Source organism: Oncorhynchus masou, chromosome 29 (assembly GCF_036934945.1).
Source record: "Oncorhynchus masou masou isolate Uvic2021 chromosome 29, UVic_Omas_1.1, whole genome shotgun sequence".
Taxonomy (NCBI): Eukaryota; Metazoa; Chordata; class Actinopteri; order Salmoniformes; family Salmonidae; genus Oncorhynchus; species Oncorhynchus masou.
In genome coordinates, this window is record NC_088240.1 from 59,148,450 (window position 1) to 59,210,810 (window position 62,361).

The window sequence follows — 62,361 nt, forward strand, 5'->3', positions numbered from 1 at the left end:
GCAACACTAGGGGGATTGAGTCACTTTCCAAATTAGTCTGATTCAAACACATTTATAGTCAGGAGTTCACATTCGGTGAACCTTGTTTGAGGATTTTATTTAGCCTAGATTCAATCAGTTTAATATTTATTTGCAATGACAACTTGGCCATTACTAATTCATCAGTACTTTCTGAAGTTCATTACCCCTCTTACCCAATAGCTTAAGTGTCCACAAAGCAAACAAGAACTAACTAGCACACAATGAAATAAATGGCACTGTATTGATGTTCCGAGTCTGGAACTATGGAATGTTCCACATAAACTGGCTAGAGTGGTGGCTGTCATTGGGGTACGATCAATTGTCTTTTCTTTTTTTTTTGAAGCCACTGTCAGCTAATGAGAGCCATAGAAGCGAGGCTGCTTGGCACCCTGGTTCAGGTCAGACATCAGCCAAGCAAATATCCTGCTCCATACCCATTCACTAACCCCCATGTCGGGCTTGCTGAAGGCCAGATGAATTAAGATTGTTTTGCCAAGATTAACATATTAGTCATATAACACCAAATAGAGTTTACACAACAACAAAAACTCAATCTAATCATTTTCAGATATTGGATTATGCATGGCTTTGTCAACACACATGATCTGAAGGGATTTTGGAAATGTATGTAAAATATTTATTTCATGTAAAAGTGATGAAGATACAGTATCAAGTCTGGTGATTTAAAAAAAAAAAGAAGAGAAAAAAAAGCTTCAAATAAAAAACAAGTAATTTACATTTGGAATGTTATGCTTTTTACCTAATATTTACTTGGAAAGTACATGGTAAAGTTGTAATTACATAAATACCTAAAATATGTATTGGTTTCTTAAGAGATTTTTTTTAACCACCATTTGGTTTCAGATACCAACTAACAAATATCACCACAAATAAGTTTAGGAGAAACATTTGAAGATATCTTCAATAAAAATGTGCCACCCAGATGGCTTCAACTTAAGGCCTTTTCATTTTACTAAAAGGTTATGTAGACTAATACACACTGGTACAATTGAAATGGATATAGAAAATGCCTAATATACAATGGAAAGTGCTGCCCTCTACTGTTCCACTGTACACAAACATCCTAAAACACCCAAAGAACTAACAGACTGACTGACAAATTACAAACTGTTGGCAAGTAGAAAAAGCTAAAGAGAAAAACAAATTAAAAAGATGCGTTCAATAAATTATCATTGAAAGAGGCTTAGCCAAGGATGTGTGAGCAGATTTACATTGACATGTACTATTGGCAGACAGCGTCTCATCCTGTCAACAGGGAAGTGAAACAATAACCTGGCATTGGGCCATTGTCATGGCTTGTTTATGAATTGACACTCCAGTCACCAACAGATGTCACACTGCTCCTGATGGCTTGAAAATACTTACTTGTAGGCCAATCTAAAACTTGTAGGAAAGGACCTGCTTGGGGAAATAATATCCTACCTCACTGACCAATCAGGACAAACATCATGAAAAAAAGACCTGTAACACCAACAAACAGATATATTGAGTTCAGTACAAAACCTAGAGATCATTATCAACATCACTAAAAAAAACATGTAACAAAGAGAATTTGTGCTGTGTGTAATACTACACTTCAGCAACAGGGGGTCCCTCTTTCCATTTAAATCTCTTCTCTCCTGCAGTAGAGGTTTACATTTTTTGGATAACCTTCCAAGTCCCTGAAATGCCCCATTTCCGTTATTCAAAACGCATTCATTCGTGTAGTGTGGAATTATGCAGGGGAAAGGAAGATGTTGAAGAGCACAGCGAACAAGAGGAAGACTACATAGCCGACAATGCAGAGCCAGAAACGCGGGTCCTTCAGGAGCTTCTGGTTGTAGGCGCTGAAGAACACGTAGCCAATGGTCATCCCAGCCACCCCTCCTCCGATGTGCGCCACAAACGAGACCTGAGAGAGACCAGGGTGGAGTCTCATTTCAGTCGCGTTTTCCCTTCAAACCAACAAAGACATGCTGTGCTGCAGCCTTGCCCTCTGCCCTGTCACTGTGCCCTCTGCCCTGTCACTGTGCCCTCTGCCCTGTCACTGTGCCCTCTGCCCTGTCACTGTGCCCTCTGCCCTGTCACTGTGCCCTCTGCCCTGTCACTGTGCCCTCTGCCCTGTCACTGTGCCCTCTGCCCTGTCACTGTGCCCTCTGCCCTGTCACTGTGGTTAGTATGCAAAGGGTGGACAGCCAGTAAAACGAGCAGGACCAGTTTGAAAGCAGCCAGTGAATGTGGAACTGCACTTCTCACAAAGACCAAGAAAACAGAAAATAAATGCAAGATGAGAGAGGGGAAGCAGGTGATAGATTGTAGTCTATAGGCCAGTCAGTTAGGCTGCTGGAAAGACAAACCGCTGCAACCCTTATCATGCTCTCAGCTTCTCCTAAAGCAGAGAGAACAGAATCAAGGATCACACTCAGTTCTAGTGACAGGAATGGTTTGGGTGCAATAATTCAGGGGGAACAGACAGGTTGTGTGTGTGACACAGTGTGTGTAGAGGGCAATCTGGTTTAGAGATTAGTCAGTCCTGTGTAACTGTAACCCATATAATGCAGCTGGGTGGTACTGTTTTGTCTCTAGTTTTCTATTTGCATACACTGATAAAAGCCAGATCTACTCAGTGTTATATTGGTCTAAGGTTGGACTTCGCATAAGAGCCTCTCCAGCTGTGAACTAAAGACTGTTCTAAAAAAAGCATTGCTCTCTGCTAAAACAATACGTATCTGTTTGTGGGAAATATTTCAATGCCAAGCATTTTAACAAGAGAAAGGGCATGCGAAATTTTTTTTTTTTTAAATGTCTTACCTTCAAGCCAACGTCGTGAGTAAGAAACCTTCGGTAAAGGGCGAAACCGACATCTGTCCCGACTTGAGAAAGAAAACATTGAACGTTTAGCTACTGAAATACGACCACAGAGGCGTGGGTGCTGCTGGAACAGTAAACCTTGAGGCACTGGTGGGCAAACAATAAGAGTGGATCTGAGAAGAGACCTACCAATAATTACAATCACTCCAATACGAAACACTCCAAGGACAGGAATCATCTCTCTGAAGTTCTGTAGGCCAGGGTGTAACACAAGAGGAAGGAACAAGGAAATAATGAGAGAGAGAAAAACAATCTACTAAAATAGAATCAGCAGTTAACCAGAACTCACCACAACAGCGTTCATGAAGTATCCCCCTATGAGGGCATATACCCCCCCAGAGGCCCCTACCAGAGCACTGAGAGGATCAAATATGGAGCTGGCCAGGGAGCCTGAAGAAAACATGCATGAGAAGGTCATCTATAGCATTACAGACATTTCAGCTATGAAACCCAAACAGGAAAATTAACTTTTGAGAAGCGAAAGAATTTCAGACTTAAGTGTGAAACGTGAATACCATCTACACAGCTCTGTGGCTGTGAGTTGCTAGCATTGTGCAGTCATGATCAGGGAAAAATCCGGAGGTGGTATGTAACAAGCGAGCTAATATTACCTAAGGCAACCTGTCGCGCACATTGTGTTGGTTAACCAATCATATGCTATACTATTTATGTCACTAACCAAAACAGAGTCAACTTTAAAAAAAAAACTTTATTCAGTCATAACAAACCTTTGAAGACAACTGTGTCTAATTGCCTGTGTGTCAATGGAAAAGGGGGGTGTATGTGGATGCCCACCTGCTAGGACACCTGCCATGTAGACCATGCCCACTTCAAAGCCTTTGTGGACCAGCTCCAGCGGGATGCCCAGCAGTAGCTGCATCACCAGGTTGCCCAGGATGTGCTCCACGCTGTGGGGGAGGAAGACAGAGGGGAGATGGAGACATGGGAGTTGGGACTTGGGAGTACATTGGTGGTGCCAGGAATTTTTCACTGGGGTAGCTTGGTAATTGCAAAGGGGTTCTTGCAATCTAGGAAGTACGTACGCGCACACACACACACACACACACACTAGCTAAAATCCAAGCTAGTTAGATACTATGTCGACAATAGTAGCCTCTTTCACCCAGGATACCTGTACACTGGGGTCAGTGTCAGAGATGTTCATAAATCATTGAAGCCACAAGAATTATAGCAGAAGCATTAGTGTCAGCTGGTAAACTTGCCAACCAAAGTGAAAACAACTGTGCATTCTGGCATTCAATATTTTCAAGCTAGTAGTAGCTAATAGCCTCAAAGCGGATTTCCACTATCAGTGTTAAATCGGATAGCCACGCTAGCCTCGCCCTCATGTGGCTGTTAGAAAAACTAGAAAGCAAGCATCGACAGCCAATCCAGCAGGGGCTATAGTCAGCTTTGATTGGTCAAAATTGACGAGATATCGTGGAGTATATGGATAAAGTTCAGCTTTTCAAAACTTTGGTACCATCCTGTTCCCATGTCTGCAAGCAAAGTACATTTCAACACATCCTCAAAATATTATTTTACCTGAGAAGATACTCTTAAATTATTTCTGGTAAAAACTCCTTATGGGGTAAATTCCACAGCATAATTTAGCCCACTGGCAAGCTAACTAGCTAACATATTCAACTCAAGGGCAACGATTTTGAATGGACATCAAGCTAATATCGTCAAATTCATGAAAATGGGGTCATTTTAAGTTGCTAAATTATATTAGGAGATTTACTGTATTAAACTTTGCCCAATGCCTTTTATAAAGGTTTCCAAATGTGAGAAAAAATGCAATCCAAAACCTTCATGAAAGGCATCAGGTAGAAGTAAATTAAGCCATGAATAAGAATATAATTGTACATATCTTAAATTACCACATTTTCATGAATTTGATGAAATAAGATTGAAGCCCATTCAAATACAGTACAGGTCATGCACCGGAAGTACAGTGGCTTGCGAAAGGATTCACCCCCCTCCCGTCTGCAAGTCTCTTGGGGTATGTCTCTATAAGCTTGGCACATCTAGCCACTGGGATTCTTGCCCATTCTTCAAGGCAAAACTGCTCCAGCTCCTTCAAGTTGGATGGGTTCTGCTGGTGTACAGCAATCTTTAAGTCATACCACTGATTCTCAATTGGATTGATGTCTGTGCTTTGACTAGGCCATTCCAAGACAAACCACCCCAGTGTTGCTTTAGCAGTATGCTTAGGGTCATAGTCCTGCTGGAAGGTGAACCTCTGACCCAGTCTCAAATCTCTGGAAGACAAACAGGTTTCCCTCAAGAATTTCCCTGTATTTAGTGCCATCCATCATTCCTTCCATTCTGACCAGTTTCCCAGTCCCTGCCAATGAAAAACATCCCCACAGCAAGATGCTGCCACCACCATGCTTCACTGTGGGGATGATGTTCTCAGGGTGATGAGAGGTGTTGGGTTTGCGCCAGACATGGCATTTTCCTTGATGGCCAAAAAGCTACATTTTAGTCTCATCTGACCAGAGTGCCTTCTTCCATATGTTTGGGGAGTCTCCCACATGCCTGTCGGCAAACACCAAACGCGTTTTCTTATTTTTCTGGACACTCTTCAGTAAAGCCCAGTTCTGTGGAGAGTACGGCTTTAAGTGGTCCTATGGACAGATACTCCAATCTCCACTGTGGAGCTTTGCAGCTCCTTCAGGGTTATCTCTTTGTTGCCTCTGATTAATGCCCTCCTTGCCTGGTCTGTGAGTTTTGGTGGGCGGCCTTCTCTTGGCAGGTTTCTTGTGGTGCCATTTTTTTAATAATGGATTTATGTTCCGTGGGATGTTCAAAGTTTCTGATATTTTTTTAGAACCCAACCTTGATCTGTACTTCTCGACAACTTTGTCCCTGGCCTGTTTGGAGAGCTCATTGGTCTTCATGGCGGTGCTTGCTTTGTGGTGCCCCTTGCTTAGTGGTGTTGTAGAGTCTGGGGCCTTTCAGAACAGGTGTATATATACTGAGATCATGTGACAGATCATGTGACACTTAGATTGCACACAGGTGGACTTTAATAACTAATTATGTGACTTCTGAAGGTAATTGGTTGCACCAGATATTATTTAGGGGCTTCAAAGAAAAGCGGGTGAATACATACAGTTGAAGTCAGAAGTTTACCTACACCTTAGCCAAATACATTTAAACTCAGTTTCACAATTCCTGACATTTAATCCCAGTAAAAATTCCCTGTCTTTGGTCAGCTAGGATCACCACCTTATTTTAATGTAAAATGTCAGAATGATAGTAGAGAGAATGATTTATTTCAGCTTTAATTTAATTCACCACATGCCCAGAAGTTTACATACACTCAATTAGTATTTGGTAGCATTGCCTTTAAATTGTTTAACTTGGGTCAAACATTTCAGGTAGCCTTCCACAAGCTTCCTACAATAAGTTGGGTGAATTTTGGCCTATTCTGCCTAACAGAGCTGGTGTAACTGAGTCAGGTTTGTAGGCCTCCTTGCTCGCACACGCTTTTTCAGTTCTGCCCACAAATTTTCTATAGGATGGAGGTCAGGGCTTTGTGATGGCCACTCCAATACCTTGACTTTGTTGTCCTTAAGCCATTTTGCCACAACTTTGGAAGTATGCTTGGTGTCATTGTCCATTTGGAAGACCCATTTGTGACCAAGCTTTAACTTTGACTGATGTCATATATATATATATATATATATATATATATATATATCCACATACTTTTTCCTCATCATGATGCCATCAATTTTGTGAAGGTCACCAGTCCCTCCTGCAGCAAAGCACCCCCACAACATGATGCTGCCACCCCCGTGCTTCATGTTTGGGATGGTATTCTTTGGGCCTGCCAGACTACCCCTTTTTCCTTCAAACATAACGATGGTCATTATGGACAAACAGTTCCATTTTTGTTTCATCAGACCAGAGGACATTTCTCCAAAAAGTATGATCTTTGTCCCCATGTGCAGTTGTAAACCGTAGTCTGGCTTTTTTTTAATGGCGGTTTTGGAGTAGTGGCTTCTTCCTTGCTGAGCAGCCTTTTAGGTTTTGTCGATATATGACTCGTTTTACTGTGGATATAGATACTTTTGTACCCGCTTCCTCCAGCATCTTCACAGGGTCCTTTGCTGTTGTTCTGGGATTGATTTGCACTTTTTGCACCAAAGTACATTAATCTCTAGGAGACAGAACGCGTCTCCTTCCTGAGCGGTATGAGAGGTAGTACTAGCGTACTATTGTTTGTGCAGATGAACGTGGTACGTCCAGGCGTTTGGAAATTGCTCCCAAGGACGAACCAGACTTGTGGAGGTCTACAATGTTTTTTATGAGGTCTTGGCTGATTTCTTTTGATTTTCCCATGATGTCAAGCAAAGAGGCACTGAGTTTGAAGTTAGACCTTGAAATACATCCACAGGTACACCTCCAGTTGACTCAAATGATGCCAAGTAGTCTATCAGAAGCTTCTAAATCCATGACATCATTTTCTGGAATTTCCAAGCTGTTTAAAGGCACAGCCAACTTAGTGTATGTAAACTTCTGACCCACTCGAATTGTGATACAGTGAATTATAAGTGAAATAATCTGTCTGTAAACAATTGTTGGAAAAATTACTTGTGTCAAATGCTGACCAGACCGGACACGTTGCGTGCGTCGCAAAATAAATTTAGAAATCCATGTTATTCAATTATTGCGCCAACGAGCGTCTGCAACGCCAAGGGCTAAGATAGAACTCCTTTCTATTTCTGACACAGATCGCGCTGAAAGTCCTGCCTGTCCCTTCTCCTCATTGGTTTATAGAAGCAGGTACCCACGTGCCATCTTCTCATTGGTTATACCCACGTGGGTGATTGAAAGACGAACTGTTTTGCCGGTAGCCGTGGTAATACTATGAAAGTTTAGATGCTGATCACCATATACGTTCAAAGATGAAAAAGCCTGGAAGGAGGAGAGATGACTAGAAACGATTCAGTTGGCCGTTTTGTGTGTGGATTAATTGTCGGAGTAGAGGACCTTGTGCATTTCAGGTAAAATAACAACTCAATGTTTATATCCCAGGAAATATTTGCTAGCAGTGCAAGCTAACTAGCTAAATTGCCATACATGTTTAATGCTTATCGGCCTGTCCCCAAATGAATGTCATTGGTTCAGAGTTTGTTTTGATATTTTAACCTGTGTGTCATAATCACGTTTGGTGTAGGGGTACAAAATAAATGTATGCACGATGGTGCACGCGCCCAGCCGGTTTGGGTTCCGTGTCATGCACAAAGTAGATGTCCTAACCGACTTGCCAAAACTATAGTTGGTTAACAAGAAATTTGTGGAGCGGTTGAAAAACAAGTTTTAATGACTCCCACCTAAGTGTATGTAAACTTCTGACTTCAACTGTATGCACGCACCACTTTTCCATTTTTTTATATATCTTTTCATTTTTTAAAACATTTTGTGTATGTCCAATACATGAAATCCAAATAAAAATCTATTTAAATTACAGGTTGTAATGCAACAAAATAGGAAAAACGCCAAGGGGTTTGAATACTTTTGCAAGACACTGTAGGCGGGACTTTCATAGCATATAGCTAGCTCTAAGCAACTTTTACATAGTCAGAAGATACAGTATCTCAAGCAACAGGATTTTTTGACCACTCAAATTCATGAGATTCTGGCTGAGCCAATGAGGAGGCACGACGTTATGTAGGCTATGCCAGCTTGCTGAGCAGTTGGTGCTCGTTCGTGAGAACAGGATTTTGAGAGAGAGAAATATGTCGACGTATATATATATATATATATATATAGAATTTAAAACATAGACCAATTCTAGAAGGGGCTTCAGCACCGTCTTGCTACCCCATAGCGCCGCCAGTGTGGGAGTATGAGGGACTCGATAGGCAAGTGAATGTCTTACCCATGAATCAGAACCTATGGAAAGACTCAGGCCAGGATTCAAAGAAACACATAAACAATGCGCAATGCCCTTTAAAAGGACATTTTAGCTTGAGTTGACATCCATAACGTTTACAGTGAATGCAATCTCTGTGAACATTTGGGAAATTGCCTTTAAAAGTCTTTCACTTGGATTGAATCGTGATCTCAAACTCCGGAGAACCCAGAACTGCTTTAGCAAGTGTCCATGTGTTGTATAAACAGATGATAGGGGAGAGAATTAATAATTTCAGGGAGATGTGGCAAGAAGAATGATCTGCAATGCAATACTCTTAGGGATGGTTTCTTGGGAGCCAGATTAAGCCACGGGAGGTTGGTGGCACCTTAATTGGGGAGGATGAGCTTGTGGTAATGGCTGGAGCAGAATCAGTGGAATGGTATCATTTTTGTTGCAATTCCATTCACTCTGTTTCAACCATTATTATGAGCCATCCTCCCCTCAGCAGCCTCCTGTGGATTAACCCTGGACTTCTTTACGTGCTGCTGTGCGCTTTGTTGCTAACCTTACTTTGCTTCCTGCCAACTTCACGGTTTTTACTTTTTAATTACTGTTTATATTTTTAGTTTTTCCCTTCGCTCAGTTTTTTTTTTCATTGACCTTTTTCACTCCGGACGCTTTATCTGAACATGGTTCGCCAGGACCTCCAACAGCCGAAGCTAAGTAGTAACATTAACATGATGCCTTCTAATTGCAGTCGCTGTAGTCATAATATACAGGAGAACAATCGCCTTAAGGCGAGCTGTGCTGCAAGCCCAGTTTCAGACACAATCGTTAGACAAGGGTAATTTACAGATAGTAGTATAAATCCCCTCGCACAGTCCCCGCAGCTGGACAACTTTCGCATGGCTTCTGGAAGGAAATGCTGTAGGAATGCTCAACCGGTGTCGCTCATTCAGCCGACAGAAACTTTCAACCGGTTCTCCCCATTAAGCAGCGAGTCGGAGTCAGAGGCCGAGCCTTCTCTGGTCTCTACTCCTCCTGTTATGGGGTCTGAGACACCGAAGCCTCCCACCATTAGCTCTGACAAATTGAAAACCCTAGTCATTGGCGACTCCATTACCCGTAGTATTAGACTTAAAACAAATCATCCAGCGATCATACACTATTTACCAGGGGGCAGGGCTACCGACGTTAAAGCTAATATGAAGATGGTGCTGACTAATGCTAAAACTGGCGTGTGTAGAGAGTATAGGGATGTTGTTATCAACGTCGGCACCAACGATGTTAGGATGAAACAGTCAGAGGTCACCAAGCGCAACATAGCTTCAGCGTGTAAATCAGCTAGAAAGATGTTGGCGTCGAGTAATTGTCTCTGGCCCCCTTCCAATTAGGGGGAGTGATGAGCTCTACAGCAGTCTCACAACTCAATCGCTGGTTGAAAACTGTTTTCACCAGCATAGTCAGTGTAGTCAGCTCAGCTATACCCATTGAGACCGTGTCTGTGCCTCGACCTAGGTTGGGCAAAACGAAACATGGCGGAGTTCGCCTTAGAAATCTCACTAGGATAAAGACCTCCTCTATTCCTGCCATTATTGAAAGAGATTGTGATACCTCACATCTCAAAATAGGGTTATTTATGTGAGATCCCTCACTTCCAAGGCAGTTATAGTCAATTAACTAATCACTGATCATAATCTTGATGTGATTGGCCTGACTGAAACATGGCTTAAGCCTGATGAATTTACTGTGTTAAATGAGGCCTCACCTCCTGGTTACACTAATGACCATATCCCCCACACATCCCACAAAGGCAGAGGTGTTGCTAACATTTATGATAGTAAATTTCAATTTACAAAAAAAAATATATACATATTATGCAGCCTACTCAATCACTTTTTATAGCTACTGTTTACAGCGGGGCCATGTACAGAGTTCATCATTGAGCACTGAGTTCCTATCGGACCTTGTAGTCATGGCAGATAATATTCTTATTTTTGGTGACTTTAATATTCACATGGAAAAGTCCACAGACCCACTCCAAAAGACTTTCGGAGCCATCATCGACTCAGTGGGATTTGTCCAACATGTCTCTGGACCTACTCACTGCCACAGTCATACTCTGGACCTAGTTTTGTTCCATGTAATAAAATGTTGTGGATCTTAATGTTTTTCCTCATAATCCTGGACTATCGGACCACCATTTTATTGCATTTGCAATCGCAACAAATAATCTGCTCAGACCCCAAACAAGGATCATCAAATGTCGTGCTATAAATTCTTGGAGAACCCAAAGATTCCTAGATGCCCTTCCAGACTCCCTCCGCTTACCCAAGGACATCAGAGAACAAAAATCTGTTAACCACCTAACTGAGGAACTCAATTTAACCTAGATGCAGTTGCATCCCTAAAAACAAAAAACATTTGTCATAAGAAACTAGCTCCCTGGTGTACAGAAAATACCCTAGCTCTGAAGCAAGCTTCCAGAAAATTGGAACGGAAATGGCGCTACACAAAACTGGAAGTCTTCTGACTAACTTGGAAAGACAGTAACGTGCAGTATCGAAGGGCCCTCACTGCTGCTTGATCATCCTATTTTTCCAACTTAATTGAGGAAAGTAAGAAGAATCCCCCAAAACAATTTGATACTGTCGCCAAGCTAACTAAAAATCAGCATTTCCCAAGAGAGGATGGCTTTCACTTCAGCAGTGATAAATTCATGAACTTATTTGAGGCAAAGATCATGAACATTAGAAAGCAGATTAAGGACTCCTCTTTAAATCTGCGTATTCCTTCAAAGCTCAGTTGTCCTGAGTCTGCACAACTCTGCCAGGACCTAGGATCAAGGGAGACACTCTCGACACACTGATGAAAATAATCATGGCCTCTAAACCGTCAAGCTGCATACTGGACACTATTCCAACTAAACTACTGAAAGAGCTGCTTCCTGTGCTTGGCCCTCCTATGTTGAACATAATAAACGTCTCTCTATCCACCGGATGTGTACCAAACTCACTAAAAGTGGCAGTAATAAAGCCTCTCTTGAAAAAGCCAAACCTTGACCCAGAAAATATAAAAAACTAATCGGCCTATATCGAATCTTCCATTCTTCTCAAAAAAATGTTGAAAAAGCTGTTGCGCAGCAACTTACTGCCTTCCCGAAGACAAACAATGTATACAAAATGCTTCAGTCTGGTTTTAGACCCCATCATAGCACTGAGACTGCACTTAAATTATTTTTAATGGCATCAGACCGAGGCTCTGCATCTGTCCTCGTGCTCCAAGACCTCAGTGCTGCTTTGGATACCATCGATCATCACATTCTTTTGGAGAGATTGGAAACCCAAATTGGTCTACATGGACAAGTTCTGGCCTGGTTTAGATCTTTTCTGTGGGAAAGATATCAGTTTGTCTCTGCGGACGGTTTGTCCTCTGACAAATCAACTGTAAATGTCGGTGTTCCTCAAGGCTCCGTTTTAGGAACACTATTGTTTTCACTAATATATATAACCTCTTGGTGATGTCATTCAGAAAAATAATTTTAACTTACACTGCAATTCGGATGACACACAGGTGTGCCTTTCGATGAAACATGGTGAAGCCCCAAAATTGTCCTCCCTGGAAGCCTGTGTTTCAGACAGGAAGTGGATGGCTTCAAATGTTCTACTTTTAAACTCAGACAAAACAGAAATGCTTGTTCTAGGTCCCAAGAAAGAAAGTTCTTCTGTTGAATCTGACAATTAATCTTGATGGTTGTACAGTCATCTCAAATAAAACTGTGAAGCACCTCTGAGTTACTCTGGACCGTGATCTCTCTTTTGATGAACATATCAAGACTGTTTCAAGGACAGCTTTTTTCCATCTACGAAACATTGCAAATATCAGAAACTTTCTGTCCAAAAACGATGCAGAAAAATGTATCCAGGCTTTTGTCACTTCTAGGTTAGATTACTGCAATGCTCTACTTTCCGGCTACCTGGATAAAGCACTAAATAATCGTCAGTTAGTGCTAAACACTAGAACCTTGACTAGAACCCAAAAAAATCATATTACTCCAGTGCTAGCCTCTCTACACTGGCTTCCTGTTAAGGCAAGGGCTGATAACAAGGTTGTACTGCTAACCTACAAAGCATTACATGGGCTTTCTCCTACCTATCTTTTGATTTGACCCTGCCGTACATACCTACATGTAAGCTACGGTCACAAGATGCAGGCCTCCTTACTGTCCCTAGAATTTCTAAGCAAACAGCTGGAGGCAGGGCTTTCTCCTATAGAGCTCCATTTTTATGGAATGGTCTGCCTACCCATGTGAGAGACACAGACTCGGTCTCAACCTTTAAGTCTTTATTGAAGACTCATCTCCTCAGTAGGTATTATGATTGAGTGTAGTCTGGCCCAGGAGTGTGAATGTGAACGGAAAGGCACTGGAGCAACGAACCGCCCTTGCTGTCTCTGTCTGGCCGGTTACCCTCTCTTCACTGGGATTCTCTGCCTCTAAACCTATTACAGGGGATGAGTCACTGGCTTACTGGTGCTCTTCCATGGAGGGGTGTGGGTGTGTCACATGAGTGGGTTGAGTCACTGACGTGATCTTCCTATCCGGGTTGGTGCCCCCTCCCCCCTTGGGTTGTGCCGTGGCGAAGATCTTTGTGGGCTATACTCAGCCTGGTCTCAGGATGGTAAGTTGGTGGTTCAAGATATCCCTCTAGTGGTGTAGGGCCTATGCTTTTGGCAAAGTGGGTGGGGTTATATCCTGCCTGTTTGGCCCTGTCCGCGGATATCGTCGGACGGGGTCACAGTGTCCCTCGACACCTCCTGTCTCAGCCTCCAAGTATTTATGCTGCAGAAGTTTGTGTCGGGGGGGCTAGGGTCAGTCTGTTATATCTGGAGTATTTCTCCTTTCTTATTCGGTGTCCTGGGTGAATTTAAGTATGCTCTCTCTAATTCTCTCTCTCGGAGGACCTGAGCCCTAGGACCATGCCTCAGGACTACCTGGCCTGATGACTCTTTACTGTCCCCAGTCCACCTGGTCATGCTGCTGCTCCAGTTTCAACTGTCCTGCCTGCGGCTATGGAACCCTGACCTGTTCACCGTGACATACTACCTGTCCCAGACCTGCTGTTTTCAACTCTCTAGAGACAGCAGGAGCAGTAGAGATACTCTAAATGATCGGCTATGAAAAACCAACTGACATTTACTCCTGAGGTGTTGACCTGTTGCACCCTTGACAACCACTGTGATTATTATTATTTGACCCTGCTGGTCATCTATGAACATTTGAACATCTTGGCCATGTTCTGTTATAATCTCCACCTGGCACAGCCAGAAGAGGACTGGCCACCCCTCATAGCCTGGTTCCTCTCTAGGATTCTTCCTAGGTTCTGGCCTTTCTAGGGAGTTTTTCCTAGCCACCGTGCTTCTTCACCTGCATTGCATGCAGTTTGGGATTTTAGGCAGGGTTTCTGTGCAGCACTTTGTGACAATTTGATTGACTAAAAAGTTTGGCCAATGGAGAATCTCCAGTGGGCTTGGGCATCTGTGTGAGGTGAGGTGACCCTTACCCAGCGTGGACAAACATGTAGGAGACGAAGCGCCACGCCTCCTCCCGCCGGTCAGACTTGTAGGAGAGAGGGCTGTTCCAGATGCCCTCGCCCAGGGTAACCCACTGCTTCTGGGGCTTCCACACCGCATAGTAGATAAACACTGCTAACTGTCCAGACAGACACAGGGTAGATCAGTGACTAGTTACATAATGACAGGAGGGGTCCTGAAAGGCTAAAACAGTTGCTTTAAAAATGTAGCCATTCGTCAGCCTTTCATAAAGGGTTTGCAGTATGGGCAGAGCAGACCATACAGCAGCATACAAACATATTTCAAACTGATGACACACAATGGAAACAACGTTAATGAGAAGAGCAGAGAGAACACTAGACAAATTCCCTTTAAAAAACTGCATTGACATGGCACATTTTTCCACTCCCTTTAACTCACTTCACCTTTAACATAAAACCCCACATCTCAAGGATTCTGCCATAACAAGCTCACCATACTACTACAATATCAGTGAAATGTCATGGACAAAGTGTGCGGTTGTGTATGATTAAAAACACATTCCTTAAACCCTGGTCCCAATGTCAATTGTGCTCAAACTCTATTTTCATTGAGCCAACGCATAGGTCTATGGAGTGCTCTAAGAATCCTGGATGAATTCAGACATTGAGATGGGGAAGCTGGCCGAGACCTCCCACAGCAGAAGGAGAGAGAGGAATGTCAGGTACAAGAGCTCTACAGTTCAGACCGTAGCCGCATCCAAACTCAGTTTGAATACACAAATCCCAATGTTGAGCCATTTTTATAGAGCTCGCCAGCTTGTAGTCCTAAAAAACAGAAATCTGTTACCTCTGGTTTGTTCAGCCATTTCTATGGGGGAAATTAATGGGGAAAGAATAGGGTTTTGGACACAAACATCGAAAATAAGGTCAGAGGTTAACACAGGCTTAGGAGAGTTTTATACTTTTTGTTCTAATGAGATATCAGTCAGTGAACATGACCTTTATTACTTATAAAGCCTTTGTGCTTTATAGGCTTCAAAATTCAGACAAAAGTGGCGTTAGCGGACAAAGATCATCTCATAGAGCAAAACGTATAAGATCTCCTAAGACTGTGTTCACCCAGACCTTATTTTCAGCATTTATTTTTAAATGAATCATGGTGGAGGTACAATATCAGCTGCACCTCTCTCTTTAAATACTACGTCCAGAGCATTTCCTAAAATTGAAAATTCACCCAGGTATAACAGCACAATCATCATAACGTATGCACATGCAATAGAGGCTACTTGTTGTCAGTGCTGTGCTGCCATTAGTATGATGCGTATCAACCCTCACCTCTCCGATGCTGATGAGGATGATGAAGATGGGAGGGGGGCAGCAGTTGGCTCGCTCCAGGTACTGTTCGTGGAGTTCTTCCGGAAGCATCCACTTGGAGATGGAGCGATGGAACCTCTCACAGCATCCAACCTTCCTATTCCCGTCATCATCACCTCCCGTATCCCCCATCCGTCTCCCATCTCGGTCAACAGGGTCTACAGCGAGGGGGTCCTGCTCTTCAATGTCTCTGTCCATCACTCCTCAGATTGTAGCCTTGACAAATAAAGTGGATGAGTCAAATGAATTGACAGGAAAAACATGCTACATTTCTCCATTTTAGATCATGCATTCCCTATGAAAGTATGTCAATGTATTTTTAGTATGTGTCAATAGACATACAATGAGGGCTGGTTTCCTAGACACTGATTAGATTTGACTTAATCGGTGTCTGGGAAACTACACCATAGGCAGAGGATTAATTTGGACTAAAACCATAAACGTCAGGGTTTCGCCGTTCAAATGAACCGTAATTGATTTGTTAGAGTGTATGTTGGGTTGGGTTTACGTCAGATTAACAAAACTAAGGGTGAGATATTGGCTTCTGAATTACCGGTTGAGTAGATAAAAGGGTTAACGACACATTAGTGAGGTATTTGATACTGTGATAAACATGTAAAGTACAGCTTTGATGTGTAAAATTGTTGTCTCTTGGGACAATTAGAGTATTTATGCAACACAGATCGGATGCTTTCGGGGCCAGAAAACTTACCGCATGAATCCCAAACAGATATAGAATTTGGCAAAAACCATTTGAAACCTTGATTACATTGAGATACAATCACATATGCATCCATATGTGTGGGAATACTTGGGTTTTCAAAAATATTTTTTTTTACTATATATGTTTATTTTCTCCGAAAACTTAAGCGGGGAAATAAATTCGGACGGCCCATTAGGTAACCCTGGCCAAAAACATCAATGGCTGATATATTGAGCTACTTTGGAGTCTGCCACTGTAGGGTCAATATGAATGAAATAAAAAGAAGCGCGGGCAATACAATTTCAAGCACCGCAATACACGTGAATTTCCCTAAACCCCTTTTCAATTACATGGATGTTTTCAGTTTACCTATATATGAACCATGAACCTATGTAAACTTAACCCACACACATGATCATGTCCCATTCAGTACAGAAGTTCGTCAGCACATTTTCCACAATAACAGCGGCTTTACTCTGTAGGCCTATATAGAATGCAATGGTATTTATAAAAAGTTTAAAGTAACTTACGTACGGACTGAAAGCGCTGCAGTGAAAAATTATTCAACGCAACGTTTCCACTAGCATCTTAAAATACATAAATTGTGTAAGTTCTCAAATACTTTTGTTTTTATATTTTCGCGCAATTCTAAAACAGTCCGGACATTCCAAGGCGTGTAAAATCCTCACAACTGCACATTGGGAAAATGACGGTCTATTCTGATAAATTACTTGAGATAATTATAGACCTCGCTTAGTTTTTCCTGCAGCGGAACTTCCTTTTTCCAAGCAAACCTCTGAAGCGGCACTACTTGAAAAGCAAATCTAAAAAGTTGAATGTAGCGCAAACTTGGCAGGCATTTTGTAACAACTTACCTGCGCTTCCGGTAACACCTGATATAGGTGATGTCGTCATGGGCTTTGGCTGGAGGTCCCCATATATATATATATATATATAAACCTTATTTAACTTGGCATTTTACCTGCATAATGTCCATCAACAACTGGTCATTAAAATTGTGATATGCATCGTTGTTTCGTGGACCACAGACAACGACTCTGGTGTCAACATATTTCAATTATTCCGAAGGAAAAGACTGCTGTACAGCCAAGCATCCCATCAATGCCATTTCTGCACAATACGAGTTGTACCAGTAGAGGGTGTAAGAGACCATTACAAAAGAACACCCATAATAATGACTCGCCTCAAAAAACAAGTTTTACATGTACTGAATTTATTGGTCTGCTTGTTGATTTTCACATATACAACAATCTTCTCAGATCTTCATAAGTGCCCATGGGGGTAGGAAGTAGTGTTAAATTAGATATTTTGTTATTGTTACAAGAGTTAACCACAGCCTGATAACTCTAGTCATTCAGAGCATTCAGAAAGAATTCAGACCTGGACTTTTTCCACTGTTACATACAGCAGTGTCTTCAAATTAATTAAATTGCCCCCCCCAGCTACACACAATACCCCGTAATGACAAAGAAAATAAACAGGTAAAATCACATTTACATAAGTATTCAGACCATTTACTCAGTACTTTGTTGAAGCACCTTTGGCAGTGATTATAGCCTCAAGTCTTCTTGGGATGACATTACAAGCTTGGCACACCTATAATTGGGGAATCTCCCATTCTTCTCAAGCACTGTAAGGTTGGATGGTGAGCTGTACAGCGATTTTCTGGTCTCTCCAGCCATGTTCGATCGGGTTCAAGTCCGGGTTCTGGCTGGGCCACTCAAGGACATTCAGAGACTTGTCCCGAAGTCACTCCTGCATTGTCTTGGCTGTGTGCTTAGGGTCGTTGTCCTGTTGGAAGGCAAACCTTCACCCCAGTCTGAGGTTCTGAGCACACTGGAGCAGGTTTTCAATCAAGGAACTTCATCAAGGAAGCCGTTCATCTTTCCCCTCGATCCAGACAGGTCTCCCATTCGCTGAAAAACATCCCCACAGCATGATGCTGCCACAACCATGCTTCAAAAATGCAAATGTCATCAATTTCAGAATAAGGCTGCAAAGTAACAAAATGTGGGAAAAGGGGACTGAATTCTTTACCGAATGCACTATAACAGTCATACATTTACTGAATTCAAGGGGATTATGCAACCTTAAAGCATATGTACTGCACAAATGAACCTTCCTTTGACAAAAGACTAACTTTGTCATGCATTTACCAAAACAGTTAGTTATAACAGTTTGTTCAACTGAAAGCATAACAAAAAAGTAATTGAGGGAAACCATTTTAAATCACAGAACTTTTTAATTTCAAAAGAAATCCACATCCTCAGTTCGAGTTGGAAAAGATACAAATACACTGAGTGGATGAGAGGCCAGGGGGCTTTAGTAATACAGCTGCTGCAGAGGGGCAGTGCTGGCAGGTTATAATACACAAGGATCAGAGAATAGCCACTACAGCGCTGGGGACAACGAAAAAACTGCTTTCGTCAACAGCAAAAAAAATCCAGAGAGCAAGCATATAATCGAATCTTTACATTTTATTCCGATCCATTAGCATTTTATAGAAATCAGTTTTCGATTAAAAATGTGGATAAACCATGGTACCCAATTAGCATGAAAAAAAGAGAAATAAAAATCAAATATCTAGTGGAGGAAGGGGCAGTAGAAGAGCAGCCATCTTGTGAGAAAAGCTGGTACCTCATCAATGGGAGAATTCAAGAGACATCTGAAACAGAGGGATTGAATAATGGATGAAAACAGCATGAAGACAGAAATGAGATGACAAGGTAATGCATTAAAACTCTGAACAGAGACAAAAATCTATTTTATGTGGCTGTAGGGATTGCTTTGTTTACCTCTTCAAAAGCAAAATGGTGTATGGACAGAATGTGAAAACTGAAACTTACAACTAGCAGGCCTGGCGCCGTATCTTCGCATGATCTGGTCTTGTGTGAATTTCACAAAAGATTCGTATTGTTCTGCAACAGACGATTAAAAAGCCAATGGATTAGTACAAAACTGTGAATGTGCAGATTCACGTACCAGATAAGACACCAACATGTGTTGATACATTTGATGCAAAAAAATAACACTGTGCTTCAGCCTTTACTAAACATCAGCTAAAAGGTTGACCATATTAATCATTCCAGTCAGAGCAGATGTATATTCTAGAAACATTAGCAGTCCTGGCTAGTAGTGTCTAGTACATAAATCCATATCTGCCAAGAGCAGCCCCTAATTAAACAAGAACAATCAGCAGGACATTAGATAAGTCATTAAAAAGGTGTTCGGGGGGGGGGCAGCAAATAGGCCTCTCCTATTGCACACAGGGTGCCATTTGTAGAAGTCTTTCTTCATTGCTAGTGCTAAAGGGTGTGAAAACATTTAAGATTTTCTTGAGACCGAACAAACTAAAGCCATTTTCACACGATCGTGCTGACCCGAACCACTGTGCAAGCTGACATTTTCCAACTTTTTACATGGTTCCCATCATCTACAGTGGATGCATAACTATGCCAGCTCAGCTTGGTTCAGCATGGCTCAGTAATGTGAAAAGGCCATTTGACTGAGGTTTACTGTCCGTACCTGCAAGTTTTGTGTTGAGGATCTGTTCATACTCCTCCCGGATCTTCTCCTCGTGGTCTTTGAGCAAGCGCTCGCACAGGTAGCTCACCTGCCTCAGTGTGAACGACGGCTGGTCCTTCCTCGAGGCACCTGAGACACACAGTAACATTTTATGTAGACTGACACTGCCCATGCCATCTATACATACATTACAGGTCAGAGTTCAATGTCCTCTCTAGGAATAAATGTCTGCGCAATAATTTATTCATTTCCATTTGTCGCCTTAGCAGCAGCCTAGACCAATGGTTCCAAACCGATGTGCTGCATGCCTAGAACTCAGGTGTTCACATGACTGGGCAGGGGTGCAGCTATGGGTGGGCATAGGCACACCCACTGGGGAGCCAGGACCTGCCAATCAGATAGAGTTTTTACCCACATTGGGGCTTTACTACAGAGAGAAATACTCTTGAGTTTCAGCTGTCCTGATGGCTGGTCTCAGATGATCACGCAGCTGAGAAGCCAGATGTAATTTTTCTACATTTTATTTTTATTGTCACAGAAAATTAATTTACGAAATTAATCAGATGATATGAGGTCATTACCACTAAATAAATTAGGGCCATTTTAGGTGTGCCGCAGAATTTAATATCCCATCAAGATGTGCCATGGTTAGAAAAAAGGCACAAAAGTGGCACTAACGAGGCCCGGTCGCCAAGTCTCCTGAGCTTGGAGCTGGATCCAGGGGAAGGCTGAATGATTCATGCCCTGAGATTTTAAGTGTACTTTGGACCCATTCTGAATTTCTGACCAAAGCTTTTAAAAGCTAAATTCCAGACAATAGTCTCAGAACTAGACGAGAAGTATAATTACTAGAAAGAAGTGACAGATATTCACATTCAAGTCAATGGTCTCCCGAGTGGCGCAACGGTTTAAGGCACTGCATCGCAGTGCTAGAGGCGTCACGACTGATCCTGGGCTGTATCACAACTGGCTGTGAACGGGAGTCCCTTAGGGCGGCGCACAATTGGCCCAGCGTCGTCCGGGTTAGGGGAGGGTTTGGCTGGGGTAGGCAGTCATGTAAATAAGAACTTGTTCTTAAGGAGAGGGCACTGACTAGCTATACTTGAGCCAATGGGAGCTATAAAAACACATACCGACTCCAAGCATCCTTATGTAACGTCTATGGAGGCCGAAATGTTTGGGGTTTGTATTACCACTGCATGCTCACACTGAACACCATATGAGTGGTGACGGGGTTTGGCAGGTGACTCAATTGGCCCACCTCGCACAACACCTCCCCCCCCGTGCACACACACACACACACACACACACACACACACACACACACCTCACCTGATGGGGAGCTGGGGGCGGTGAGGGAGGAGCTAGGGGCATCGGTGGAGCTACAGGCAGCCTCACTCTGGTTGAAGGCCCCCTCCAGCTGCCGCCGCCTCTGGTAGCGGCTGTACTCCTGACGGATGTTCTGGAAGATCTGCTCTGTAGAGGGGACAGAACACAGGGGACATGGTCATAAACAGGGCTGGGAACAACCAGCACTCAGAGGACAAATAAAGCCTGGCGCACCAATATTAAGATGGTGCCCGTCTAGTTGATTTTAGAAGACAACTAGCCACAGCCTGCCTTGAATACCCAAACATTTAAAAAAAAAGGTGACCGGTTTCTTTTTAGATGGTCTCTGATCATCGCAAACTAGCCATGTCAGATAGCTAAGAACATAGGCATTTTCAGAAGCTGAATGTGTTCCAAAATTGCATATTGTTGATCACTACAAGCTCGTCATGCTATAGGCCTAGTAGGTGTAGTGTTCAATGATAGAATGTTTTCCTCAATCCTCAATGAAGGCCCAAAGCTATGCACACAACCTGTGAACTGCAGTGTTCAGCTGATGTGGTTTTCAAAACAAAACAAATAAAACGCACTAACAAGACGCTTTAAAGCTGGGCGAGACTAACGTCAGCGACAAACACACACCAGCTGTGTCAACCCCCACAGCACACTTGCGTGCACACGCATACACTTCCTCAGAAAGAAACCACCCCTTCTGAGATCCCGTGAATGGCGAGAAGGGGCGAAGGAGTTCGTTTCACTTCTTCCTTCAAATCTTTCAGGAATTGTGATTCATCCATAGCTGACTAGGAGACAGTCAGGCTTAACAGGTCTTCATGTCTGTGAGAGGCCAACTAAGCCAAGACAAAAATGGTAGATTGGTTGTCTTGTACCAGCATGTCTGGCAATAACACAGCAAGAAAACTACCTGAATAGCAGAGTGATTTATTTAGATAGATCTGGGTGACATCGGACTGCAATGCAGAGGGCGGGAAGGAGTGTGAAACGGGGCACCGGTCTGACATGCTACAGCCTCCTTTCCAGAAAAACTGGGTTGGGTTTCATCCTCCAAGGTCTTTGATCACTGCAGAGCTGGGCTTCAGCCAGGCTGCATCCCTAATGGCACCCTATACTCCATGTAGAGCCCTGGTCAAAAGGTAGGGCACTAGGCTTTAAAAAGGGATTAGGGTGCCATTTGGGATGAGGTAATCTAACGTAGCAGGCGTAAAAGACAAAAAACACCCGAGCGGAGTTCCCACATCCGGTTCTCAACGGAAAAGGAAGCTAGGTAGAATTAGCTTCAGCCCTGAAAACCGGATGCATCCGGTTGTTGGCAACACCGCTAAGCCTTGGGACGAGCCTAGAGACCTGTGGGCAGAGCTAGGCCCTACATGTGCTCAGGCAGTGGTGGTACCCACTCTTCTTAGCCTAAGCAGTGGGACTGCACCTAAAGCCTTTTGACTTCCGTTCAGGGCCAATTCCAGTATTCAGCAAGCAATCCTGGAGGGAAATTGCTAGCCCCTAATTGGTAAAGGCTTTTTTTGGCAAGGAGTCCATATGCCACTGGAAATCTTTTCAAATCAGATCCGCTAAGATCTGGCACCTCACTTGCAAGGTTTTTGACCAGGCCATGTTCAATAAGAGCATTAGCAAACATACAAAGACAGCTAAACCCATCAACCTGGTACTAAACTGAAAATTCACAGATTGGGTGTAAAGTTAAAAAATATATATTGGGAGCCAGTGTTGATAGCCAGTGTGAAAGGAGGACTTATCCTTATTCTGCCTCGAAGGGTGAAGGGCCTGTGTGCACCATTCTCGGGAGGCCTGCCTCATTTATCTTGGGTTGAGAGAGCAACAGCCATATCTAGGTAAGAGCAAACATGGGGTGTGGGGGCAGCAGGTAACCTAGTGGTTAGAGCGTTGGGCCAGTAACCGAAAGGTTGCTAGATCGAATCCCCGAGCTGACAAGCTGTCTTTCTGCCCCTGAACAAGGCAGTTACAAAGACTGCCTAGGAACAGTGGGTTAAGGACAAAGTTGTTCTTAACTGACTTGCCAAGTTAAATCAAATTAAAAACATGCATGTCTCCATGAGCTATTCTGTGGGGGAAGCTAGCTTGCTAGCCTAGTTGGGCACGTTCTCAATTCAGACTTCCTCACCTCCACAAAATGCATCATAAGCAGCAGTAGTCCGCAGGGAGGGACATAGAATATTTGCATCCAATGCACTCTGTAGAGGCAACAAGAGAACTGAATCTAGGCAAGATCAATTGAAAACTAGCCTTTTTCAGATGTCATTTTGAGAGTGAGATAGCCAGTCAGTCACATGGCTAGCTCTGTATTATCAAGATGGAAGCTTCAAATTAGCAGAGTACATGACAAAAGTAGCAGAGGGGTTGATGAGCTGAAGCCTTCCTGTGTTAATGTAGCCTTCCTGTGTTAATGTAGCTCTAATATGACAGGCTTTGTTTATTTAGCCACTGCTAAACTTTCCTAACTTAATAAAAGCTGTACTTATCCCAGAGACCGGAGTATATGAAGGGGGCTAGACTAGACCTGGATGGCTTCCTCCTTGAAAAGTTCAGTTGAGGCGTGACTCAAAATGTTTCACGATGCTGCATGAACGGACTAGTTGAAAGGCCACTGTGTCAGAGTGTCTGCCAATGCTACCCCAAACAGATTGGTGCAATGAGCCATTAGCTTGAGCGTCGCATTGTTTATCTAAATAGCTTATCTACAATGAGGCTTAAGCCCAAATCATAAGTCACTCCCTAACATTAAGTAGTCAAAAGGTTTGATTCTGTATGTCGGTGCCATGACAGCAAAAGTCACCAGCATCTCAATCTCCATTCCCGTAGGCTACATTGAGACACTCCATTTGATACATGGATTTCTTCCCAGTACGGGACTTCCTATGAGTGCACAAAATTAAATAATTGAATTAATATTGGGATTCTACGTAACTAACGGATCTCCAGGCCTCAACGTAAAGATTCATTTAACTTTTGAGATGTATGACCTTTTATTGTAGCATAAACATGTGATATTTTCATCTGATTGTCAAACAAACCACTTCAAAAAGGGCTCCTTTACTAGGCTACACACACACACTTGCAACATATTTCCAGCATCCAAACAGTGGTGAATAAACATCTGTTAGGAAAAACACCACCGAGTGGAATGACATTTTGTCGATTGTCATTAGGCCAGAACTCATGCATCCACTGCTGTCCGAGCGTCAGCCATTCATCTCTGCCGTGACAAAATGTCAGTGTTCTCGTCGAACCACATTAAATTTGAGCGTAGGCTATACCACCCGTTTTAAAGGACATTCTCATTTTTCATGCCTCTGACATGCAGATGGCTAATGTTAAATAATGGTGTAATAGCCTCGTGTTCTTGACATTGTTTTAATTATTGTAATAGGCAATGTTTTACCCGTATGGCATACCGCCACTATTTATTTGGCTGGGACGCCATACTGGACCTCCTTAATTTCACCCCCTGATTTGATCAAACGCATTAAGTTGACAAGAGACATCCTTTTCCAAATCAGGGCACATCTGGACTTGGGTGTCTGTGCTGAATGATCTCAGAGCTCCAGGGTAACATTTTGAGTGACAAGTGAAATCCCTCCCCTGCTGCCAGTCACTGCCAGCCAGGCCAGCACTGCCAACCACCAGAATACCAATCTTAGGGTGTTGCCTAGCAACAATGACCCTGTCACGGCCAGGCCAAAGCAATCAATCACTGAGACTTCCTGCGAGAGGGAAAAGCCTCAGCTAAAAGGCTTAGGGAGAACAAACAAAAACAGTGTATAAGGAAAGAGATTGGCCAGATAAGTTGGACGTGGGGGACAGCGGTTGGCGGTGAAAAAAAAAAAAAAAAAAAGTCAGTCCGACTCATTTCACCCTCCATTGCTGAAGTATAGTGGGGGGACTTACGGACTGCAAAGCCGCCAGGAAGCAAGCTGTATTGTGGGTCAGAACAAGTTGATGTAGCAAAGACCCTGTTAAAGTATAGAGACATCATTGGTTGCTACTAGAGCATGACTATGGGTGGGAACTGGCCACAGGGCTTAATCACTGCCGGGAAGTTGGGGTATAATGAATTGAAGGAAAATTCTGGCGACAAGTACCAGGCTAGCTAGGCTCACACTATGCTGAACATTAGCACAGAGAAGTAGGTCAGGTTTCTTCAAAACACAAACCAGCTTAATTTATTGCACAATGTAAGAACCTGGAAGGTATTAAGAAATTCTGCACATAGATTTAAATTCAACATACCCCAACTCAGTGACCCACTGAAGACATCTGAGCTGATGCAGTCCATCATGACAATACAGCACATGTACCACAAGTAGGGATGTGAACGTGGTCAGTCGTGTGTAGAATATTCTAGCCAATTCATTGATGGTAGGCCCTCCTTTACTGAAGTTGCGAGCCATTGCAAGACAAGAAATGCAAGAGTTCCATTGCGAGATGCAGCTTTTGATTGCCAATAGATGGGCCTAGTGCACGGTTCTGTCTGCCTGCCTGGTGGTTGACCTGCCTATACTGTGTCCCACTCCGTCCCTGGCTAGACGTGTGTGTGTGTGTGTGTTTGCCGAAGTACGGTAACTCGATCAGTCTCCTCCAATCCAAAAATACTGATTCTTAGGAGTCGATTCCGAATCTTGACACTCAGAAATGGGAGTGAACTTATTGGACGGTGTCGTGACATTGGCATCGCACCCAGCTTGGGTTGGAGGGCTGTGGAGAGAACGGATGACTTGAAGAGAAATAACCGGTTGGTTCTTCTTGAATTCACCGTCTTAGATCAAGGCCATTGTTGGTTACTTTATTGTTAACCTCTTGAAACTCTGGGGGCAGTATTTCATTTTTGGATGAAAAACGGTTGTTTTAAATAAGATATTTTGTCACGAAAAGATGCTCGACTATGCATATAATTGATAGCTTTGGAAAGAAAACACTCTGACGTTTCCAAAACGACAAAGATATTATCTGTGAGTGCCACAGAACTGATGCTACAGGCGAAACCAAGATGAAATTTCAAACAGGAAATGCCCCAGATTTGCGCTGTGTTCCAATGTCTCCTTATATGGCTGTGAATGCGCAAGGAATGAGCCTACACTTTCTGTTGTTTCCCCAAGGTGTCTGCAGCATTGTGACGTATTTGTAGGCATATCATTGGAAGATTGACCATAAGAGAGACTACATTTACCAGGTGTCCGCCTGGTGTCCTCCGTCAAAATTATTGCGTAATCTCCAGCCGCATGCACGTTTCCATTTGGTTCAGAAGAGAAAGGCAACTGCCACGAATGATTTATCATCGAATAGGTGTGTGAAAAACACCTTGAGGATTGATTCTAAACAACGTTTGCCATGTTTGTCGATATTATGGAGTTAATTTGGAAAAAAGTTTGGCGTTGTAATGACTGAATTTTCGGGGGGTTTTCTTAGACAAACGTGATGAACAAAACGGAGCAATTTCTCCTACACAAATAATCTTTTTGGAAAAACTGAACATTTGCCATCTAGCTGAGAGTATCCTCATTGAAAACATCCGAAGTTCTTCTAAGGTAAATGATTTTATTTGAATGCTTTTCTTGTTTTTGTGAAAATGTTGCCTGCTGAATGCTAGGCTTAATGCTATGCTAGCTATCAATACTCTTACACAAATGCTTGTGTAGCTATGGTTGAAAAGCTTATTTTGAAAATCTGAGATGACAGTGTTGTTAACAAAAGGCTAAGCATGTGAGCCAATATATTTTTCATTTAATTTGCGATTTTCAAAAATAGTTAACGTTGCGTTATGGTAATGAGCTTGAAGCTATAATTACGCTCCCGGATACGGGATTGCTCGACGCAAGAAGTTAAGAGGTTCCCTTGTCGTCCTCCTCATGCATTTGGAGTCACGGCTAATCGTGGACCTCGGCTGCAGCGCGAGATCAACTCAGTCTTGACTCCAGTTTTATACCCTCGGGTCACAAAGGGGCGTTTCAGTCTTTATGACATGCCTTCTGGGTTCCCTGGAGCGTAGCTCGTTGCAAGGTATTACAACTTACCAGGATCTCATGTAGACAACTATCACAGTTCATCTTTACATATCCAGATCAAAGTGTTTATTTTCTACACAACGCACAGTATGTAAACATGTACAGTTGAAGTCGGACATTGACATACACCTTAACCAAACACATTTAAACTCAGTTTCACAATTCCTGACATTTAATCCTAGTAAAAAAAAAAATCCCTGTCTTTAGTCAGTTAGGATCACCACTTTATTTTAAGAAAGTGAAATGTCAGAATGATTGTAGAGTGATTTATTTCAGCTTTCATTTATTTCATCACACTCCCAGTGGGTCAGAAGTTTACATACTCTCAATTAGTATTTGGTAGCATTGCTTTTAAATTGTTCAACTTGGGTCAAACGTTTCGGGTAGCCTTCTACAATAAGTTGGGTGAATTTTGGCCCATTCCTCCTGACAGAGCTGGTGAGTCAGGTTTGTAGGCCTCCTTGCTCACACATGCTTTTTCAGTTCTGCCCACAAATTTTCTATAGGATTGAGGTCAGTGCTTTGTGATGGCCAATCCACTACCTTGACTTTGTTGTCCTTAACCTACAACTTTGGAAGTATGCTTGGGGTCATCGTCCATTTGGAAGACCCATTTGCGACCAGGCTATAACTTCCTGACTGATGTCTTGATGTTGCTTCAATATATCCACATACTTTTCCTGCCTCATGATGCCATCCGTTTTGTGAAGTGCACCACTCCCTATGATGGCTGCGTGGTCCCATGGTGTTTATACTTGCGTACTATTGTACAGATGAACGTGGTACCTTCAGGCGTTTGGAAATTGCTCTCAAGGATGAACCAGACTTGTGGAGGCCTACAATTCTTTTTCTGAGGTCTTGGCTGATTTATTTTGATTTTCCCATGAAAATCACAGAGTTTGAAGGTAGGCCTTGAAATACATCCACAGGTACACCTCCAATTGACTCCAATGATGCCAATAAGCCTATCAGAAGCTTCTAAAGCCATGACATAATTTTCTAGAATTTCCCAAGCTGTTGAAAGGCTCAGTCAACTTAGTGTATGTAAACTTCTGACCCACTGGAATTGTGATCGTGAATTACAAGTGAAATAATCTGTCTGTAAACAGTTGTTGAAAAAATGACTTGTGTCATGCAAAGTAGATGTCCTAACCGACTTGCCAAAACTATACTTTGTTAACGAGAAATCTTTGGAGTGGCTGAAAAACGAGTTTTAATGACTTCAACCTTGAGTGTATGCAAACTTCCGACTTCAACTGTATTAAGAACACTCTTCTTCAAGTTACAATGTTTCCGTTATAATGTCATCATTTAACATAAAAAACTTTCATTTTCATATAACATCCATCATTGTGAACACCATTTTGGTTGATGAAATATAAAAGTCTATTTATTGCATGTTACAGTTCTGAGGTAGATTCTCCATAAGGCCCACACAGACATTCCAGTCCCAAACACTAACAGGACAAATGCGTTAAGATTCACCCCCCCCCCCCCCACCACACACACACACACACACACACACACACACCACAACAACAACAACAATCCCCTCTATACCTCTCCCCCTCTGCAGGGGGGAGAGATCTCCGTAGAACTGTGATCCATTGTAACCTTATCCTCACAGGCCAGTCATGACAACAGGGAGAATACAAGTCATCCATCTATGGAAAAAAAACAAAAATAAGCACTTTTTTGAATATACAAAATTGGTCTCTCAGCTGAAGTGGTTTAATCTTTTCTCTATACCAAGAAAACATTTTGAGTTGTGACAAACCATATAATTACTGGCCAGACAACTTTGAAAAACAGAATGACTGAATTCAAAGTAAAAATGTGTAACTAGGGAATTAAGCTCTTCTCCCAAGGACAATGACAGATTCCGTAAGTTTTACAAGAGACTATATAGGCACATCTAAAGCAGATCCGAACCCTTTAATCATGCAAAACTTTTGGAAAGACTAATTTCCCTGCCCTGAACCAGGAATATTCTAACTTCCAGAATAAGAAATCTGAGAAATTTGAGTAACAATAACATCTCTAAAAAGCGACAAGACCCCAGGCCCAGATGGATTCCCTGGTGAATTCTATAAAACATTAAGCAACATTCTCTCCCTACCTGTACAGGCCAATGAGGATGGAGCTCTCCCACCTACTTGAATGTGGTAGTTACAGTTATACATAAGAAGGGTAAAGATCCGGGAAGAAGCAGGGGCATCCAGTCCAATCTCACCTCAACACAGACCAGAAGATCTTTGCAAAAACTCTGGCTAACAGGCTTAGCACTTTATTGGGCAAATTGGTCCAGTAGGACCAGACCGGCATCATGCACGACAGAAACTCATTCTTCAATATTATGTAGCGCCTCTTCAACATTATGTATTCTCAGGTTACCCAACATTGACCTTGCCGTTACATCTTAACGCTGAAAAAGCCTTTGACCAAGTTGAGTCGTCCTATTTGTGGTTCTACAGAAATGTAATATTGGAGACACGTTCATAAAAATAGAAAAATGGAGCCAGCTTCTATATAGGAACCCCATGTACAAGAATAATCAACAAACCAATCAGTCACCCTGATTTAACCTTTAGATGGACAAAACAAGGTTGTGTGCTGTCGCCTCTGCTTTTTGCTCTAGCCATTGAACCCTGGTTCAAGAGGTCAGATCTCACAACAATACAAGGCTATGACATTCTCTACTAAAGACGTTGTAAATAAGATCTCTATACGCAGATGACATTCTCTATGTAACAGAACCACAATCCAGTATTCCAGTTTTTTTAATTTTATTATTAACCTGTTTGGTACCTTCTTGTGACATAGAACCAATTGGAACAAGAGCAAACTAATGCCCAGTTAGTTGCAAAACCCCTCTTGGTTAGAACATCTTCCATTTAAGTGCACTCTTCAGAAATGTTTTCCTACCGAGTAATTGTAGTTACCAAACAACGCTCCTCTGTATTTAAAATAGAATTTCCCACCTATGATGCAAAAATTCAAGGCAAACATACATTTTAGAGAACTCTCCCAATTTTCCTGTTCAGAAGAATGAATGCAGGCAAGATGGTCTTCCTCCGGCAAATGCTTTACCTAATCCAAAACATCATGGTATTCATACCCAAGTCCTTTAACGAACAACTGGACTTGATTATAAAAAAACAGAGGAGAGGTTGTTTTGTTTTTTTTAAACACCTTGGTAAGTCCCGAGTTCTTATTTTATTTTTTACCTTTATATAACTAGCCAAGTCAGCTAAGAACAAAATCCTATTTACAATGACGGCCTACCGACTGACTCTTCCAAATGTTATATTTTCCTATTGGGCCGCTAACCTCTGTGCTGTTACGTTTTGGCTGCTCACTTAGTATGGATCATGAGGATTGCCACCTCTTTATTGGTGCTGTGGTTATGTCCCTTCAATTTGGAGATGTCACTTTGTAGTAATAATCATATTATACATACCACAGTCCGTATCTGGAAGCAATTATTATTCTTTTTATTTTTTTACCTTCGCAGTAATGATATTGGCCTACCTATAGTGCCCCGCTTACCTTGATAACAACTGAGCAATGGGGAGAGCTAGGGATCAATAGCATAGGGGATCTATATATAGAAGGGACCTTTGCTTCCTTTGATTTGCTGAGGGAAACCTGTAATCTACCCAAAAGTAACTTCTTCAGATACCTACAGAATAGAGGCCAAGTTATAGAACATCTTCCTACATCTGGAACTGCTAAACCTTCCATATACACCATTCTTATGTGGGTTCAATAAAAACAATATTTGGAATATTTGGGCAAAGAAATGGGAGTCAAAGTTGGAAAGGTCAAGGAATTCCCTCTCAACCAATACAGCATTGGATTGACAAAGACTTCATGTTTAAAAAACATGGATGAGCTAGTTAAAAATTCAAAATTTAAAGCAGGCCTTTCTTTTGGATATAGACCTCCCTAAATAGCAGAAAACAGATTGTACAGACAACTTCCCTGCCAGCTGTTGACACTATTTACCAGATTGCAGCAGCCACTACTCTTAAACCTTTGGATGCCTTCTACCATAGCACCTTCTACCTCCACATCCTGATTGAAAAAGGTTGTCTGGTCCTCATTAAAATCCCTGTAGATCAGTTAATTATTCCAATCAAGTGGCCTGAAGAGGGAGAAGGAGGAGAACCCGTCCATGTGCCCTGGGAACTTCAACAAAGGAAACCCGACTGGTTTGTAGGGAATGCCAATAAATATGCGGGGGGGCTGGACAGAAGAAACTGCCTTCACTGGCAAACCAATATCTGCAGACACACCAACATCTTACATTCCTTTCCCCTCTGCAGTATGTAATTCAGCAAGTGAGGTGGATACTGAGTAAAATGCCAGTGTACATTGAGGATAGCTGGCATGTACATACACAAAAGCCATTAAAGTGGTGAAAGAAAACCCAACTAATCAAGAGAAAGGGGCTAAATTGCAGAATGAGATTGTGTGCACTGCACACAGGAAGGCAGACAAACACCTCTTCCTCCATCTGCCCGTTACACGAGCTTCATCAGCTGTTGAAACCTGCATGCGTGTAAACCTGCCAACACCCTTGTGACGTTGCTAGATTTTCTGCTTCGTACATCAAAAGTGCCATCAGCCTTATCTTGTGATGGATCGGGTTTTTTTCTGGATCAAAGAGGGGCTTAGGTGGGGGCTGTGGTGGGTCCTTGGCACAGCCGAATGAGAATTCTAGAGGCCCCCTTAACAGGGTTGCATTTTTAAGCCAATTTCTTGCAATTCTACAAAATGTCTCCATGGAGCGGAGATAAAATGGACAAATTTAAAGCTAATTTTTAAAAAATTAAAAAATATTTTGCAATTGAGCGGAAAATATTTTTGGGCAGTTTAAAGCATATTTCCTGTGATTCCACACATTCTGCCATTGAGATGCTATTTTCCTGCATTTTGCCATGTCCTATGCAGTTTTATATTGCTCAAACATAATAAAATGAATAAAGGTATTGTTTTAGAATTTTCAATTCACTCCTAGACTTTATTTGTTAGTTCACAAAAGACAAGATATCTACATACTTTATATCTGGTTTCAGTTGTTTAATTTTACACAAAGCGTTATTCCCCATCCAGAAAATTAATACAGCGTTTGGACTTAAGCATCTCGAAAAAATGCTTAGGTGGAGCCCCTAATGATTTCACTGGCAATAAACCCTGGATACACAGCTTCTCCTTTTCAAAAGAGAGAAAAAATACAAATGTAGCTATGAAACAAGTCCTTGTCCAAACAAACAGGCTTAGGACTAGCCTACATGTCAGTTGCGCAACCTGATTTGGTGCGAGGGGCTAGAGTAGACAGGACCAGGCCAACTGTCTTTGTTTGGCTTTGTCCAGAACTGGGAAGCCAGTCACACAGTTCCCATTTCACTTCCACTATCTGCAAGGCATAGCTTATGTAGGAACCCACAGTTCATGCCAAGCACAAATATCTCAAAGACAGAACATTTCAAAGCTACTGCCTAATATCCGCTCACCATTTTTGATCAGTCATTTTGCAGTAACATTGTCAGAGGACAAAAGTGGTTGGGGAATGTTAAAGTATTCACTCTGTGGGCATTCAATTAGGTACATTCCAGAAGAGCGCTCACCTCTTTCAATGGGTGCCATGAATAACACCAATTCCCGAGTGGTACAGCGGTCTAAAGCACTGCATCTCAGTGCAAGACGCATCATTACAGTCCCCTGGTTAGAATCCATGCTGTACCACATCCGGCTATGAGGGCAGCACACAATTGGCCCAGCGTCGTCCGGGTTTGGCCATCACCGTAAATAAGAATATGTTCTTAACTGACTTGCCTAAGTTAAATAAAGGTTAAATACAAATAAAACCACAGGTGGGGCGCAGGAAGCCGGTGGCCATGGGAGTTCAGTGTGTGCCCATTTTCAGAGTGAGGTTGTCACAATGCCAACATATTACTAATAATGTGATACTTGGCCTGGTATCACAATATTAAGTAGTATCATGATACCACAGAGTTTGCGCCCCCCCGCCATCACGATACTAAGGACACCTGTTCCCATTCTATATGTTCAGCACGTGTGCTGCACAAAAACTTGTCCCTGACATTCACACCTCTACTCAATCCAACACATGAAATGCTATTTATCCCTTTTTCCAGTGCCATCCACATTTTTGCATAGCCAGTGTGTTAGCTAGCCGGCCAGGTAACATGACAGTTTGTTGTGGGATGTGGTAACTTCGGTAACATGCGGGATAACTTTTGAGTGGTTTTCAGTGATATAAAGGCACAAGCATGACTGTTACTGTGGTCCGCTTTTCCTCTATGGCTGAGGCACTCTGATGCTGCGTGACAGCGATGCCTCGTCAGACGGGCCTGCTTGTTACAGGCAAAATGAAAAACATTAAATGCGAGCCGCACCAATAATTAAACAAATGTAACAAAATAAAGTACTGCCTGCACACCCCAGCTAAATAACATTTTAAAACAGAGATGCACAGAAAGAACAGACGGAGAAAAGCAGCTGAGTAGACTAATGGCTGGTTAAGGGTTGCGGCTGGCTGCTTACAGCTGCCACACGTGATATTGGATGAAGCTCTCATTCTGATATGCCATATCTGGCATCGTACTCTGAACTCTGATATTCTAGTTGTAGGACACGTAGGGATGCATTTTGCAGGCAGGCAGACAGACAGACAGAGAGGTAGTGATCACACCAGGGGAAGGTCTGTTTGAACTGCTCTTTTATTGCGCAGTGGGTAATATACTGAGTCTGCAAACATGGTCAAACACACCCCCCCAGACGGATCTAAACGATTCACATGGATTACCTATATTGAGATCAATCTGGAGGTGAAAGAAACACCCGTTTAGGCAAGGTGCTGGCTAGCGGAGTAGAACACTTGAAAAATAAAAAAGGAGAGCTGCACAACAGGAACTCCGATGCAATGATTTTATAACCAACATTTTGACAGAAATAGCCATCTTCATCAGGGTATAATGGTGAAGAGATCAAAACAATGAATAAGTTGGCATCCATGCAAATATGTAAAAAAAAAAAAGGTGCAACCACCAACTGCCTTGGTTAGGGCCTGAAGGAAAAGCAGTCAACAATTTAAAGAGACAGGCCAGACAAAGACAAACCAGGGGGGTTAACCAGGAGGCAGTCCACCCTACACTCTTAGGTTTTTGAGTCATTGAAATTATCTTTGTGACAGAAGTAGCTGCCCAGCCATTGAACTGCAGCAGGATGCAGGCCTTGAATTAGGGTTATACTCAGCTAAATTTGAGTCTAGGAAAAGACTAATAAAACAAAATTTAAAAGACTGGTGTGCACCAAACTGAATTTAAAAAAAAAAATCTGCATGAAACAAACATGGGGTTCAAATTAAAGATTGCGGGGGGGGGCAGCATTGTAATCCTCCAGTTAACATATTATACACACACCTCAACAAATAAATACTATCAAATTGTGCCAAGTGGGAGCAGGGTTTTAATTAGGGTTTAGACAGCTGTGAAGATTAGATGCTGTCAAATAGCTCGCCTCTGCCCCGGTGACGGCACATTCAATGAGCTTTGTTGGATTGCAGTCGAGATATCCAGGTAATTATCTTGCCACCCCTGCAGCCCCCACACTGGCTCAATTCTCACAGGGGATAACCTTTTCAATCGGGTGGGCAGGATAGGTGCGAGCATAAAGGAGTAGAACAATGCCCTCTCAGCCAAGGGAAAAGCGAGAAGGTACAAAAAAAACCTGGGTTCCCACACTTCTAAACGAAAAGGCTTGGGCGTTTCAATGCAGCGTTCTACTACATAAAAATAAAGTCTGCTCATTGAATAAAGTGGGTTAAATGTACAGCACTAAGTACCTAGTTAGGCAACCTCAACTGGTCATTGCTAACTTCCCATGTTTTATTTTAGTCACACGAAACAAATCTTTGATTGTGGACCATGCAAAGAAAGCATGTAATGTTACGTTAGCTAACTAGCTGGGTTGGGGTTGTTATGCAGCTAGCTTAGCAAGCGGACTACAAAACATGCATTTTTTGCTTTGTGTCATAGATAATGGTGCTAGCTAGCTAACATGCCAGGCAATTCAAATTCATTCCTTAATATATTAGTCAACGACTAACTAGTTAGCCAGCTATGACGTTAGGTTAGCTATCTGACTGCGTTCAGTTAACGTTACAGAGCAAACGTTAAGCTAGCTACTGTAACGTTAGGTACCTAACTAGCTAACGTTAGCTTATATACACCAACCCCCATTCTCGAGAATCACCCATTCCACTCCACCCTAACCCCCTCCCCAGATCACCCCCCTGAACTGCAGCTAAATCCAACTTTTGACAATTTCTTACCTGGAGTTAGCCTGTGCTCTCCTCCCATAGCCGGGGGAGACATCGAGTGTGATGATGGGCAGTCAACTGGCGGACGGAGGTTGCACCTTTGAGGGGACGGGGTGCTTGGAACCCCCGGTAGTGCATTGCACCTTCTTCGCTTAGGAGACTGAGGACTGAGTAGGGCCTCAAACTCCATCGAGCGCTTTAACGTAGCTCCACACGCCATGGTGCCTGCTCAAAAGAGACAACGAAGATGTACGGTAGACAAACGAAAAAAATATTCTAAAAATGCTGTAGTCGATTTTCTCTTTTCTGTTTCCCTCTCTTCACAACAACGACTTGCCGAAACCGGGATAGTGAGCCAACCAACTGCAGTGCCTATCGACTGAATTTCTAAAACGTCACAAGGGCCGACCGTACCATTCTACAAAAATAGGGAGAATTTAGATTTCGGAAAATGAATTACTCCCGTAAAATGTTTCGTATAGAGCATAATTGTGATATTTAGATTTTATTTGAGATTGTATCCATTCAACATACATGGGTTGTAAATTTGGTTAATGATGTACTACTTTACACGTTTATTGTTGTCATCCGCCACTTTTCTTTTATGACGAGTATTTTCAGTTTAACTCAAATTTGAGGTTAACGAGAGCACCGGATTGTTTTGTAATCGGTTGACGAGAGTGGCTTTTCTGCTCCTTTTATCAGGTAGGCCACAGTTTGTATCTGTTGTCTATCATGTCAAAACACTATACTCCCTCTTTATACATACATCAATGAAAACCAAAGGCATTTCAAATGTCCTTCACTTCCCATCAATGATGTATTTTTAAATTAATGTTGAGCAACTCATGCAAGAGCACCAGATCTGTTGGTGCTCTTTCCAACTACATTGTTTATTGCCAAGCCAAACATGACAATGAGTGACGGTTAAGCATGATAGCCTGAGTGCCAGTCTGTTTTTGCTGTCTCTAGATGTTCAATTTAATTAGTTCTGGTTACTTTGCAGTCTCACCTCCCTTCTTTTTTTTGCCCTCATATTATTTCAATATTGCAAAGAATATCACAGTGGAAACCTTTGAACCACAAATTAATAGATTTGGCTAAGGCTCCTCATAGGTTAATATGCCACTGTCTGCAAGAATACAGCCTAAACATTTGCTAATTGTGATGCATTTAATTAGATACTGTGAGTCCATTGTGACACTACAGGTGAAATGCGTTGTGTACAATGTAGGCTAGAGCCCACTGCACAGGGGAGGCTTCTTTTTGCATGATGGACGTTAGCATGTCATGTCATTATAGGTCTCTCCCCATGACTTTTCTCTCTACCATTGTCTATTAGAAGTTCACGCAGTCTAAGTGATCCTCAATGGTCACTGACACTGAGGCAATATGTAGTAGCTGCAAGCTTCATACTCGTCGCCAAACCCACTGGCTCCAGGTCATCTACAAGACCCTGCTAGGTAAAGTTCGCCTTATCTGTGCTCGCTGGTCACCATAGCTGCACCCACCCGTAGCACGCGTTCCAGCAGGTATATCTCACTTGTCACCCCCAAAGCCAATTCCTACTTTGGCCGCCTCTCCTTCCAGTTCTCTGCTGCCAATGACTGAAACGAACTACAAAAATCTCTGAAACTGGAAACGCTTATCTCCCTCACTAGCTTTAAGCACCAGCTGTCAGAGCAGCTCACATATCACTGCACCTGTACATAGCCCATCTATAAATAGCCCAAACAACTACCTCTTCCCCTACTGTATTTATTTATTTATGCTCCTTTGCATCCCAGTATTTCTACTTTGCACACTCATCTACTGTCAAATCTACCATTCCAGTGTTTTAATTGCTATATTGTATTGCCACCATAGCCTATTTATTGCCTTTACCTCTGTTATCTCACCTCATTTACTCACATTTTATATAGACTTATTTTTCTACGGTATTATTGCCTGTATGTTTGTTTTACTCCATGTGTAACTCTGTTATTATGTGTCGAACTGCTTTTCTTATCTTGGCCAGGTCACAGTTGTAAATGAGAACTTGTTCTCAACTTGCCTACCTGGTTAAATAAAGGTGAAATAAATCAAATTTTTAAAAAGCTCACTGTGTGTGAATAGAAGGGGTGATAACGCAGCTCAAACCAGACACATTTATTCATGTGATGCACAGTTGAGGAGGCTCTCAGCTAAATGAATCCAGTTGACATTTTAGCACTTCACCCCCGTCCCCCCACAAAGTGTTAATTGGGCCTGGCACAATGTAGATCTACAGGCTTTGTGTTCTTTTTCTGCAGAGCAATTGAATGTGTCCTTTTAGATTCATATATCCTCATATTTTTATTCAGAGTGTAAAATCTAATGTGTGGTTGCACATAAACATTGAAGTCAAATCATTAGTGAGTTATCCATTGTGTTTCTGGTCCCTAGTACCTGAGAGGGTCGTGCTTTATGTATTGACATGGGTTTGTTATCCGTGGTCATCTTTTCTGCCACCTTGCCTTAAAGGCCCAGTGCAGTCAAAAACTTGATTTCCCTGGGTATTTTATGTAAATATATATTTCCACACTATGAGGTTGGAATTGTTAAAATTATGACAATGCCCTTTTAGTGTAAGAGCAGTTTGAAAATATAGGTTTGGCCTGCCTGCATGGTGACATCACCAGGCAGTAAATTAGTTAATAGACCATTAAATGGGTTGGTTGTTTAGCAACAAAACCGACATGTGCAACTATGAGGCAAAACAGACAGGGTAAACTATATTTCGTCACCAAATGTTTATTGAAAACATAAATACATTTGCACAATGAGCACTTATTCTCTCTCAAATACATTGTTACAGTTGTTGATTAGCTAGCTGGTGAATTTGAGCCATATTAACGTTGACATGAAATAAGTCAAAACACCGCAAAACAAGACATGGTATTATGAACAAGATACAACTTGCTGAAATGAGCCACCTACGATTCCCCACATGGCAGCTTCTTGTCATTGTTGCTAGCAATTGGACCGTTCATAATCATAACAAAACAGTGCTTCAAATCAAATGTTCTTTGTAAACAACAGGTGTAGACTAACAATGAAATGTTTACTTAAGGGTCTTTTTCCAACAATGCAGTTATTTTTTTTATTTGATTGAACCTTTATTTAACTAGGCAAGTCAGTTAAGGACACATTCTTATTTACAATGATGGCCTAGGAACAGTGGGTTAATTGCCTTGTTCAGGGGCAGAACGACAGATTTGTACCTTGTCAGCTCGGGGGTTTCGAATCTAGCAACTTTTCGGTTACTGGCCCAGTGCTCTAACCACTAGGCTAAATCAAATCAAATTTTATTTGTCACATACACATGGTAAGCAGATGTTAATGCGAGTGTAGCAAAATGCTTGTGCTTCTAGTTCCGACAATGCAGTAATAACCAACACGTATTCTAACTAACAATTCCTAAACTACTGTCTTATACACAGTGTAAGGGGATAAAGAATATGTACAAAAGGATATATGAATGAGTGATGGTACAGAGCAGCATAGGCAAGATACAGTAGATGGTATCGAGTACAGTATATACATATAAGATGAGTATGTAAACAAAGTGGCATAGTTAAAGTGACTAGTGATACATGTATTACATAAGGATGCAGTCGATGATATAGAGTACAGTATATACGTATGCATATGAGATGAATAATGTAGGGTAAGTAACATTAAATAAGGTAGCATTGTTTAAAGTGGCTAGTGATATATTTACATAATTTCCCATCAATTCCCATTATTAAAGTGGCTGGAGTTGAGTCAGTGTCAATGTGTTGGCAGCAGCCACTCAATGTTAGTGGTGGCTGTTTAACAGTCCGATGGCCTTGAGGTAGAAGCTGTTTTTCAGTCTCTCGGTCCCAGCTTTGATGCACCTGTACTGACCTCGCCTTCTGGATGATAGCGGGGTGAACATGCAGTGGCTCGGGTGGTTGATGTCCTTGATGATCTTTATGGCCTTCCTGTAACATCGGGTGGTGTAGGTGTCCTGGAGGGCAGGTAGTTTGACCCCGGTGATGCGTTGTGCAGACCTCACTACCCTCTGGAGAGCCTTACGGTTGAGGGCGGAGCAGTTGCCATACCAGGCGGTGATACAGCCCGCCAGGATGCTCTCGATTGTGCATCTGTAGAAGTTTGTGAGTGCTTTTGGTGACAAGCAGAATTTCTTCAGCCTCATGAGGTTGAAGAGGCGCTGCTGCGCCTTCTTCACGATGCTGTCTGTGTGAGTGGACCAATTCAGTTTGTCTGTGATGTGTATGCCGAGGAACTTAAAACTTGCTACCCTCTCCACTACTGTTCCATCGATGTGGATAGGGGGGTGTTCCCTCTGCTGTTTCCTGAAGTCCACCTGCCGCACCGTTAAAGATAAAGATGTTTTATTTTACTAGAAATAGTGACACAAGGTATAAATACACTGTGAATAACACGTACAAACAACATGGCTATATACCGGGAGTACCAGCACCGAGTCGATGTGTAGGGATACCAGGAAATTGAGGTAGCTATGTACACATAGGTAAGGGTAAAGTGACTAGGCAACAGGATAGATAATAGACTGAGCTGTAGCACCAGCACATGTGAATCAGCAGCGTATGTGGTGAGTGTGTGTTGCATCAGTATGCATGTTATGTATGTGTATATGTAACCAATGTGAAATGGCTAGCTAGTTAGCGGTGGGCGCGCTAATAGCGGTTCAATCGGTGATGTCACTCACGCTGAGACCTTGAAGTAGTGGTTCCCCTTGCTCTGCTAGTGCCGCAGCTTTTGTGGAGCGATGGGTAACGATGCTACGTTAGTGTCAGTTGTCTGTGTGTGCAGAGGATGCCTGGTTCGAGCCCGGCGAGGGGACGGACTGGTAGCCATTTGATTAGCTATTTAGCAGTCTTATGTTCAGGGTCCTGTTGGTTCCAGTCTTGGTGCACTGGTAACGCTTGCTATGCAGTAGCAGAGAAAACAGTCTATGGCTTGGATGGCTGGAGTCTTTGACAATTGTTGGAGCTTTCCTTTGACACCGCCTGGTATAGAGGTCCTGAATGGCAGGGAGCTTGCCCCTAGTGATGTACTGGGCCGTACTCACCACCCTCTGTAGCGCCTTGTGGTCCGGTGCCGTGCCAAGCGGTGATGCAGCTAGTCAAGATGCTATCAATGGTGCAGCTGTGGAACTTTTTGAGGATCTGAGAGCCCATGCCAAATCTTTTCAGCCTCCTGAGGGGGGAGAGGCACTGTCATTCCTTCTTCACAATGGTGTGGTTGTGTTTAGACCATGTTAATTCCTTAGTGATGTAAACACAGAGGAACTTGAACGTTCTCGACCCACTCCACTACAGCCCCATCGATGTGGATGGGGGCGTGCTTGCCCCTCTATTTCATGTAGTCTACGATTAGCTCCTTTGTCTTGCTGATGTTGAGGTAGAGGTTGCTGTCCTAGCACCACACTGTTAGGTCTCTGACCTTCTCACTGAAGGCTGCCTCATCGTCGTTGTTGATTAGTCCCACCACCGTCGTTTCGTCAGCAAACTTGATGATGGTGTTGGAGTTATGTGCGACCACACAGTTATGGGTGAACAGGGAGTACAGGAGGGGACTAAGCACACACCCTTGAGGGGCCCCCGTGCTGATGGCCAGCGTTGCAGATGTGTTGTTGCCTACCCTCTCAGGCAGTGAGGGCGGCCCGTCAGGAAGTACAGGATCCAGTTGCAGGGGTAGATGTTCCGTCCCATGGTCCAGAGCTTGATGATGAGCTTGGAGGGGACTATGGTGTTGAATGCTGAGTTGTAATCAATGAACAGCATTCTTACATAAAGTAGGTATTCCTTTTGTCCAGGTGGGTGAAGGTTGTGTGGAGTGCAATAGAGATTGCGTCATCTGTGGATCTGTTGGGGTGGTATGCGAATTGGAGGTGTCTGGGAAGATGATGTTGATATGAGTCAAACCAGCCTTTCGACGTAGCTATAGCTGTGAGTGCTATGTGGGCGGTAGTCATTTAGGTAGGTTACCTTGGTGTTCATGGGCAAGAGGACTATTGTGGTCTGCTTGAAACAAGCAGTGCGAGATCACCCAGTCGTTTCTGCTACAGAGCGAGATCACCCAGTCGTTTCTGCTACAGAGCGAGATCCCCCAGTCGTTTCTGCTATGGAGAGAAATATCTTCCAGTCATTCTGGCCACATCAATGCCTGCGCATAATTTGTGAAATTGTCAGACAACCCATCTATAAGAAAGAGAGTTTGAAACCTCTCTGCCAATAAGAGCTAGTTTTCAGTTTTCCCCTTCCCACTCAGACCACTCCCAGACAGTCGTTGCAAAAGTCTTGCTTGAGAAATTGTTCTTTGGTAAGAAGCAATTTGTTTATTTTCAATTAAAATGGTCGCAAAATAATCACAGTAAAGGTACTTAATTGTTTCCCAGAAATGACTCAGTATCTCTCTCAATCTAGTCTCTGCCATCTCACCCCCTCACATAAACCATGCTGTCTGTCCTTTTTTTCCACTGTTCTCTGACCTGAAATGGCAGACTCCCTGTCTCCAGGCTGTCATCTGTGTTCAGAAGGATTGTCCTCTTGAGGGAGGTGGGACTATAAACACACAACACTTTGTTTCAAAGGCTGCAAAGTAAACACAATTGTCTTGGCAGCAGTGCAGTTTGTCACTTTAACAGGAGACTGGGAGCTGAAGAGAAGAAATCGATTGACTATTTAAGGGATATGAAGAAAAAAAATATATACGTATATATATACACAGTGGGGAGAACAAGTTTTTGATACACTGCCGATTTTGCAGGTCTTACAAAGCATGTAGAGGTCTGCCATTTTTTATCATAGGTACATTTCAACTGCGAGAGACGGAATCTAAAACAAAAATCCAGAAAATTACATTGTATGATTTTTAAGTAATTTAATTAGCATTTTATTGCATGACATAAGTATTTGATACATCAGAGAAGCAGAACTTAATATTTGGTACAGAAACCTTTGTTTGCAATTACAGAGATCATACGTTTCCTGTAGATCTTGACCAGGTTTGCACACACTGCAGCAGGGATTTTGGAACACTCCTCCATACAGACCTTCTCCAGATCCTTCAGGTTTCGGGGCTGTCGCTGGGCAATACAGACTTTCAGCTCCCTCCAAAGATTTTCTATTGGGTTCAGGTCTGGAGACTGGCTAGGCCACTTCTGGACCTTGAGATGCTTCTTACGGAGCCACTCCTTAGTTGCCCTGGCTGTGTGTTTCGGGTCATTGTCATGCTGGAAGACCCAGCCACGACCCATCTTCAATGCTCTTACTGAGGGAAGGAGGTTGTTGGCCAAGATCTCGCGATATATGGCCCCAACCATCCTCCCCTCAATACGGTGCACTCGACCTGTCCCCTTTGCAGAAAAGCATCCCCAAAGAATGATGTTTCCACCTCCATGCTTCACAGTTGGTATGGTGTTCTTGGAGTTGTACTCATCCTTCTTCTTCCTCCAAACACGGCGAGTGGAGTTTAGACCAAAAAGCTCTATTTTTGTCTCATCAGACTACATGACCTTCTCCCATTCCTCCTCTGGATCATCCAGATGGTCATTGGCAAACTTCAGATGGGCCTGGACATGCGCTGGCTTGACCACGGGGACCTTGCGTGCGCTGCAGCATTTTAATCCATGATGGCGTAGTGTGTTACTAATGGTTTTCTTTGAGGCTGTTGTCCCAGCTCTCTTCAGGTTATTGACCAGGTCCTGCCGTGTAGTTCTGGGCTGATCCCTCACCTTCCTCATGATCATTGATGCCCCACGAGGTGAGATCTTGCATGGAGCCCCAGACCGAGGGTGATTGACAGTCATCTTGAACTTCTTCCATTTTCTAATAATTGCGCCAACAGTGGTTGCCTTCTCACCAAGCTGCTTGCCTATTGTCCTGTAGCCCTCCCAGCCTTGTGCAGGTCTACAATTTTATCCCTGATGCCCTTACACAGCTCTCTGGTCTTGGCCTTTGTGGAGAGTTTGGAATCTGTTTGATTGAGTGTGTGGACAGGTGTCTTTTATACAGGTAACGAGTTCAAACAGGTGCAGTTAATACAGGTAATGAGTGGAGAACAGGAGGGCTTCTTAAAGAAATACTAACAGGTCTGTGAGAGCTGGAATTCTTGCTGGTTGGTAGGGCTGTGCGACCCCCAAAGAAATGCCACCACACACCATGACTGACCCACTGCCAAACCGGTCATGCTGGAGGATGTTGCAGGGAGCAGAACGTTCTCCACGGCGTCTCCAGACTCTGTCACGTCTGTCAGGTGCTCAGTGTGAACCTGCTTTCATCTGTGAAGAGCACAGGGCGCCAGTGGCGAATTTGCCAATCTTGGTGTTCTCTGGCAAATGCCAAACGTCCTGCATGGTGTTGGGCTGTATGCACAACCCCCACCTGTGGACGTCGGGCCCTCATACCACCCTCATGGAGTCTGTTTCTGACCGTTTGAGCAGACACATGCACATTTGTGGCCTGCTGGAGGTCATTTTTGCAGGGCTCTGGCAGTGCTCCTCCTGCTCCTCCATGCTCTGGACACTACACTGACAGACACAGCAAACCTTCTTGCCACAGCTCGCATTGATGTGCCATCCTGGATGTGCTGCACTACCTGAGCCATTTGTTTGGGTTGTAGACTCCATCTCATGCTACCACTAGAGTGAAAGCACCGCCAGCATTCAAAAGTGACCAAAACATCAGTCAGGAAGCATAGGAACTGAGAAGTGGTCTATGGTCACCACCTGCAGAACCACTCCTTTATTGGGGGTGTCTTGCTAATTGCCTATAATTTCCACCTGTTGTCTATACCATTTGCACAACAGCATGTGACATTTATTGTCAATCAGTGTTGCTTCCTAAGTGGACAGTTTGATTTCACAGAAGTGTGATTGATTTGGAGTTGCATTGTGTTGTTTAAGTGTTCCCTTATGTTTTTGAGCAGTGTATATGTATACCCAGGCATTACTTTAAATGGCTTAGAGCTTAGACTAGTACCCATGCACATTGACTCATTGTAACTCGTTATTGTTATTCACTGCGTATTTATTTCTCGTATCAATAAAATAAATACAAATAAAAAAAGAAACTGCATTGTTGGAAAAGGACCCGTAAGTAAGCAAAAACCATTAAAATGTTATTTTTATTTTACTTAGACTATCTACAAGACAAAACATCTTCCTTTGTGTTTGATTGTTTTGTGATCGATCTACAGAAATTACTTGTGAACTGTAGTTGCCATTTGTAGTGTTCTATAGAAAAAAAGTGTTCTCGTCTCTGTGTTGTGTGACTCTATCTTTCTGACCTGTGCCCCACTTATCTCGACCAGTGGTGTAGCCAGAAATTTGTTGTTGGGTGGGCCTGCAGAAATTTGTCTGGGCCCCCAATTTTATTTAATACATTTTGCCATGGAACAGAGACAAATGTGCAGTTTATAGCTAATCTCATGCTATTCTACACATTTTGGCATGTTGCTGTTTTAAAAAAAAATCCTGCAATTCTACACATTTTGCCATGAAGCTGAGAGAAAATGTAGGATTTTTAAAGCTAACATATAGGTGTGTTGACTGTGATAAAGGCACTGGATTATGAGCTGTCCTGTTTGCTAAATGAACACATGGAAGTAGGCAGTGGCATGGTGCATGTAGCCATAAAAGCACAGTGACATATGCCTCAATGCAGTCATATTCGTTGCTCATTGGGGGTGTGGCTTTCAGTTCTTTTTGGCATGTGATGTCATTCCATGTCATCTGTTCAGTTATATTTAATCAAATCTGACTAACCCAGTGTACTGCTTGCTATGAATTCTGATAGTGTTTGCATATTTAGGTAAAAATACAATGTTCCATTTGGAACACTGAGAAGTAAAGAGCATAAAAAAGCATACATGTTTTAAAATAAATAATACAAAATCTGAGTGGACTTCTTTTTTTCTGATTGGACCCACCCAGGCTCAGCCTTTCCTACACCTCTGATCTCAACACTGCTTGCAGTCACAATGTGGAGGACATTGTTTACAACCCACAGGGCCTCTATTCAGGACAGGTATTTATGTGCAGATGGGAACCCGTCAGGATCCTCTTCTGGACGCTGAAGGACAGACACTCAAGCGAAAACAAGCATAGGATACACATAGCTTTCTACATTTACACTGCCAACCCCAACAATGCTGTTGTTTTCCCAAAGGTGTTCATTTGGGATATTTCACATTGTAAAAAAAAAATAAAAAAATACATCTATCAACCTCTGATTGACTTGGCTTGTAGGCACAATTTATGGTAACATGGTCGATATCTTTGTTTTAGTCACAGTTCATTTTAGAGACATTACCTCCTTATCGCTATGAACACAACAGAAGAAACACAAGTTCACAACACTGCTATAACCCTGATATATGGTAAGCCTCTCAACCCTTCTCATATTCCAGTCATGTCCAGCTGCTGCTTGCCAACCGTTTCTGAGACTGTGTTCGGTCGGCAGCTAACGAGTCTGGGCGCCTCACTCTCAGAGTGAGCACTACAGCTGTTGCTCTCGCCTAAGGGAAGGGTAGTGGTTGTGTCTCCCCCTACGTGCCTCTGGCAGCACCCCAGCCTGTCACTCAGGCCCCCCAATAGCCGCATCAGTGCCAACCTCAGCTCCCGGCAGCGCAGGGCATACAGCAGTGGGTTGACGGCTGAGTTGACCAGGCACATGGTGCTGCAGAAAGCAAAGGCCCTCTGCTGGATTCGCGTGAGCTGCACCGAGACGTCTGCCAGCATGAAGGAGAGGGTCGGCAGCCAACAGCCCACCATGATGAGCAGAATCAGGCCCAGGGTACGTGCCAACCGAATGTCCAGCCGCATGCGGGCCTGACCACGGGTAGGCGCCTCCTGGTGGCCCGTCATGGATGTCTCATGCCGATTGGCCCTCCACAGGATCAGGGCGTAGGCGCCCAGGATGAGTGACAGCAGCACCAGGATGAAGCTGACCCAGCAGGCCAGGTAGCGGTGGTCGATGTATGGGAAGAGGAGCGAGCAGGGCGGGCTGAGCCCTGTGGGGCACCTCCAGCCTACCAGAGGGAGGAAGGAGATGAGGATGGTGGCGCTCCACAGGGCAAGGAGAGCCAACAGGGCCCTGCGGCGCGTCAACACCACTTTATAACTCGATGCCTGATGTATACACAGATAGCGGTCCAGAGCAGTCAACAGAAGACTACCCACCGAGCCGGTGAAAGCCATCGTCACCCCGCCCAGCTTGAAGAGGTAGGCATTGGGGCCGTCAAGGCGGTGGAACAGGTGGAAGTCCAGGAAGCTGGTGGTGAAGAAGCAGCTGGCAAAGACGTCGGCCAGGGCCAGGCTGCCAATGAAAAGGTAGGAGGGACGCTGGCGTAGGGTGGCGGTGGTGGCGATCACACCCAGGACCAACGCATTCTCCAGGAAAGTGAAGGGTCCGGCCAGGAAACAGATGGAGCCGATGGCTGTCTTCTCCGCCTCATGCAGAACCATATAGCACTTCCGGTCCGCACAGGACTGGTTGACTGTTGACACAGGAATACAATTCAGACATCAGTGATAGGCTTATGTTGTATGGCAGCCAATGTGAACTCACATTACCAATCATCATCATAATATGTCATATTTATTTTTAATATCAAAGAATATTTAAGGAGCCGCAGTTATTGTATTATAAGTTATCCTATTTAAAATATGATATCCTAATATACATACCCAGAGGTGATGTGGGGGTGCTGCCATTGTCTTCGGACATCATGGCCCCTACAGGCTTGTCCCATCCATCCATCTCTTATAGGTCAGGGGTTAGGTCTGAGATCTACTTAGAGGTGCAGAGGGGAAATGTATGAACATTGTTCTCATACTGTATTTACCCATAGAAATTCAGATGGGTCAGAAGTCATCAGACAGTACCACATATGACCACTAGATGGAGACATTATCTGATTACTTAAACAGAACTTCCTGAATGGTGCATCTTAAATTGTACTTCCTTTTCACATTCCCGTTCCTGCTTCCTTCTCAAAACGCATCGGAGGAGACGGTCCAAGGGGAGGAACCTCTGACCCTTTCCTCCAATGCGTTGTGAGAAGGAGTTGCCGCCTAATTGCCTCCTTCCTGAATCATTTCAGGGTCTCTTTATGGCGAAAATGTGCAAATAAATGGCTTGTGAATGTGTTTATTCAAAACCAATTATTGTCCTATTTTTTATTTATTATCATTGGTCATTTTTTTTCTCTGCGGTAAATAGACAGAGTATTGTTTTGAGGTGATGAAACAGGTCCGTGTGTTCAAATATATTCCTATTAGAAGAAATTGAAATCCACCAAAAACAAGCTTCAGACATTCTGTGGAAACATAACCATTTAAACACGGGGACCTGTTTGATCACCTCAAAACAATACTCTGTCTATTTACAGCAGAGAAAAATCCATCCCTTCTGGCCCACCTCAAGAGGCACGGTAAAAACAAACGCATTATTAGTAGACATAAACAGACCTTGAGGCTCTCACTTGAAGTGAATTAATTGGGTGGTGACTTCATGAGAAAAACAAATACATATATTTTTATCATTAATGGAGACAATGATGTGATTCATAGTAAACTGCATGAGTGGGCTTGGTGGAAAGAGCTGTGCAGATGGCTTCTGGTCATCATTTCCAGCTGTTGATGGAAGTACATTAGGTTAGAAAGACAGTGTTGAGTTGGGCCTCACCAGGCCATGGTCATTAAGGTCTAGTACAGTCAGACTGAGCTTGGAAAGCATATCCTCATCCTCTCTATGCACTATAGCAAGGGTCCCCAATTACATTAAGCCATGGGCTGAATTTCTTCATGAGCGGATGGTTGGGGGTCCCGAAACACAATTATAATTCATTTGTACTCTGCAAATTGACCTCAAGTAGCCCAAATAGATACAGTATTTGACAAAAATAAAATTATTTCAAACCTTGATTACATTGGGATATGATCGCATACACTGAGTGTACAAAACATTAGGAACCCCTGCTCGTTCCATGACTTAGACTGAGTGCCATTCAGAGTGTGAGTGGGCAAGAGAAAATTTCTAAGTGCCTTTGAATTGAGTATGGTGGTAAGGTGCCAGGCGCACCGGTTTGAGTGTGTCAAGAACTGCAACGCTCCAGGGTTTTTCGAGCTCAACAGTTTCCCGTGTGTATCAAGAATGTTCCCCCAAAGGACATCCAGCCAACTTGACACAACTGTGGAACACATTTGGCCAGCATCCCTGTGGAACACTTTTGGCACCTTGTAGAGTCCTTGCCCCGACGAATTGAGGCTGTTCTGAGGGCAGAAGTGGGTGCAACTCAATATTAGGAAGGTGTATGTCTCTCTATATATACGTGGGAATACTTAGGAACATGTTTCCAAAATGAAAATAACTTTGAGCTGATTTCCTAGTGATTTTACGGGTCAAAGTGGAAATATTGCAGCGTTAATCAAAGCTCAGAATGCTTATATTCTTGATCTGACTGAGTTCTAATCGCGCTTGCGTTTATGGGAACAAGTGGAATAATGTTTGCCTGCGGTCACCCTGGATTTGCCTCCCTGAAGTGGAACAGACTACCCCAGCTCGCAGTCGGCTCAAGAGGCAACTAGTCTAGAGATTCTGCTGACATTGTGCAAACTCACTGCACACCCCTCTACTCCTCAATGCAGAAGTGCAGAATATATCATTTGTTTCCTGTGTACACACTTTGTCTCCTGAATACAAACCTACATGCTCCCTTGAGAACCTTTAGGATCTCGAAATGAAGTCAGTCGGCGCTCTGAAGTTGAGCCAGACCAGGATGAAGTGGGCCTACCTGCGGCGACAGGTGTGGTAGAGACTTCCAGCGTTTGCTCTGTGAATCCTGCCGGAGATGATTTTGATCCGGTTAGGAGTGAGATTGTTGGAAAAAGTGGATTCCTGCTTTTTGGCTGTTGTGCCAAGCTGGGTAAAGGACAAACTGGGAACGGTTAGATCTGTGAAAGTTGTGAGAAGTGGAATTTCTTTCTTTTTTTTGTGCATCCTCAGCCCAGAGGAAGCGGGCGCAATCTGTGTAGTGCTTTGCTCTCTGGAGCAGGGCGCCGCTAAAAGGAGTGATCAGTGGGGTAACGTTGATTGTAGAGGTGGATCAAATGAAAAATAACATTCCTGGTGTTTGCGACACCTGTCATTTGGTGCGACGTAGACCCGGTGGAAATGGCGAGACTGAGAATACCTTGTCTGTCTTGTTGAGCTTTGACACAGAGGTTAAGTTATAGTTGCTATTCCGTGAGAGCCTATGTTACGAACCCGCTACAGTGATTTAGGTGCCAAGAATTCGGACATGTTGTAGAAGGGAGTTCCCACGATGTGAGAAATGTTTAGGTGGACATAGTCAGAAGAAGTGTACAGTTGAAATAAAGAAGGCACCATGTGACAACTGCGGGGGTGCCCACACATCAGGTGATCCAAAGTGCCATGTGTAAGAGCGACGGGTTGAGATGGCCAGAGTTACAGTGGGCCAGAAAGTGTCCTATGTCGTGGCAGTGAAGAGAGTAGAGGAGGTAGAGGTGATCAACTGCGCTGCGCTGATGTAGATAGATCGAGTAGTTGCAGCAGCAGATTTTAGAGCAGAAGATCTACATGAGTTTTTCAGAGAAGGGGTTCCATCCTCCCAGGCCAATGTCCCGGTGTATGATCGTTTAGGGAGAAAGCAGTAGGATGGGGTGGTGGGTTTTGGGGATAGTGTAAAGGTGCAGGGTTAGATGGTGGTGTCTTTTAAGTGTCCAATCTGCACTCTGACCTGCGAAAAGACGGAAATATGAAACACAGCATCTAGTCTGCCAGATAGCCACACGAAGACGAAAACACTATTTGCGAGATGCTGGCTGAAAGGCAATTTTGTCAACTTGACCATCCCTCCACACCTGCCGTGTCAAACAAAAACTGACTCTTGGAGAATAAGTGCACAACTTGTAAATACGCACTTCCAGACAAACTATACAGTTAATTTGGAAAGTATTCAGGCCCCCTGACTTTAACCATATTTTGTTACGTTACAAACTTATTCTAAAATTGATTAAATTGTTGTTGTTTTCCTTCATCAATCTACACACAATACCCCATAATGACAAAGCAAAAACAGGTTAAGAGGTTTTTGCAAATGTATATTAAAAAAAACTGGAAATATCACATTTACATAAGTATTCAGACCCTTTACTCAGTACTTTGTTTAAGCACCTTTGGCAGCGATTACAGCCTCAAGTCTTGGGTATGAAGCTACTAGCTTGGAACATCTGTATTTGTGGAGTTTCTCCCATTCTTCTCTGCAGATCCTCTCAAGCTCTGTCAGGTTGGATGGGGAGCGTCGCTGCACAACTATTTTCAGGTCTCTCCATAGATGTTCGATCAGGTTCAAGTCTGGGCTCTGCTGGGCCACTTGTCCCGAAGCCAGTCCTGCATTGTCTTGGCTGTGTGATTTGGGTTGTGGTACTTGTGGGAAGGTGAACCTTCACCCCAGTCTGAGGTCCTGAGCGCTCTGGAGCAGGTTTTCATCAAGGATCTCTCTGTACATTGCTCCGTTCATCTTTCCCTCAATCCTGACTAATCTCCTATTCCCTGCCGCTGAAAAACATCCCCATAGCATGATGCTGTCACCATGCTTCACCATAGGGATATGGGCCAGGTTTCCTCCATACATGACACTTGGCATTCAGGCCAAATGCAAACAATACCGTTTTAAATATGTAATACTTTTTGGTTTCGTTACTGATGCTATGTGTCAGTGTGAATCATTTCTCATATTTCTCCCTATTTTAGGGGTATAACATTACAATTGCATAGCTAATAGGCTGTGTTATTCTTGTATTGTTTATTTTTATTTTAGCCAGGTATATCAGCTTTAATATTGCAGATAGATTGTGACTTCTATCAATATAACTGTCTGAATCATTTCAAATCCCCTATATACAGTGCATTCGGAAAGTATTCAGACCCCTTCACTTTTTCCACATTTTGTTACATTTTTAGAATAAGGCTGGAATGTATTTAAATAAAACATTTTCCCTCATCAATCTACACACAATACCCCATAACAACAAAACAAAACCAGTTTTAGCAAATGTATAAAATTTAAAAACAGATACCTTATTTATATAAGTATTCAGACCCTTTGCTATGAGACTCTAAATTGAGCTCAGGTGCATCCTGTTTCCAATGATCATCCTTGAGATCTTGAGATGTTTCTACAACTTGATTTGAATCCACCTGTGGTAAATTCCATTGATTGGATATGATTTGGAAAGGCACACACCTGTCTATATAAGGTCCCACAGTTGACAATGCATGTCAGGGCAATAACCAAGCTATGAGATTGAAATAATTGTCCGTAGAGCTCAGAGACAGGATTGTGTCGAGGCACTGATGTGAGGAATTGTACCAAAACATTTATGCAGCATTGAAGGCCCCCAAGAACACAGTGGCCTCCATTATTCTTACATAATGGAGGCCACCAAGACTCTTCCTAGAGCAGGCTGGTCGGCCGGCCGGCCGGCCAAACTGAATAATCTGGAAAGAAGAACCCAAAGGTCACTCAGACAGAGCTCCAGAAAAATACATCCACAGGTACACCTCCAATTGACTCAAATTATGTCCATTAGCCTATCAGAAGCTTCTCAAGCCATGACAATTTTCTGGAATTTTCCAAGCTGTTTAAAAGCACAGTCAACTTAGTGTATGTAAACTTCTTACCCACTGGAATTGTGATACAGTGAATTAAAAATGAAATAATCTGTCTGTAAAAATAGTTGGAAAAATGACTTGTGTCATGCACAAAGTAGATGACATAACCGACTTGCCAAAACTATAGTTTGTTAACAAGAAATTTGTGGAGTGGTTGAAAAACGAGTTTTAATGACTCCACCCTAATTGTATGTGAACTTCCAACTTCAACTGTCTTCTGGTCAGACTACGGAGACGGGCACATCGTGCCCCACTTCCTAGCATTCTTCTCGCCAATGTCCAGTCTCTTGACAACAAGGTTGATGAAATCCGAGCAAGGGTAGCATTCCAGAGGGACATCAGAGACTGTATAGTTCTTTGCTTCACGGAAACATGGCTCACTGGAGAGACGCTCTCGGATGCGGTTCAGCCAGCGGGTTTCTCCACACATCGCGCCGACAGAAACAAACACCTTTCTGGTAAGAAGAGTGGTGGGGGCGTATGTCTTATGGCTAACGAGACGTGGTGTGATCACAGAAACATACAGGAACTCAAATCCTTCTGTTCACCTGATTTAGAATTCTACAAGCATTTCGCTACACTCACATTAACATCTGCTAACCATGTGTATGTGACAAATAAAATTCGATTTGATCTGTCTTGGAAGACCATCCAGTTGATTTCTAGCTGCCATATACTTTTACTCTGTGCTGTGATGTTTCACAAAAGGTTATGAACCTTTCTATTCTCATAATGTCACGACTCCGACCAAAGGACACTCCCCTTCCCGTTCGGGTGGCGCTCGGCGGTCGTCGTCACCGGCCTACTAGCTGCCACTGATTATTTCCTCCCCCTCCTTATGTGTTTATTGAGTGCACCTGTTTTGAGTTCGGTAGTTAGTAGTAAGGCTTTATTAGTCAGCCGGCCCGCCTGGTTCCTTGTGCGGGATTAATTATTGTGACCGTCTGTTTGGTGTACTTCAAATCAAATCAAATCAAATCAAATTTATTTATATAGCCCTTCGTACATCAGCTGATATCTCAAAGTGCTGTACAGAAACCCAGCCTAAAACCCCAAACAGCAAGCAATGCAGGTGTAGAAGCACGGTGGCTAGGAAAAACTCCCTAGAAAAGCCAAAACCTAGGAAGAAACCTAGAGAGGAACCAGGCTATGTGGGGTGGCCAGTCCTCTTCTGGCTGTGCCGGGTAGAGATTATAACAGAACATGTGTACTTGTGTGCACGTCTATGGGTTTTGTGTTTTCCCATTTTGTGGGTTTTTTCTGGACAGTTTAAGTCCCCCTATTTGGGGCATTTGTTTGTTCATTATGCCCTGTGTTTTCATGGGGGTTGGCTTATGTTCGCCGTTTCTCTGTGCATTAAAATAGCACTCCCCTGAACTCTCTGCTTCCTGCGCCTGACTCCTCACCCACTACACTCAGACCGTTACAGAATCCCGCACCACTGAGGAATGGAGTCAGCAGGAGCAACAGCCACTCCCCTCCCATCGATGAAAGAGAGGGTTCTACATCACACCACCGTTCTCCATCGGATCGGAACGGCGATGGATCTGGTGATGGAGAGAATGGACCGATGGGAGAGAAGCGGTCTCCTCTCTCCACCTTCGGGCCCCCCTCCTCCGGACTCCCCATCTCCCGACTCCAGCGCTCTCCGTCTTACGCCACCGAGGGCCTATGATGGAGCGGCAGCAGGGTGCCAGGGGTTCTTACTCCAGCTAGAACTGTACCTGGCCACCGTCAGACCCACTCCCTCGGGAGCGGAGAGGGTGAATGTCCTCATCTCCTGCCTCACGGGTCGTGCTCTGGAGTTGGCAAACGCAGTTTGGAATGGCTCAGACTCAGCTAAGGAGCACTACCCCGAGTTTTCTCGCCGCTTCCGCACCGTGTTTAACCACCCTCCAGATGGCTGAGCGGCGGGAGAACGACTATTCCATCTCCGGCAGGAGAAGAGGAGCGCCCAGGATTACGCGTTGGAGTTCCGTACCTTGGCAGCAGGATCCGGGTGGAACGACAGGGCCCTTATCGACCACTACCGGTGTAGTCTCCGGGAGGACGTCCGCAGGGAGCTAGCGTGTCGGGACACCGCTCTTTCCCTGGATGAGCTAATTGACATGTCCATCCGACTGGACAATCTGCTGGCTGCCCGCGGGCGTTCGGAGAGGGTCCTGTGTGTTCCACCACCCAGCACCTCCACTCCTGTTCCGATGGAGTTGGGAGGGGCTTTGCCGAGGGGTACCGGAGGAGGAGGCTCCCTCTGCACCAACTGTGGTCGGAGAGGACACGCGGCCGATCGGTGCTGGGGGGGTCCGTCTGGGAGTCGAGATGGCAGGCGGAACATTTCTCGATCACCCCAGGTGAGTCAGCACCAAAGTCACCCAGAACCCCCTGTTGGTTACATGTTTGTCTTGATTTTTTTTCTTAATTTTTTCCCCTCTTCCCAGCATAGGGCGCTTGTCGATTCAGGCGCAGCTGGGAACTTTATGGATCGCGGACTCGCTATTAAATTAGGTGTTCCGCTTATGCCGATAGATTCTCCCTTTTCCGTGCACTCCCTAGATAGCCGGCCATTAGGGTCAGGGGTGGTCAGGGAGACCACGATCCCACTGGACATGGTAACGCAGGTGAATCATAGGGAGCGTATCAGTCTCTATATTATTGAATCGCCTGTGTTTCCAGTGGTGTTAGGGATTCCCTGGCTGGCCCGGCACAATCCTAAAATTTTGTGGAGACGGGGTTCTCCAGGGGTGGTCAGAGGAGTGTTCTGGAAGGTGTCTGGGAGTTCCCGTCGGTGCCACCTCGGTGGAAAGTCCAGACCAGGGTCCCACAGTGTGCATTCCCCCCGAGTATGCCGATTTGGCAATCGCTTTTAGTAAAAAGAAGGCGACTAAATTACCACCACATCGACCTGGAAGGGATTGTGCGATAGATCTCCAGGTAAACGCTGTGCTTCCCAAGAGTCACGTGTACCCATTGTCCCAAGAGGAGACGTTGGCTATGGAGACATATATCACGGGACAGGGGTACATATATCTCTGGGACAGGGGTACATTCGGTCCTCCATTTCACCCGTCTCCTCGAGTTTCTTTTTTGTGAAGAAAAAGGAGGGAGGTTTGCGTCCGTGTATTGATTATAGAGGTCTAAATGCCACCACAGTGGGGTTCAGCTACCCACTACCTCGCATTGCTACGGCAGTGGAATCCTTTCAGGGAGCGCAGTTCTTCACAAAATTGGATCTCAGGAGTGCGTATAGCCTGGTGCGTATTCGGAAGGGAGACGAGTGGAAAACCGCATTTAGTACCACATCGGGCCACTATGAGTACTGCGTCATGCCGTATGGATTAAAAAATGCTCCAGCCATTTTTCAATCCTTTATAGACGATATTCTCAGGGACTTGCACGGGCAGGGAGTGGTTGTTTATATCGATGACATTCTGATCTACTCAGCCACTCACGCCGCGCATGTGTCTCTGGTACGCAAGGTGCTTGGTAGACTGCTGGAGCATGACCTATACGTCAAGGCTGAGAAGTGTGTGTTCTCCAAACGAGCCGTCTCCTTTCTGGGTTATCGCATTTCCACCTCGGGGGTGGAGATGGAGGGTGACCGCAGTAAGGCCATGCGTAATTGGCCGACTCCGACTACAGTAAAAGAGGTGCAGCGGTTTTGGGGTTTTGCCAACTACTACCGGAGGTTTATCCGGGGTTTTGGCCAGGTAGCGGCTCCAATTACCTCACTGCTGAAGGGGGGCCCGGTGCGGTTGCGGCAGTCAGCAGAGGCGGACAGAGCTTTCAATAAGTTGAAGGCGCTGTTCACGGATGCACCCGTGTTGGCGCATCCGGACCCCTCTCTAGCATTCATAGTGGAGGTGGACGCGTCTGAGGCTGGGGTGGGTGCCGTGCTATCACAGCGCTGGGGTACGCCACTAAAACTCCGCCCCTGCGCTTTCTCGAGTAAGCTCAGCCCAGCGGAGCGTAACTATGATGTGGGGGACCGGGAGTTGTTAGCGGTGGTCAGGGTTCTGAAGGTGTGGAGACACTGGCTTGAGGGGGCTAAGCACCCCTTTCTCATCTGGACCGACCACCAAAATCTGGAGTATATTTGGGCAGCTAGGAGACTGAACCCGCGTCAGGCAAGGTGGGCCATGTTTTTCACTCGATTCCGGTTCACTTTATCATATAGACCGGGCTCCCAGAATGTTAAGGCGGACGCACTGTCCCGCCTTTACGACACGGAGGATAGGTCCACCGAACCTACTCCCATCCTTCCGGCCTCAAAGCTGATGGCACCGGTGGTATGGGAGGTGGACTCGGACATCGAGCAGGCGTTACGGGCTGAACCCGTGCCTCCTCAGTGTCCGGCGGGGCGGAGGTACGTGCCACTTGGTGTTCGGGACCAACTGATTCGGTGGGCTCACGTCCAACCCTCCTCGGGTCACCCTGGGGTGAGGAGGACAGAGGGGAGCCTTCGGGGCAGGTATTGGTGGCCTACCTTGGCTAGGGAAGTTAAGGTTTATGTCTCCTCCTGTTCGGTATGCGCCCAGAGTAAGGCTCCTAGGCACCTTCCGAGAGGGTAGTTACAACCTCTCCCCGTTCCACAACGGCCATGGTCACATCTATCCGTATATTTCCTGACCGACCTTCCCCCGTCTCAGGGCAACACCACGGTTCTGGTGATTGTGGATCGGTTCTCTAAGTCCTGCCGTCTCCTCCCGTTGCCCGGTATCCCAACAGCCCTACAGACTGCGGAGGCATTATTTACCCACATCTTCCGGCACTACGGGGTGCCGGAGGACATCGTTTCTGATCGGGGCCCCCAGTTCACGTCCCGAGTATGGAGGGCGTTCATGGAGCGTCTGGGGGTCTCGGTCAGCCTGACCTCCGGTTATCACCCCGAAAGTAATGGGCAGGTGGAGAGCGTAAACCAGGAGGTGGGTAGGTTTCTGCGGTCGTACTGCCAGGACCGGCCAGGGGAGTGGGCGAGATACATCCCCTTGGCTGAAATGGCCCAGAACTCACTACGCCACTCCTCTACTAATGTGTCCCCCTTTCAGTGTGTGTTGGGGTACCAGTCGGTCCTGGCACCGTGGCATCCGAGCCAGACCGAGGCTCCTGCGGTGGAGGAATGGGTGCAGCGCTCCAAAGAGACCTGGAGGGCCGTCCAGGAATCCCTTCAACAGGCTAGTGGACGGCAGAAAAGGAGTGCTGACCGCCACCGCAGTGAGGCCCCCATGTTTGTAGCAGGGGACAGGGTCTGGCTCTCGACCCGAAACCTGCCCCTCCGGTTGCCCTGCCGGAAGCTTGGGCCGCAGTGTGTAGGGCCGTTCAAAGTCCTGAGGAGAATAAACGAGGTGTGTTATTGATTACAACTCCCTTCCTATTATCGTATTAACCCCTCGTTTCATGTGTCTCTCCTCAGGCCGGTGGTAGCTGGTCCCCTACAGGACAGTGAGGTGCCGGAGGTCCCTCCTCCCCCTCTGGACATCGAGGGGTCCCCGGCGTATACGATACGGGCCATTCTGGACTCGAGATGCCGGGTGAGGGGCCTGCAGTACCTCGTGGACTGGGAGGGGTACGGTCCGGAGGAGAGGTGCTGGGTACCCACCAGGGACATTTTGGATCCGTTAATGTTGATGGATTTCCATCGCCTCCATCCGGATCGCCCTGTGCCTCATCCTCCGGGTCGACCTCGAGGTCGGTGTCGGCGCGCTGCGGGAGCCGCGCGTCAAGGGGGGGGGTACTGTCACGACTCCGACCGAAGGACACTCCCCTTCCCGTTCGGGTAGCGCTCGGCGGTCGTCGTCGCCGGCCTACTAGCTGCCACTGATTATTTCCTCCCCCTCCTTATGTGTTTATTGAGTGCACCTGTTTTGAGTTCGGTAGTTAGTAGTAAGGCTTTATTAGTCAGCCGGCCCGCCTGGTTCCTTGTGCGGGATTAATTATTGTGACCGTCTGTTTGGTGTACTTGTGTGCACGTCTATGGGTTTTGTGTTTTCCCATTTTGTGGGGTTTTTCTGGACAGTTTAAGTCCCCCTGTTTGGGGCATTTGTTTGTTCATTACGCCCTGTGTTTTCGTGGGGGTTGGCTTATGTTCGCCGTTTCTCTGTGCATTAAAATAGCACTCCCCTGAACTCTCTGCTTCCTGCGCCTGACTCCTCACCCACTACACTCAGACCGTTACACATAGTTTCTACAGATTGTACATTCAAAATGATCACCTTTTGCTAAGAATATTATTACGTTATTGATCGATTGACTATGACTCATTAAATCACCCAGCAGTGCTATTTGCAGAGTTAGCTCTCAGTAAATGTTGGATTGGTGTTTTTTGTATATCGACTTAGGTAAATGAACCTACAGCAGGTGATAATGGCTGGGTTAATTTTTTTTCTTTTTTTTTCTTCTGTTCTCCAAATAGCCTTTTTAAAATTTTATTAAATTGTACAGAAATGCAGTCAGAGCTTCAACTTTCAAAAAGAACCTTGCTAAAACTCAAACACTAGTTACGGCCCTGCTGTGTCTATAGAAATAGGATGTTCAAAACCACACAAATAGAGCGCTTTTTTACGGCATTGCACCAGTGCCCCACTTTTTGCTTACATTTTGTTTTCATTTTATGAGGTTCTGAATGATCATCATTCCTATTTTATTCGTCACATATATCTGCTGTATGAAAGTACATTTTGGAATATGGGGGCTGGATAAATAGGAAGTAAATTACTTTTTACAGAGACCCTTATTGACTTTAGTGACAATATTTCTAAATCTGCTTGAGGGAGATGACGGAATATATGCACTCTGCTTATTACACCACCTAAGGCTTCTTCTCTCTGTGTGGACCTGAAATATTCTTTGATTGACAATTCACAGTAGACTACTTTTCTGTTCCTCGAAGGTACTTGGACCACTCATACATATCTTAATTAATGCAAAGTACACAATACCTGTTACTGAGTGGGTAATATCTTAGATTTACAGTATGACCACAGAGACATTTCAACACATGTTGAAATATAGTGTGTCAACTGAGTTGTGACACTGCAACAAGGCAAGAAGACTTTCACAGACTGATGTTTTAAACAGTCACTTTAAAACATGCAATGAGGTACCAATTCATAAATGCTATTAAAAACAGAACACATGGGTCACAGACTGATCTGGGTCACAGACTGAACATCAGACAGCATCATGTAACATCTATATACATCCACCTAACAATCATGCTCTCATGTTCAGCATTTCAGGTTTCAAACATATTGTGTAAATAATGATTTGCTCTATGATGCTCAGAAACCACAGGGTAGTGTTTTTGCCCTGTGTGGGGTGGACTGTATTGTAGTATAAAATAATACAAGAATAAAGGCAGGCGCTTACCTTGTGTGGATGCTTTTCTGTCAGTTCTGTAGTGGTGTAGGAGGAAGACAGACCAAACTGGTGACCTCGGCTACAGCACCACTGAATTCCATCTAACTCCACTCCCCAGAACCAGTCGGTGACTGAGTGAGAGTGAGTGAGGGAGTGAGAGCGAGAGAGACTGATGTCTGACCATTTGTATTCCCTGAAGTACTAACATGTTCATGCTTTTTGGGCTCATTCTAATGGCTGGAATGGAATCAATGGAACGGTATCAAAAATGATCAAATATATGGAAACCACGTGTTTGACTCCGTTCTGTTTATTCCATCCCAGCCGTCCTCCTATAGCTCCTCCCACCAGCCTCCACTGGTCCACAGAGACATTGGCATAAGTGTCAGCACAAATGTTGAAACATACTGTGCCAACTGAGTTGTGACACTGAAACAAGGCAACAAAACTTACACAGACATATACATTCTAAACAGTCACTTTAATCACTTTAAACATGCAACGAGGTATTTATTCCGACTGCATCATCCCTTGACTTTTTCCACATTTTGTTATGTTACAGCCTTTATTCTAAAATTGATGCGTTTTTTCCCATCAATCTACAAACAATGTTCCATAAAGACAAAGCGAAAACAGGTTCTTAGACATTTTTTGCAAATGTATTAAAAATAAAAATGTGATATCACATTTACAAAAGTATTCAGGCACTTTACTTTGTTGAAGCACCTTTGGCAGCGATAAGAGCCTCAAATCTTCTTGGGTATGACCCTAAAAGCTTGGCACACCTGTATTTGGGAAGTTTCTCCCATTCTTCTCTGCAGATAATCTCAAACTCATTGGATTGGGAGCGTCGCTGCACAGCTATTTTCAGGTCTCTCCAGAGATGTTTGATCGGGATCAAGTCCGGGCTCTGACTGGGTCACTCAAGGGCATTCAGAGGCTTGTCCTGAAGCCACTCTTGTGTTATCTTGTCTTTGTGCTTGGAGAATGTGAATCTTCGCCCCCAGTCTGAGGTCCTAAGCACTCTGGAGCAGGTTTTCATCAAGGATCCCTCTGTACTTTGAGGATTTTTTTTTTTTCATTTTAGAATAAGACCAACATAATAAAATGTGGAAAAAGTGAAGAGGGCTGAATATTTTCTGAGTACAGTCGCACACCTCATTTACCTCAACTACCTCATACCCATACGCATTGACTCGTTAGCGGTATTCCTTGTATATAGCCTCATTATGATTATTTTGTGTTACTATTTCCTTTTTTCATTAAGCTAATTTTTCATACTTTTTAAACTCTACATGATCGGTGTTCCCCCCCGCGGGATGGTTGAGCTAAAGTGCGCTAATGTGATTAGCATGAGGTTGGAAGTAACAAGAACATTTCCCAGGACATGAACATATCTGATATGAGCAGAAAGCTTACATTCTTGTTAGTCTAACTGCACTGTCAAATTTTCAGTAGCTATTACAGTGAGCAAATACCATGCTATTGGTTGAGGAAAGTGCACAGTTATGAACTTGAAAATGCATTCATAAACCAATTAGTCACATTTGGGCAGACTTGATACTTGAACATTTTGAACAGAAATGCAATGGTTCATTGGATCAGTCTAAAACTTTGCACATACACTGCTGCCATCTAGAGGCCAAAATATAAATTGTGCCTAAACTGGAATAATACATTGTGGCCTTTCTCTATGCATTCCAAAGATGATGAAAAATTTTTTTTTTCTTTCTTTGTATTATCTTTTACCAGATCTTTTATTTTTTTTATTTTACCTTAATTTTACTCGGCAAGTCAGTTAAGAACAAATTCTTATTTTCAATGACGGCCTAGGAACAGTGGGTTAACTACCTATTCAGGGGGCAGAACGACAGATTTTGTACCTTGTCAGCTCGGGGATTTAAACTTGCAACCTTTCGGTTACTAGTCCAATGCTCTAACCACTAGGCTACCCTGCCGCCCCATCTAATGTGTTATATTCTCCTACATTTCATTTCACATTTCCACAAACTTCAAAGTGTTACCTTTCAAATGGTATCAAGAATATGCATATCCTTGCTTCAGGTCCTGAGCTACAGGCAGTTGGATTTGGGTATGTCATTTTAGGCAAAATGTAATAAAAAAAATTAAAAAAGGGTCGGTAACGCTTTATTGTTGGGAATGGACTCATCATAGTCTAAAAGAATAAAGGCAGGTGTGGATTCTTTTGTGTCAGTTCTGCTGTGGTGTAGGCAGAAGATGGACCAAACTGATGACCTCAGCCAGTGAGTTCCACCTATCTCCCCTCACCAGAAACAGCCAGTGAGTGAGAGTGAGACACTGGTCTACGATGAGAACTGCTTGGGGAAAAAGAAAGGGAAGCCATACCTGAAATAGATTCAACATTTAGGAGCTGAGCATTAGATTTTACTATCCATGTTTACATTTACAAATTCTACAGGTTCTAAAGTCGTACAGGCCATGATTAAAGGTCATAAGAGATTTATTTCAGGGGGGGCCATCACTCTGTAATGTCTTAAATAATGTCCTCCTAACACATACAATACTCATGAATGGAAAGGTTGGCTACCCCCCCCCCCTTCATCTCTCCAACCT

General features: G+C 43.9%; 3 protein-coding genes across 7 annotated transcripts; all 3 read right to left on the reverse strand.

Annotated features, from left to right (window-relative positions):
• Window positions 1-644: 644 nt before the first annotated feature.
• On the reverse strand, window positions 645-17,358 carry rhbdl2 (rhomboid, veinlet-like 2 (Drosophila)). Of its 4 annotated transcripts, none has more exons than XM_064945446.1 (8): window positions 17,272-17,358; window positions 15,655-15,909; window positions 14,329-14,477; window positions 3,688-3,800; window positions 3,182-3,282; window positions 3,022-3,082; window positions 2,833-2,894; window positions 645-1,933 (listed from the first exon to the last, which is right to left on the reverse strand). In XM_064945446.1, the coding sequence occupies exons 2-8, from the start codon at window positions 15,889-15,891 to the stop codon at window positions 1,757-1,759; spliced, it is 900 nt and encodes a 299-aa protein (XP_064801518.1). In that variant the 5' UTR covers window positions 15,892-15,909; window positions 17,272-17,358; the 3' UTR covers window positions 645-1,756. The 4 variants fall into 4 exon arrangements, with proteins under 4 accessions (XP_064801518.1, XP_064801517.1, XP_064801516.1 ...); XM_064945445.1 differs by lacking the exon at window positions 17,272-17,358 and adding an exon at window positions 17,145-17,262; XM_064945444.1 differs by lacking the exon at window positions 17,272-17,358 and adding an exon at window positions 16,931-17,262.
• A 1,281-nt stretch (window positions 17,359-18,639) lies between these two features.
• Window positions 18,640-36,060, reverse strand: LOC135520113 (akirin-1-like). Its single transcript, XM_064945448.1, has 5 exons — window positions 35,690-36,060; window positions 21,275-21,418; window positions 19,943-20,071; window positions 19,264-19,335; window positions 18,640-19,082 (listed from the first exon to the last, which is right to left on the reverse strand). Exons 1-5 carry the CDS (start codon window positions 35,895-35,897, stop codon window positions 19,072-19,074), a joined length of 564 nt encoding a protein of 187 aa, XP_064801520.1. The 5' UTR covers window positions 35,898-36,060; the 3' UTR covers window positions 18,640-19,071.
• Window positions 36,061-44,718: 8,658 nt separating this feature from the next.
• Window positions 44,719-60,057, reverse strand: LOC135520114 (cannabinoid receptor 2-like). 2 transcript variants are annotated; one of them, XM_064945450.1, is made up of 3 exons: window positions 59,776-60,057; window positions 47,400-47,505; window positions 44,719-47,209 (listed from the first exon to the last, which is right to left on the reverse strand). In XM_064945450.1, the coding sequence occupies exons 2-3, from the start codon at window positions 47,470-47,472 to the stop codon at window positions 46,110-46,112; spliced, it is 1,173 nt and encodes a 390-aa protein (XP_064801522.1). In that variant the 5' UTR covers window positions 47,473-47,505; window positions 59,776-60,057; the 3' UTR covers window positions 44,719-46,109. The 2 variants fall into 2 exon arrangements, with proteins under 2 accessions (XP_064801522.1, XP_064801521.1); XM_064945449.1 differs by having other exon boundaries at window positions 47,400-47,502; window positions 59,776-60,056.
• Window positions 60,058-62,361: the final 2,304 nt, after the last annotated feature.

Excerpts from the sequence above, each read along its gene's own strand:
- rhbdl2 (XM_064945446.1), bottom strand. The coding sequence starts at position 15,891 with ATGGACAGAGACATTGAAGAGCAGGACCCCCTCGCTGTAGACCCTGTT. Across the intron at positions 3,801-14,328 it reads TACATGTTTGTCCACGCTGG|CGTGGAGCACATCCTGGGCA; the intron begins GTAAGGGTCACC and ends CCTCCCCCACAG. Across the intron at positions 3,283-3,687 it reads CATGGCAGGTGTCCTAGCAG|GCTCCCTGGCCAGCTCCATA; the intron begins GTGGGCATCCAC and ends TGTTTTCTTCAG.
- LOC135520113 (XM_064945448.1), bottom strand. The coding sequence starts at position 35,897 with ATGGCGTGTGGAGCTACGTTAAAGCGCTCGATGGAGTTTGAGGCCCTA. Across the intron at positions 20,072-21,274 it reads CGCCCCCAGCTCCCCATCAG|GTGCCTCGAGGAAGGACCAG; the intron begins GTGAGGTGTGTG and ends TGTGTGTCTCAG. Across the intron at positions 19,336-19,942 it reads CCTCAACACAAAACTTGCAG|AACAATACGAATCTTTTGTG; the intron begins GTACGGACAGTA and ends CGTCTGTTGCAG.
- LOC135520114 (XM_064945450.1), bottom strand. The coding sequence starts at position 47,472 with ATGGATGGATGGGACAAGCCTGTAGGGGCCATGATGTCCGAAGACAAT. Across the intron at positions 47,210-47,399 it reads CACCCCCACATCACCTCTGG|TCAACCAGTCCTGTGCGGAC; the intron begins GTATGTATATTA and ends CTGTGTCAACAG.